This window comes from Phalangium opilio, unplaced genomic scaffold, assembly GCF_054372755.1.
Source record: "Phalangium opilio isolate 3A_F unplaced genomic scaffold, DU_Popi_V2 ptg000070l_1, whole genome shotgun sequence".
NCBI lineage: Eukaryota > Metazoa > Arthropoda > Arachnida > Opiliones > Phalangiidae > Phalangium > Phalangium opilio.
Window position 1 is genome coordinate 8441325 of NW_028324182.1, and position 72089 is coordinate 8513413.

Sequence of the window (72089 nt, forward strand, 5' to 3'; positions counted from 1 at the left end):
TATCACGCACTCACTATCTTTCCTCTTTTCTCCCCGTGGAATTTAAATACCATTTCTCTCTCGCGACGAGTTTTATCAGAAGCCGCTGGAGAAGATTAGCCTATCGTCTAAAGCCAAAGCCCACGCCGTACCGCTGTTGTTAAGTTTATTCCGAATACGGTAGGCCGCAACAAATTTGTCTTTTCCTTCCCTGCGAGTACAGCTGGCTTTTAAGGAAAAGGAAATGCTGTACAGGGTGTTACTGTTATTCGTTATTGAAGTCAAATGAAGCTCAAGTCAGATATAAAACATCTTTTTCTCCTCAAATGCGTCAAGGGACACTAGATCTAACCGGAGATCGAAGTACTTAATTATTTCCATGATACTTATCACAAGCTTCAACGAGTTATCGGGTTTTTGTTAAATGGAGTTGGTGAAGAAGATCTCCACTCCAACTAACCATTCCACGAAGTCCTCCTAAATCCCTAATTTCTGTTCTGTTATGACACTAGTTTGTGTATTGCACCCTGTAAGGTTGGTGGGTACTTAACGAAAGAACTCCTTTTATTCCGACTTATACATCCCCGCACGTGATTCCTACACTTTCATTCCACCCCATGCAGCACTCTCTCTGTAGTTGTAGTTTCCTTTTCTGGATGGTGATTAGTTGCTTCCCTTTTCTTCTCCGCCGCCTCGTTAGACGTTGGTCGACATGTTCTATAAGAGTTTACACGCTCTATCGGCATCTTTTCAGTTACCATGGACTGATGGAAAATGTCTTATTTTCCCCAAGACTTTCTTCTCTTCTCTCTCCTTTGATTAGGAATCTCGTTTTCGCGGTTAGTTCACTTTTAATCAGCTTATGTTCGCGCTATTTTCGCTCGCTCTTTGTTCTTGTTGTTGTTCTTGTAGAGGTAATTTTAAAGTGCTCTTCCGGTCAGGGAAAATTACATTTTAAATGAGAATGAATTCTCGCGCGAAGCATTTTTTGAACTGCTTTGAACCTAAAGCTTTCATCTTGAAAATTAATATGGCACTCTAATTTGTTATTGTTTTTCTCCAAATAAAATTGATCTATTGCTGGTGCTATTTCTAGTTTCAACAGGGAAACTATGGAGGTTTTTGATCTGAACCACTTCGATTTAACCTCAAATTGATGGCTATAGTCGCACCGACATTAGGGGCAATAAGTCGTCGCTGTTCAGATTTATTGTTTAAGGATATCGAACTACGCTAGGAAAATAGTCTATTAGAGTGAAACTTCGCTGAGAATAAATAGGAAAAGTTTAGTATCCCTCCAGCAGCCGCTAGCTGCCATATGGGATAATTGGGAGACTAAAATTCTATCCTAAAAGTCATTTTTCGTCGGCCAGTAAATGAGTTTTATTTCTCTTCTTCCAAGGGTTGGTCTCTACCTTCTATGAGTATATATACCTACCCAAAAAGGGATCTTAAATAGCTTTCTCTTACTAAAACTTTAATGGGTCTGCCTGCCCCAAAACGATTCCATGGCAGTTCTTCTAACAAACATCCGTGCGCTTTCTCATCCCCTTCTAGACAATCCCTTAAACCCTTCCTAGACCTTTTTCGGTCGCTCGGAAGTGAATCAACACGACTGCCTTTGAGATTGTTGCGGATAGTGGTACGGCTATGCCTTACCGGTCCAGGTTCGAAAAAGTCTATACTTATAAGTTAGTTGGTTTGTGTAACTCGGCAAGGAGATATATATTTCTTATATTTTTTTCCAGTTTTTCTTACTGGGAGTCATTTCTGATTTTATAGCCGTAAGAAAAGACGTCGGCCTAATGTCTTTAGTTTTGATTCTTTTCTTCTTTCGAAGCCGGGGAAAAGTACGAAATGTATAGGCGCTTTTCTCTCTCGTTCTCTCCAGACTTCTCTATACAGTATATCACATTCACCATATGTTAGTAATTCGCATTTAAGTAAGAAATTTTCTCAGCTTAGTATTTGTACACTGATCGGTTAGGCAATTCAAAAGTAACTTCGGTAGACCATGGAAGGATCAAATGAAAAAATGGTAAAATTCTCATAGGAGGACCTAATTTGAATAAAGCATAAGAATCAAACTCTCTTAGACACAGTTGCCACTGTTAAGATGGTATATAGGAAGATATAAACTTGGTGATGCGTTATTTTACTTACGATATCAGTTACGTGTATACCTTTCCTTTTATTATCCTTTCCAGGCTCCGGTACGAAAAACCGAGGAAAAACTAACAAGTTCGGAAAGAGATGGCTGGCCCATTTTGGCTTTTTCTCGCGCGTTTTCTATTGTATTAAGGATTCGCGTATACCGTAGGTGCATGGCGGTCGCGTCAGGACCCTCGTATATCCCTGTCAGCGCCTTATACGAATAGCCCAAGCCGGACAGTGATCGATTCAGGGGGCCATCGGAAACAGAAAGCCGAACTGGTATTTTCGGTACGGTCCCGTATTTATTTTTACGCCCTCCATCCTTCCGACACCGCCTAGACTCTTAACTGTAAAAGGAAAAGAGGGTTTTCCTACTCTTCATCCTCTTTTCCTGCTCCGCGTCTTCTCTTCCTTCTCTTTTCCAGCCTCGGCTGTCAGTGTAAAAGAAAAGGGAGCCACGTGTGGAAGGGCTATTAGAGAACTTGAGAAGTTCGTACCTCCGCAACAGCTGCCGTTGCTAGATTCCTATTCCTTCGTTCCTGCCTTCCTAGTTTTAGCCATCTCTCTAATATCATAGATAACATAATCTTCTTTAAAGTATGTAGCTGGCCTTTCTTCATCACGTATGAAAGGGAGCCTATTCTAGAAGCTTGGATATATGGTGCCCTATTAGACTATGTTAATCCAATGGCTATGATTGCCCCGTTTCATAAGACAAGTTCGTCGTTATAATGGGTTTAGCATTATATATAAAAATAGAAAAAAGGCACACTTACGGTTGTTAAATTACTTCTAGTACTACATATACTAACGCATTCGCCTTCATACTATCAACCAAACTCTGTCGTTTACTAAATACGGCGGGCTAGATTTCCATCGGATGGGTTATGGAGTGTGGCGGGTAACGACAGCTCAGTAATTAAAGATGACGTTGAATAACCGATCGCGAACGCGAAACTAAGCCAAAATAAAGAGTATACCTCGACTTTTTTTACCGTTTATACGTAGCTAAAATATCGCGTAGTTAACTTCAGAGGCAGGCGACTCGGGTATCTCGAGTGTCAGTGTCGATGTATTGGTGGCTGATTTTATATACCCCCTTATTGTCAAGTAGTCCTGTATTAGTATTCGTTAAAAGACATAAATTGAAGTACAATAATAAGAAAAATAGTTCCGATTGCAAAAGCTAAGATAACCCGGTTGTTGATTTGTTCGCGGAACTCATTGTTTTCGCTCCTTGTTCTCAAATTATGTGTTTTTTTTATAACCAAGTACTTCAATATTGATCTCGTTAATTTTAAGCCGATCTACAACACTCAATGAAAATGATAGCACTTGGGATAGCCTTTACATACTGAGAAACTCTTCAAGACCCCTAGTTGTTAACAAGGGTTTGGAATCAGGTAAACACTTGTAACAATGCATAGAGGCTTAAGGATGGATTTACGGCATCCTATTCTAGACAACTGAGGTGGGTATACTTTTCCTGAATAAACCGAACTCTTCCCGTCTCGAACGCCCCATAATCTTCAGAGATCTCCTTTCTGTATATCTATACGAACGCCGTCACGGGCTTTGTTTCGCGAAGTTCTAAGCTCGAGGGAAAATGTTAGGCTTAACCTTGTCAAATATATACTAAGTTCACCTATATTTATTCATACCATATCCTAAATTTTCAAAGCTTCTGTAAATTCTATTCGATGGGGATTCACCATCTTACAAAGGTTTGGGTTCAGGGTCGAGTATCACGTCCCCACTGAAACGTTTCAGAGGTTATGCCTCGGTTGAAAAGCCTGAAACACTTTTATGGCAGATTTTTGCTAACTCTCTGGTGGTTGAAAGGATTTCAGATTCCAAATTATGTCCAAAACTTTAAGACGCGTGTTTTGTTTTAAATTTTGTTTACAGCGGGAGAGGTTAATCTCATGAAGATGTTACGTATGAATTTATTCAAACTGAGAAAATAAATTCCCTCTGTACCTTAAATATGAACTTAAGTAAAATAATCTAGTAACAAATATGATTTTTCAGCAAATGAAATTTAATTTGTACTAATAATTAATACCATTTTATGCTTAGCTAAATTAAAACTCAATATCAATCAACTTAGAGTATTTTGCTCACTGATCGAGATAAAAGTATTTGAGTAAAAAAAATTGTTACCGAAGCTTAGTTGCTACTACCATGTTCCCCTAGATATAGTTTGGAACATGGGTATTAGGGAGACAAACGTAGCTAAAAACGGCATCCATGTAAGGAATTGATGGGATTATTATTCACTTTTCACGAAAAGATTCACCCATTCTGATTCTTACAAAAATCTTAGTGAGCTAGAGGAGGAAAGAAAGGATTTCCCTATCCTCTTCCTCAGCAACGATTGAAGCTCCCCCGTTGAGAAGAATAGTTTTTGGGGAAAAAGAAGGCCCGGCTTTACCCTCAATATACAGGGTGTTTGTGAAAAGTCCATCAACAATGAAAGAGAATATTTATTGGGCCATTTTGAGTCGAAAATGTTCTATGACATTTTGCCGTCCGAGCCACTGTTTTCAAGTTATGATTGGAGTAATTTACGGATGACCCCTTAAATTTAATTAAGAAATTGAAAGACAGCGCTAATTTAATGAAGGGGTCATCCCTAAATATTCAAATCATAACTCGAAAACCGTGGTTCGGACGGCAAAATGTCATAGAACATTTTCGACTCAAAATGGCCCAATAAATACGCCCTTTCATTATTGATGGACTTTTCACAAACACCCTGTATACTTCATAATCTCTGACGGGTTGTGAAAGATGCCGCGATGCATCCTGGATCTTATAGGGATTTTTTTTTCCTTTCCTGACTTGGAAAACGAATGAGAGCAGAAAGGAAAGACTTTCCCGAAAAAAAAACAAAAAAACAATGGACCCAGCTCTCAAATTTCTTCTCATAGGCTTACCGGTTTTTTTTTACAACGAACCCAAAAACCCTTTTTTATTTCATAGTTTTTCCTTCAAGAAATTGTCTTCCCTATTATTTCCAGGAGGGAGTCTTCTTGTTTAGAAATAATAATGAAAAATATTTCGTAGAACCATTTATCAAACTCTGTAGAAGTATATATATAAAGAGTCGAGTTTGTGCTGCCGGGTAAAATAAAAACTATTTTAGACCTTATCCCACTCTTAAGAAAGGAGGGATAATTTTCAAGAGAAATACATACCCAATTCAAACCTTGTTGGCTGGAACATTTTTAACAATCGCTTCCACGTATTGTAGAATCAGAAACCCGACAAAACCATGGTCCATTCGGGATGGAGAAATATGTTTTATTCTCGTCTAGTTTTAGCTTTCTTTTTTATAACTCATAAGCCTATTTTGTAAGGGTTTCATAAGTGAGAATCTATATATAGGGACAACCTATATAATCGTAGCCGAGTATCTGATTTTCTATGTGTGTGTTGAAAAATTTTACAAAATTGACTTATATTTTTACCACAATTATTTTTAACCAAAATTGAAGAAAAACTAGTCTGAACTGTTTTTTACTGTCAGTTTTTGAGCCGGCGTATTTGTTGAATAGTTTCTTGCTCCTTTCAAAGGGATCTTAACCCTGCAACGACAAAAGGAAAGACTAAAATTACTCTCGTCCGTATTTCGAGCGCACGCTTCTATCTCGGAAACTCATCTTTTGGATTTTGCTCTTGGACTTCACTGGCTTCTATTCTTTCAAAGAAGCCACGAGGAAAAGGAAAAAAAATATTGTTTTTCCCGACACGCTTCTTTCTATGTCCGGAACGTTAAAGTCAATATATATAAGAGTTCCGCCCATTCGCATTCTAACAAACCCAAAAACCTCCACCCGATTATGTCTTCTTGGAACTTTGGTAAAAGGTTTTTCGTCCGACGATCATACGCGTACACCCATAAGTAAATCTCTATAAAGTTTAAGTTTATGTCTTCCCAAGCTCGCCATAACAATCGTGCCGTTGTTGTTGTTTACGTTTCGATTCGTCGGACCTTTTCAGTAGTTAATACTTGAAGAACTCTTTGCTAAGGTGAAACGCTGTAGTGCCTACCATGGACTCGAAACCTAGGGTCTTAACGTAGAAACTTAATAAATATTTGACTTATGGTGGGCGATATAGGGGTGAAGATGATAGGATGATAGGAAGGAAGAAGATGGAACATGGTGGTGTATACATACCCGAGTCTGACAGTCTTCTACTTTTCCTCTAGTCTTCTGGTGACTACCGGTTTCGCCTTTATCTCCTGTACAACCCATCCCATATTCGAGGAAGGTTTTCTTTTGCTATATATACCCAGTTTGCCTCCAACCCTAGTTTCCGTCCGCTTCCTTCAAAATGGGATAGGCTTTTGGAATTCCGTTAAGATTTCCCTTTGTTAGGCCTGCCACGTCAGGCACGTAGGGATTTCGTGTCTTCTTTTTTTTTCTTAGTGCCCTTTTCCCGGCGACTGAGTCCCCTCCTGATTTCCCCCGAGATATTTGTAGCAATTAACTACGGCCGACTTTAGTCTCCTTTTACTTATACCATGACCTTACCGTCAAAATTTTTGTCAGCCTTTATTATAAGTTCCGCTCATCTTGACTTCAGTCGTAACTCCGAAGACTTTGCTCGTTTTACCAGAAGAATGTAGCGAGAAAATACTGAATCTATAACCTGTTCCTGTACTAATCCATATCAGTTTGGCTTACGTTAATGGAAACCAGATCAAGATGTTTTGACCATTATTACCCAAAGATTACGCTGCTAAATTTGTACTTTAGATAGAGCACACCGAATTATGGGCTTCTGTGACTAAAGTTAACCGCACTTCCATCGACTGTATGCCTGTTATTATATGCTGAGAATGTCTTCTTGTCGTTTGTCTAGAAGGATGGATTGATGAATCCCAAAATTCCCCTGGCCTCGCGCTATCCTGGAGCGCGTTCATCAGTCAAATTCTTATTATTATAAGATATTTTATTGGTTTTTTATAGCAAGTTGGAGCTTTAAATATCTTTATTATTATTACAGCATCGATTCGATTCCTAAAAGTTGAAAAGTTTGTTTAAATCTGCCAAGGTGAATATTAAAGGATAAGCTTGGTATGGCGCCTGCGAAGTACGTCATCCAGCGTTGGGATTAGTTTTAAATTAGAAAATTTCTCGTCGTTCTCTCTTTTTGGGATTCCTACGTTCAACATAAAGTTAACACACTCTTTCCTATGCATATCCTTCGTAATACCTATACAGAAATTTTAATGAGAAAACTGGTGGAATATTTCCGTGCTTTCGAATATATTTCGAAACTGTTTATATTGGAAATTCCGTACGTTAGGAACTATATATCTAGCGGGGGAGATCTGTTAGGAAGGGTGAGTAAAGGTTACGTGTAGTCGGATCCATATGCGAGAAAGAAGACCACCAATTGATGTGAAACGCAACAGACCTAGTCCCTGTGTTTGAGGAAACCCCCCAAGACCTTTAGTTTCTCATCCTGCTATACCTTGGACAAGTATCGAGGAATATAAATATACCTTTGTTTATTTACTTCTGCGGATAATACAAGAGAAGCGCTTTACTTTAACGTACTTTAGCACGTCCCTACCTTGAAATCGTAATTCAGTGAGGGTGTCCTAGGGTGAAGGAAATGAGGGATATTATATAAACAGAATATATTCTCTCTCTCGCCTCTTTTGCGAGTTAAAACACCAGAGTTAATATCGTCCAAATTAAACCCGCAGGTATTCCTATTCATCTCGCTTACGGAAATATAATCACGCGATCCAAACGGATCGCTTTACTATCCGAAGTTCTAACAACTCGCCGACCACATTCTTTTTGATGAATATTGTTGGACTCGAAACGCGGCGTTACCCCCGACAGCTTTGGGCCGACCACCGACAAGGGGATATGAGGGAAAAAGGAGTTGATGTTACGTTACTGCTATGTACCTAAACCCAGATTCGGTATACAGCTTGGTCCGATCAATTAATTAAGTTTGGGGAAGGTAATCAGCGAAGAGCGGACGTCCTAGAACGTAATCAAATTTACCCTCATGCATCGTATACTTTGCGAGAGGCCAAATTCTTCCCTCATATTTATACAATTAGGATAGACCATCGCGAAGTTTAGGTGTGGCGTGTATTTATTAACACCGTTCTCTCTTATTATAATAGAAGGAAAATCGTATAAGTGAAGTAATTATTCGCTAAGTTTTTAAGGAACTGGCCACGATTTACTCCTTATTTTTCGTTTCAACGTTTAAACTTGTGGATATTTAGTTTACTTATAATGTAACTGAAAGATAAACCAGGGAAAGAGGAAAAGCTTAGAGTATATAGAAAATCGCAATTTGGTATATACATATATATATACATTCCCGACCCTTTATTTTGCAAACTGTAAAACCAAAAGCGAGTTGCCCCGACCCTTCTCTGTTTTTGATATAACCGGGCATATAATGAAAGGGATTTTACATTGCAACGGGAGGTCCGTTGCTTATTCGGCGAACATAGCAGGGTTGGGGATTTCGTTTTCATCTACTAATACGAGACGGAATAATCAAATTTCATTAATCCTTCGCCCTTGTCAAATCTAGGACCATCTATCATCATTAGGGTTAGTTCTTATTTTTATATCGTTCTTATTTTTATATCCTGTCGGCCGACCAATCATCCAACCAACCAACGTCTCCTAGAGCTCTTTAATATTATAGCTTAGCTCTTCTTTGTGGTAGTACTGGGGCTAAGCCATGTCCAGTGTTGTTGATGGCAACGCGTTAATAGTGTTGATAACTTTATGAAAGGCGAATTGGCCAAGGCACGAGCCCTCCATGATAAATATAAATTGGATCCGGGAAGGTGCAGTACCAAGGCATAGCATTTCAACCCGAAATTCTAGCAGGCAAAAAACATCTATTAAACCCTGCAGAGATAAAAGTAGTGGTATATATTTCAAAACGACATTAATTGCAATTGGATTCCTAATTTTCTTAAAAAAGGAAACGAAAAACTTGTGCACTTGTAAAAAAATGACCGCTATTTCGAAAAAGGCCATTTAAGCTTAAAATCGACTCTTCTTGAATAGGAAGGGTTAGCAAAACTTCTAACCCTCTTTATGTTACGTCTTTTAACAGGATATTAAAAGGGTTATTTTCCATTGCGTTCTTATTAATGTCTCTGATAAAAACGCCTTTCCTTGAAAGAAAGAGGGGAAACCAACCATCCTTGCTAATTTTGACTTTTCACGTTCATTCCCTGAAGCGTTTTCAGGTGGAGAACTAGAAAATCGCTTGAATTCGCCACGTACTGTAGTATGCTTAGGCCTTAATTGGTACCCCATCCGAATGTATTAGTGTGATTTCTAAGCAACTCTGGTTCAAAGGAGATAGTTGGAAATGTGCAGCGTGGTTCAGATCAAATCTGAATTGAGTCATTGATAAGAATTGAAAACGCGAAATCACATTGATTTGTTGATTTTCTTGACCACGTGCTATAGTCGAATACTTCTCGTGCATTTTTAACAACGCCCCGCATTCCCATTGAAATATTTGCGTATTTTTGACCTGAGCCAACTTGTGCAGCGTAGTTGCACGTAATGTTAAGCTCCATAGGAAAAAGTAGTTCTAATCTCTTACGGCTCGCCATTTGGTGTGTTGTGGCGCGATCCAGGAGTGAAATAGGGATATAAAAAAGTACAGTGTTGGTATTTTTTTAGTCCATCCACTCTGGTTAGCGGAATAGAGCAATATATAGGGTAAGGGCGCGGATGCCATTATGGTATCTATACTGGCGTGCGTTAGTACTGTGTTCGCGACTATTCCGTGGATTGACAAAGTTTTAGCGGTTCCTCTTTCTACATTAGATTGTCAATTGAGTCCGATAGACCCTTTAGCGTCGTAGTTTATAGGCGGATTGGCGAAGGGCTTACTGGGTTTGGACCAGAAGGTCCAGGGATGCCGTTGAGGAAAGAGAGAGAACTGGTTGAGAGGTGTCATGGGACTCCTTTTAAGCCGCCGCGAAGCACTTGCGCTTGTCTTCGTCTATATCATCAATTAGTTTCTTGTTCTTTTTTCTACCTAACTCCTTTTTTCCTTAGGTTTCTCTTTCCTCCGGTCATAGGCGTCCAGGGAGGTATTTAGCTAGAGTATCCGTAGTTTATAACTCGACCTTTACTCTCTCTTCTATACGGTATTCTCCATCTTAAATTTTAATTAGAACTACATTTCGCTATCCATTTAGCCAATATCTCCGCTTTTAATTAAGATACTGTAAACGTCGTCATTTTATAGAGTTAAGTATCCGTTGCGAGTCTTTTATCAAACACGTTTGCTGTATAATTTACCATTAACAACGCAATTACACGATCGTGTGATTACTTTTTTTGAAAGTTGAGGGATCGTGGGTTTGGATTTTAAATATAGAGATACAGAACATGTGAACTTACCGTGTCGTGAAAATTAATTATCTCACGTACCTTCGTAGTTTAGGTAAGCCATTCTTATGAAACGACCCCCCTGGGCGAGAATCATTCGATAAGTTCTGGAGCTAATTTTATTCCAGGTCTAGCTTTGAATGGCAACACCCCCGCCAGTAGAAATCTTACTTCGTGCTTGACTCGAAACCATCTCTCTAGTATTTGCTACGAGCGCGAAATGCTTAGACTACAAGTATCTACTCGTTTTGATTCATCCTTGATGTTCATTCACGTGGAAGAAACAATGCCGAGGGAATGAACATTTGCTACTGACTCCGTTTAATTTATAATAATGACTCTCTAAAGTTCAACGTTGTCCAACCACTTCCAGAAAGAACGCTTGTAATTAAATCCAAATTCTAAACTCGTAATTTCCCCTCGTACACTCCTTCCAACTCAAATGATTCTCGCCAGTCTTTTATACTCTCCGTAATGTATTACTAAGTCAGCGTAATTTTATCTTTTCCCTCCCCTATCAAATTACTTCCGATTGCCTAAATTTATTTTTCCCAATTAAAACTTTCCCAATAATTACTCGTGTATATAGACTAGACTCTTGTTTTTCGTCTAGCGCGCTCATTAAAGGCTAGAATTTTTTTACCGCTTCAGGCCCTATAAAACCGCTGAGAGAGGAAGGAACCAGTATCGATCTTAAATGAGAAAGTACCTAAAAACATTAAAAGGTTTATGGTAAGGGTCGTTAGGCCTAATGATTTTCATCGCCAAATTTTTATACTCTTCAGGGACCAGATTTAAAGGACGAATAGAATATATTCGACTAGTAGACTTCTTTTACCGGATTTTATTTACTAAAGCATTAGCGTAAAATCATTCCTCAATAGTTTTCCAATTATACATAAGAAATAAACGGAGAAGAAATGGACATGACATCGAATTTAGTTTTCAAATCCAATCTCGCGGTACTGACTTCTTACTAAATTCAAGAAACATTCTCTTTAATTGAAGTTATTTTCCTCTTCCTTTTGAGTACTGGCGTACATTTGAGCTAGGGTACTGTGGTAAGAGTATTATTCTGCATGCGTGGAATTATGGGGCGCCATTTCCTTCTGGATGTCCTCCGTTCTTTTAGGGTGTTTTGGGATTCAACGGTATATTTCATTACGAGCAAAACTGCGGGGAGCGTAGGAAGCAGTTGGTAGGGGGCTCTCGTCAGCAACGCCTTTCTTGCTTGCCTTCTTTTCTTTAATTGCTGGAAAAGGCTTAATGCGAGTTACGTGAACGGACTAGGCTACCGCGAGAGTGGGAGACCGTGACCCCCCTTCCTACTTTGGTGGTTCGCCTACTTCCACGCCCAAGTCGGAAAGATGGCGCACGCTTTACCATCGCGTCGACGGCTGTAAAGACCCCGCCGCGCGCGTAATTAGCGACGTAATTAACGGCTCGGGTTAGTCTACGCGATTTTTCCTAGTTTGAGGGTAAATTTCCCCAACGAATCTATTCAAATTTATTATCGAAGAGTCTTCTCTTGGCAAACTATACTCGCTTCTGGAAGTGAGTGTATCTCTCAGGCGCGGTTCAGCTCTCAAAGAGCAATAGCTGAAGGTGATCAAAAAGAGAATGGAATCAATAATACAACCGTACCGTCTTTACTCTAAACTCGCTAATTAGGCTAAATTTCAGTTTTCTTTTTATGTACCAGACGCTTCATCTATTGAGGCTTCGATTTAATCCTCGCAACAAGGTTCTCCAAGGTTAAGATCTTGTACTTTACGGCAAACTTGTCTTCTTTTTTATTGTAAAGTGACTGTGCTTTTCCAGTCCAGGAACTGAAAAAGCTCAAGCGTCGATACAAAATTTCCAGGAAACGCTTGGTGTTGACTTCTTCGGGTGCACTATCGATGACCTCTAAACTTTGTCCTTTTAAAAATCTTTAATGTAATGATGTTATTTTATTCTACAAACTTTGAGGTATTAAAATTTTGACTAGACTTCCCTTCGAAATGAAGTAATGCTCGGTGTTAAAAAAGTTTTAAAATATTCTCTTCCTTGTGGCTATACTGGATGAATAATAAATGATGGGACACTCTAACCTTGGAATGAGCAACTATTGCCTCTAAGATTGGGTTCTTCTATAGACACTAACTTTATGCGACGGGTTCTTCGTAGCGTAGGATTATACTTATTTGATCGCGTTTGACGTATACGCACCTATTTTTCCGTTTTGAGATGTTATTGCCGTCCGTTAATGTCGGTAATGGACCTAGAATTCTAGATGCGTCCATTAAAGTCCAATTTCGAACGCACGCCTCTCTTCAGCACCCCTTTCGCTCCCTTTCACTCGCAGTCTAGTCCGTCCAATGTTAAGGTTTCCTAGGAACGTTTTGACGCCCGCTTAGCCGGCTGTGGGAAACGCCAATATTCCACTAGTTAGCTAGCATTATAGCATAAATGAATAATTAAACTCCAATAAGTTAAACAGACTCATTTAATAATGTCAAGGACAAGTTGCTACTAATGATTATAATTACTGCAAAAATAGTTGTACAAAATAGATAAACTCAAATTTCAATTTGAATTTCCAGACATCGCAGGGCTAGATACGGTAGAAACATGTATCTAGTTTTGTTTAACTTGTTGGAAGTTATTATTTACTTATGCAAGAATAGTAGGAGCTGCCTGTAGAAGAGCGATATACCTTCCTTGAATATTAACTTCCGAATGTATTAGGGCACCCAGTAATGGATCTCTGTTTATTAAAAGTGTCATTTTGACTCTAGCTAGAGCCGGGGCGCTGTCGAAGGGCGTGTTTCGGCTCGGGTCCATAGCTACGGTCGGATGAGCGTCTGGGCGACGTAATGGCGGAGTGAACCCCGGCCCCTTTCAACTCAGAGTCCCTCTTCTCTCCGTATAGTTTGTCCACACAGACAAGTGAAATTAAGCTGATGGAGGCATTAGGGTTAGACGATAGAATTTTACCCCATTAAAGAGATAGTCGCTCGAATTCATGGCTTGGGTTGAATCGCTTTTACCATTATACGGAAATGTGTCTGGGGGTTAGTCGTTATCATTTGAAATGCGACGTTACGTCAAGCGTACGCGACTATCTCTTTAAATATATTTACTCGGCCTACATCTCTGTTCCTCATTGAAACGTGAATAATCCACATCCTCTTAATAGCGCCGACACCCTTCATTGTGCTTTGGCTCTTTCCAGTATATAAAATCACTCTGATGCCAAAAATGTTCGCTCCCTGGATATAGAAGGGAAAAGAGTCAAAATTAAATTACCTCTCGGTTGATATAGGCAAAGGATGAAGCCACCCTCGTAACGAGCTTTTTTGGAACGGAACGTGTAAAACTTTAATGGAAAAATGTTTCCCTTCCCGCATCAATATCTTTTCAAAAATTTTTTGAACAACAATTTTTACCCTCAGCCTTCATTCAAAGTTTGGAAGGCTAACGCGTCAATTATTTTGAGTACTTGTAAATTCGGGTTTGATGGGCATTGATGGCTCTTGATTTATAAGAAAATTCTTAGAAACGGCTTTTTTATCCCAACCGTTTTTCATCAAATACTTGCGACTTAACATCATCGGAAGTTTATGATACTGACCCCTTATAGAAGATGGATGCTAGTGAGACACTAAATAGGTGTTTTCTTCTATTCAAACTTTTCCTTTTCGCACTTCAACTCTCTCCGTAAAGCTTGTGGTACGGATGAAACTTTAAAGTTCTCTTTTAATTAAAAAAATTAATGAAATTAGTATATATAGTTATCCGTAAGTCAATTTTAATTAACCCTAGTTATTAATCAGTTTAAAATCAGGCAAACACCGCGCTTGTTTGCTATAGGGATCTCTCTATTCTTTTGTAAATCCTTTTTATAACTCAATTTAATTTGATTTGGAATAGAGCCGCAAACAGAGTTTGATTTCTTACTTTATCCGTATTGAATAGCTTAAGTATGGATCCAAACGTAGGAAGAAAGGTCACGCGTTTTCTTCATTCATCTTTTTTACCTTTTGGTAGAAGAAGCGCTCGCTGGGTTTTCTTTATATACACTCACAATGGGGTAGCCGATTCTTTGATATGAGGAACCTCGATTCTTGATTCATTCGAACGGGGATGCAAATATTTTTTCAATCGCCAATATCTTGGAAAGAGTTTGGCAAATATTGACTTTCAAATTCCATTCCACTCCCTCCTTTTCGTAGAAAAAGACCCGAACGTGGTGAGAGAAGCGGAAAGGAACGCTTAGAAAAACTCTGGCAGATCAATCAACTGCTTAGAATTGAATTTCCAAACAAACAGAATCGTAGTTGGCAGGAGTTTTTTTTCCAAACTTTTCTCCTAATACTGGCCCCATCACTACTTTCAAAACTAGCGGGAAAACCTGACCTCCTCGAAGGTGATGTCGGAAATGACGCATTTATCACGCCTATAACGTTTTTAAGTGCCAAGGCCTAAAATATCCGGAATAAGTTTAATGTTACCAACTTCCTTATATTAAAATAACTTTAATCGAAGAAGGCCAAAGGAACTGGGAGGGTTCTTCACGCCTTGATGACTTTAAAGAGAAATATATCTAGGCAACGTCCATTTAAGAAATGGGCTTGGTGGGACCCAAAGGGTTTTCTTTTTCGATTTATAGTTTAGGCGGCCTAAATAAAGTGTTTGTGGAATGGGATATGGTAGGGTTAAAAGAAAAATAGGATGGAAGAATATACCAGAGACTTTATGTTCAATATAGGACGGGGTAGATCCAAAGTTACGAAGAAACAATTTTGTGCCATTCGATCGTAGAATTCAATTATTTATTAGCTACTCTTTGAGTGGCTTAGAAGCGACATTCTCTTTTATATTTATAGCAAGTCTATATTCCAGTTCGCCATTATTTCGTTTTCCATGATATTTAACATTTATTATTTATGCGATGACGCAACTTTTATAGTTTCCGCAACGGACGTATGGTCTAATCATCGGTGATATCAATAAAACATTCTGTCCTTTTAGGGACAAACAGTCCGTGACTTTACCATCCCAATCTGTTAAGACTCGCGGCAGAAGTATACGGACGGGATTTCTCCGCTTTTACTATCTCTCACACAGTCTCCCTCTCACTCTCTCTTGACTAGAAGCCGGAGCTCGAGGTCCTGTTTACTTTGGAATGTCGAGAAAGACTCGGAAAAGCTCCCGGACGTTTATAAGCCCTGGCTTAAAACTTAAAGCTTTCCTATACCATCTCCTAGTTTGATCTCCGTGTTGGCCTTTCATTATACATGTACAGGGTGTTTTCTAAAAAAACTGGTAGTGGTCAGTATCTTCACAAGTTCTCTTATAAAGGCTGTCTTTCATTAGCCCTGAATCGCGAGTTTTTGGGCATGTAAATCTACGTCAAATCTTTTTGCAACACGCTGTACATTATATTTAGCTAGATACAGCGGCAAGGAAACACCCCGGTATCTCTGTGCTCTGAATTTTCGCACCCTCAATAGCTGTTTATTTTCGATCTACATATTGGCTGGAGCTTTGCTTTCTGGCGCTCTTTTCCCATCGCACACGGTATTACCCAACGCCTTTCCTAGGATGACAAGTACTTTAGCAAATTGAATTATCGACGGGGGTCGAATGTAATCCAATTTCGGACGACGCCGTGACCGCAACCCTCATCATTGAAATTGCTCTTCTTTTTTTTTCTCACCGATTTTTTTGTTCTTTTTCTTCACATTCTGAAAAGCGATCGTGATTATTATTCTTGTTCCCTTTCATTCTTGACCACCTCCGGGCTAGCCATTGATGGACGCGAAAAATAATGAACGAAAAAAAGTACAATTTCGGAGGGAAATTTACAAAGTATTTTTTGACAGTTGAGTAATTGCTTACCCAGCTAATCTTGCACCCGCAGAGAGGAAAAATATACTATATTGAGATGAATAGACAATACAAAAACACTTTAATTTAGACTTTAACATTCCTGCATGGCGTTTGCTTATGTTGTTTTTATGCTTCTGTTTTTGTTTTGTTATCCTGTCTTGAATTTCGAAAGCAGCCTTGGGTACTGACTACAGGAAGCGAGGGGGAAATCACTAGTCTCTTATGAATTAATTCAATTTAAATATTTCATTAAATCTCACGTACCTTTTTAAATTAATAATCATTGCATTGTTGAATTGGGTTAAATTTATTTATTTATTTATTTATTTAATAAAGTAAATAAATAAATCATGAGAGAGGTCAGTACCACCAGAAATTTCGGTAACGGTAATGAAGTCTGTTAAAGTTATTTAGGTGTAGAAATGTTTCAAAAGCAGTTACCCCCTCGGAGTTTTCCATGGCCAGAAGTATTAAGTGCTCCGACAAACGATATCGCCGCTTGCATAACTGGCGTTTTTAGCAACCTTGACAAAGTAAATAAGACTAAGTAAACAAAATCTCAAACCTTGCCTATTTGGCGATTTCTCCAAGCGAAACCAATTTACAAAATAGCTTCTATTGTTTTCGATACGGTTGAGATTTGGTGGTCTGACTTTTTTAACCTTTGTTTATCTACTTAAAAGCATTTGGCCATTGTAGACTAACGTACGTCGCTCCTCGTTAATGTCTTGATATCCTGATGAAAAACCGTAAAAACCGGTCTTTCCTTTTGTGTACATTTCGTCGCAACCGCGACACTATTATTATTATTATACTAACGTCGCCTCGATATTTTTATCACGTCTTGATGAACTTTTGTCTAAACGACTCTATCTAAAATAATTAGTCTATAGCATGTAATTTTTTGCGTAACCCGTAACCCGTATATTTTTAATGGATGGAAAAGTTAATTTATGCAAATGATCGGCGGCAAACTTAACTGGTTCCTAAATCTATGCAGCGATATTTAATTACACAGATGCTAGAACCCTGTTCTTTTTTTCTAAAACTATTTTACTTGTATAAGTAAATTTTAATGAAATACTGTAATAGGTAGGCGCAGAAAAATTCGCTGGGTTGGATTTGGTTAAAAATAGACGAAAGATCATCTATGAAAACAAATGACAATGTTAATGAGTTCTTTGATCTGAACCACGCTGTAGAGGTTTAGCAAGGATTGAATACCGACCTGAATTTTTAAACCTTCATTTACTGGAAAATTCAAGAAGAGTAAAAATTAATGATAAATTTAGTTACCCATTAAAATCGTAGAAACATTATGAGAATAATCATTTTAACAATTTAGGTGTTGTAATTAAACGATCATTAATTAAATATTACACGAAAAGAAAAACGATAATTAATTTTTAAGAAATATTTTAATAGCCTTCATCTCATGGTACAACTTATACCAAGATTTTCAATTAAAAAATATGGGGAATGAGTCAATTACAGACATATAAGTTATACACCCTTTCTAAGTTAATTAAACTGAAGTTATACCATAGGCGTTTTAAAACTCGTGATATTTGATATCAAAATATACGACGAAGGAAATTTCTTATTAACATACTTCTGTTACATCTGGTTTGTTATGAATTCCACGGTTCTTATTCACTAATTAAAAAGGCTCTCATGTACAATATCTTTGATTGAAGTACGCCGCGCGTGATTTTCACTTTGCACGTGAATAATTCGAGACTTTACCCCAACTTAAAGGTGTGATAATGAATTCGAGGAATATCTAATCAATGTCATTATTTCCCGCTTAATTCTTTGGCGCCCTTACAGTCGTATAATAGGCGTAAGAAAAGGGCGTCCCTGAATAAGAAATGGCGAGAAAAAAGAAGTATATATGTATATATATAAAAAAAAATAAAATACCTCGGGGAAATAACACCCGAAAAATAATTTACCATGTAACTGCCTGTATGCCCGTGGCTCGCTTTTCGAATTAAACGACCGTGTATCGCTTCCAGGCCCAATTTCCCAGGGTTAAAGGGAACGTGAAAGGATAACTCTAACATAAATATTCAAAACGAAACCCTTGGTAGAAATATGAGGAAAATTAAATTCATTAGTGCCTTAATTTTAATGAGCACTTGATATCATCCATAGGTTAAATTTCAAAATTTGCTAAAAATCGGTAGTACCCATTAATATAGGCCTTAAATAAAACCAACTATACCAAAAATTAAACCTTAAGAAATTATTAAAATAGTAATACACTGGAATAAAAAACTAGTAAAAAGAGCGAAATTTATAACTTGTACTGTTGAACTTTGGAGCTAGGGGGAGGTAAATGTATTCCCCTACGATCTTTGCGCATAGCATAGGCCGCAATAAAAAGTTTGCCCTTTAACCTTGGCGCCGCTAAAAAATACGTATCGTAGTCTCAATTTAGAGACCTTTGGACTTAAAAAAACCCCGTACTTTGAAGAATTTACTCTTAAAACTCTAGAATTCGATTCAGACGAGTCGCGACTGGTTTTCTCGTGGTTACAACGAGCAGTTTAATTAATATAATACGGGATGAATTTTATTGTATCGGATTTATTTGAGTAATCGAGGTAAGTTTTAACTGAATTATTGTAGAATCAAAATGTATATTTAAGGAAGGAATCTCGGCGTAATTTTAGGGTTAAAATCCAGGTTAGTGGAAGCACAATCGGTGGTGTTACACGCGACCTTTAACATCTAGTGGCATGCCTTGCCGTAATAAGACGGTTTCCATTTATTTCGATATCAGGCGTATAAAATCGTTGTTATAAAAAATGCCCCTGGTCTGAATATTCCAACACGGTTTCTTTTGATATTTTAGTACCCTACCTGGTAGATTTTTTTTTACACCATGGAAAAATATTTGTAAGAAGAAAGCTCCTTTCGTTTCGGGGCCGCAGGTGGTAGATTATTTTGGCGAAATTGAAGTTTTCACGCGCCCCGCGATTTTGAAGGGAGAACCCGCCAGATGAAATGATCATTTTCAGGCTAGGGAGAACTAGAATGACGCATTTTTATCGTCATTCGTTCAGTTTTGCCAAACCCTGCTTGTACTGTAGAGACTTTCGTATTATTATTGTTATTTCTTTCTCTCAGGGCAATGATAGCTTCCAACGTGCGGAGACGTATAGGCATTGACATTAACATAAGTCAAACGATTTTACTGTAAGTTTGTTGTTCTGACTGCAAACCGGACCCCAGTTAGTGCTTACCAGGGCCGTCGAGAGATTTTGTGGGCCCCTGCGAAAAATGACGAAATTCTTAGGCGGGCCGGGTCCTTAGAAGGCACGGTCCCGGGGAAGCATCGATGGCCCAGGTGCTTACGAATGACTCGGAGCTCAACCATTCTTAGAAACTTAGTGAATCATATTTTACTTACGTTTCGTTTCCCAGACCGAACCAAGCCCCGGGTTGGAATTCGATAATAACATGATACCTCAGTCTGTCTTCGATCGGCTGATGGTAATCGAAGCAATTTAAAATTTTCCCCCTAGTATGTCAATTTCTCTCTCATACAATTTACGTTTCCTGGCATCGTAAATAATCAATCTGTCTTAATATCCGAATGATGATCTCAGCAGACCACTAGCGAATCTATTATTAAAGAGATACTGACAGTGTAGTAACCAATTCAGAGATTCATTATTGATTCCTCATTAGATATCATCACGCACTATCACTTAAAAAATGTCCGTTTTGACTCTAAGCAGATTTATTTATGATATATTTGACAAGTAAATTAAATTTAAACTCTCTAGCTTGTAGGTCAAACGAAATAAATCCAAGACTTTTTATACACAGAGACGGTTCCTGAAATTGTTATCGTCACGCCAGATGCCCATTAAAATATGTTTGCCCTGTTTTCTAACGTGTTTCCCTCGTTTATCATTTGTGGAGAGAATAACAGAATAGCCCTTGCCTTAGCAGATGCCATATGTTTTGGTCTAGAGTTATACCAAAGAACCTAAACCACCACTTCGACATTATACGTTTTAGGATTACAGCGGGGTTGAGGTAAATAACTTGATAGGATCTACGAAATTATCAGATATATTCCTGGCTATATTAGATGCATCTCATATGACTCATGATCTGAACCATCCTGTATATGCAAAGCGGGTTTCGGTTGTTTCTTAATGGTCCTTATCTGGGAGGAATAAAAATAATGTAGTATGAAAAAGAAAGGCTTAAATTACCCATCGAATGCAAAGGCAGAAGGATAAAATGAAATTTACTTTGTGTATGAGGTAATATAAGCTCCACTGAACTATCGTATATCTGGTTATAGAGGAATCGTTACCTCCGTCAGTATCTTTTTCAATTTTATCCATCCCCAAATTACTTGATCTCTTTTTACGACCTACTGAAGTTCAAGTATTTTCTTCTTAACTGTCTGGTATTTCGAAAACGGAGAAAATTTTATAGATTTATGTATAAAAACAGTTCTGTACTTGGGCAAAACTTAACGATTAAGAATTCTTTGTCCATGTTTTATTATATAACCGTGCACCTTTCCATAGACTTTATTTATTTTGGAATCATATATTTTAAAATAGTCACAAAAAAAATAATTCTTGGGAATTAAGGAAAACCCTTTAAAGATGTATTCGAAAAATTTCACTAATTTCTTTTTCTTTTCAATTTAAAACGTCAACTATATAATCGGATCCGGTTTGGAAGAGACGGTTTAAACAGTTTTTTCACCCGGTAATTGAAAATTGGGGGTTTCTTTTCTAACTTCTTTAAAACGATGTGGAAAAAAGTAAAGTTGAAAGAATTTTTAGAGTTAGTTTGAAGATGGTAGGACCCAAAGAATTGTTGGATAAAGAAAAGAAAAAAAATTTGAAGACGGGTGTTTTCGTTCAGATAACGCTCTCTCTCTCTCTCTCTCGCTCTCTAGGTTACTCTCTCCAAACTGTAGGTCTAATACGTGAGACGCATAAAAATGAATTCTTTCTATAAAGAGATAGTCGCGGATAATTATTTGAAAAAGTATAAATACTTCTCTTCGAGAGAAGTGTACCACAAAGAGGGGTAATTGTAACATGGTTCTTCTCAACATCAGAATATTTAGAGCAAGGTTACTAAATCGAATCAATAAAGAGTTCCCTGATCATTCCTCGATTAGCGCTTAACTATTTGCCAAGGTGAGCGCGCTATGGTTTTTTGTCTAACGTCAAGACGAGGTTTGGTTTTTTGTTTGCTGAGGAATTATTACCAAACGGTTATAAAATTCACTCCACGTGCGATTACCATTTGAAGTTTGATGAGCAGAATAGCAAACGAAGAACCATGTTAAATAACTGAAGTATTAAGAAGATACAGAGTGTCATCCTTCTTTTTTTATCCCCTTCTGATATTTTTTTGAATGTCGTGCAGATCAAGGAAATATATACTCGAAAGAATTTCTTAGAAAGAGTGACTATCACTTAAATTTCCCCTTATCCAACTTTCAGTTCGGGACTAGTAGGTTAAAACGTTCATTGATTTTCGGATTCCGAACTGCGAAATCCATATAGAGTCCTAAATATAGATACGTAACGGAGTGAATTTCAATTTTAACTCTTTTTCGCGGGAATCCTAGGTATATAGCGTGAGTTGGATCCTCTATTCCAGTTTCTTGGCTTTACCACTCTCTTCTTCTTTTTTGTGAGCAGCGAAGAATCAGTATTCATTTATACATTGGAGAATCGAAGGGTGATTTTCAAACAAGCAATCGAAGCGATGGTGCGTGTTTCGAGCAAAAAAACTTTCTACCAACGTTTCTAGCTTTAACTCCTTTCTATATCTCGTGTTGTATGCTGTGTGTTTTTAGTTTGGGACTAGTTTCAGGAATAAATTTATACCACCCTTACCGTTCTTTTTTGGTTGGACAATACGGTATATCAGGTATTAATGGCTGATTTTGATGAAGTACTTCTCACACTGTAGAACTTACTGATCTGAGGGATGAACTTCACTAGATTTTATTGTAATCGCCTGCGTAAAATCATTTACCGTACGCGGATCGATTCCATTTCTTTTTCCACGATTGTTAATTAAAGGCCACGAGGGTAATTAAAGACCCGGTGTATTTATGTATGGCAACCTTCACTCACGCCTACGTACGGATCCAACCACCGCGTATTACAATCTCCCTCTGTTGAATAAATAATTCAAAAGAAAAATCCCTTAATTTATTCCATAAATTTGATCAACACGTTATTCTGGTCGCTTCCTGAAGTAGAACTCGAAAATTGAAAGGCTTCCGCCCTTTCCCCCCTCTCCTCGGGTATTATTTCTAACCCTTAACTACTTAAATTAGGCTTATTTAATCCTTTTTAATAGAGAAATAATTTATTGTTAGTTTTAATAGGTACTTAAACTTTACAACGCGCTCTGGGAATTTTAATATCACTTTTATTAAATAAAATTTTCCCCGCTTTTCCCCTTTCTCTCGGCGTTTGGGGAAAAAAAAGAAAATACGTGAAAGAGCACGAGCCGAGATATTATATTAAATTTATGATGGGGAAAAAGAAGGGAAAAAGCGCCGGGAATAAATAATGCTAAGGTCGTATATCCGGCACTGGCGAACGCGGCCTTAAAACATTCTGGTATACACCAAACCTTGGCGGGAAATTTGAAACCTATGAATGTCTCACTGCACTGCATGTCGTTTGATGGTCTCTATAGAAAACGGTGAGAGTTGAAAGTTTTTACAATAACGGATGCATATCTGTTTTCGTCAGTTTACTCACTTCAGTACTTGTCAAATGCGAGAAAGTGAGATTTAAAATGTCTTTTGGAGGGTGCCCCTTTAGTTAATTTATCCAAGAACGAAAAGTGGTGAGCATTCTCCCTCAGTTTTTGATCAATCTCTTAAAAGAGCTTATCTTAACTTTTACCCTCTGCCATTATTCAGAGCAAGGAATGTTGGCCCTATTTTATTTGCTAGATTGGAATCTCTCTGGGCTTCCTCTTGCGAATGGACCTAATTTGTACGATACCACTTGTTTTACCAACAATGCAATTTATGATAACCAAGGAGGGCTCTTTCTAAAGCGTACATGTCTTCCTTCGAAAAGGTCTGGTCGTCTCCCCCTTAATCTAGACTCCCGTATGCCCGTTTTAAGGAAAGGGTCATTGGAGAAGGCCGTTCGATGGAGAGCGTGAGAGTTGAAGAGATGCGGAGTCGAGTGCGGAAAAGAGTTTGACCCTTTAACTGCCCTTTTATGTCGGCCCCTTTTAATTGGCGGCCACGTCTGCTGAAACCAGACCTCGAACCCACTCGGTACTTGTGTGGAATGAAAGTGGAGGGCTAATTTGAGCGAGCATTCAACGCCATAACCCCTCCGCCTTCGCTTCTTCATTCTGTCCCTTTGAATCGGTCTCTTAACGATGACTATCCATCAACCACCGCCCAAACTGAGGAATAGAGAAGCCCAGGGCTTCATTTTTGAACGGACGTCGGTCAACGCCTATTTTCACGCTATTATAAATTATTTTTCGGAACGCGTTTAAAACTCGTTTAATTTTTAACGTTTATTCAGTTAACTCCTACGTATTCGTTTGAATATCAATGTAGGTAGTTTCATAAATAAAACTACCCAGTGCGCGATGAGTCTGGAATGATTTCCTAGAAGCTTATTAAACAAAAAATTTGAAGCGAAAACACTTCCACCCAAACTGCGTGTGTTCGAATTTTCTTGTCACTCATATTGTACTATTTCCAAGTGTCTAATTCAAAGTGTGATGTTTGAGGGCATCAGAAATGTGTCCTAACACTTCTGTTTATGGACCTCTTCCATAAAACTTTCAAATATTTTTAAATTAAGGGGGATTTTTATTGTTATAAACATTGGATTAGGTGTGCCATTTTTCAACTCCGTCACTTTCACTGGGTCGTTACGTTTAAAAACCCAACATACTTAAACTAGCTTTCGAGCAAAACCTTCTTTGACCCCGGTTTTATTTTTTTTCAACCTGCCTGGTTTATAAAAGTTACTTCATCTTCCTGAAAGATAAACTGTTAAAGTTGTTTTCTCTTTTGGTTTAAAAAAGATTTTCCAAGTGAAGTTTATCGCAGATTTTTATCTTTGTCCCTTGCGCTTTAAGATTGAGTAACAGTTCTTAAACTTTTTTATTTATTTTAGATTTTATTCAAATGTGGACTTGCACATCTCGCAATTAATAATTTCCGAACGAGTCTTGATGATCTGTAATTGACTTGAAGCTACGTGAAGTGAATTAATTGTGTAAGTAGAAGTTCATATGTCTTTTAGTCTATGATTATGGGAAGCCATTTTCTTTTTCAATTGATAAACAATTTCAAAATTGTAATTTTTCTGTTGAGATAACCTTGAACTTAAGATTTGGATAACACGAACTTAAATTACGTTACCCACGTTAATACCCACTGAGATGCTAAGCGTAAGATGAATGAAAGAGTTTTTTTATTTCTAAATTTCAAAAATTCCGAGCCTAGCCCGTAAAGTTAAAAATAAGAAAAAGACCCAAACGGGTTGGAGTCTTTATTTAAAATCCGAACCATCCTCGTTTTCTATCAGGAAGAAAGAGACTACGACCACCATCACATTTTTTCTTCATCCAAAAAAAGCTAGCCAAGGAACGATATTGTATGTCACTTCATTCTTTTTTTTTTTTTTTGGCCGTATTTTCAAATGAAAGAAATCCCCGTGCCGGGCCAACTCGTAATCAAGTTTTTTTTTTCTTTCACACTCTCACATCCGTACCACCTTTTTTACGTATTCGAAAGAAAAACTCATCTCGAAAAAAAGAAGAAAAAACTTTAATTTAGAAAATCTTAAACTACTTACGGCATTTCGTAGTTTTCTTTTTTTCTTCATCTCCATCCTCTCATAGGCCTTCATCTTCTTCTTGGAAAGATACCTTTAGTTAATTTTCTTTTCCAATTCCTTCCGCATCGCATCTTTGAATACATTGTACGTCAAAAATTTAAAAGGAAAAGTGCAGAAACGGATTTTGTTTCCCACTTTTTTTAACTTGATTGTTCCTCGGAATCTGAAATACATTTAAGGTTTATTAGTCTGATGGTGTTTCTTACACTGGTGTGAAAGGGTTTTTATTAATTATGAGTAAAATTTGCACTCGAGAAACCAACCAGATTTCATAGTTTTAACGCAATTTTGGCAGATTATAGGGAAATTACCTGGTATTTAAGATCAGAATAATCTTGGACCTTTTAATGAACATTACAAAATTTAAAGTTTGTCAATATTTTACAATTAGAATTTCAGTCATCGGGGGTTTTCGCGTTTATTTCTCAGTCTTGTTAACCCATTCTGGCTCTCAGCAGAAAGACTTATCAAAGAAAAGAATGGGAATTGGCGCGGGGGTTGGGGTTTGAAATTTAAAGAAAAAATAAAGAAATAAAAGGCGAGATTGCGGCAGCTGCCAGTGAGAGTTCAAGACGGGGTTCCCTATAGTTCGGGAGGGCGCTAAAAGGTATATTGGAGGGAAAAGGGATATTTTAAATCTCTTAAATGGCCGCTTGGCTCCTGATTAACATATCACGACATTATACGAGGCTCCTTGGAAGGGCTATTAAAATTCCTGGGCCATTCGCCCAAAAGCTGACCTTAAAAGTCCCAAAGTGCACCTGAGAATTTAATGGGCATTCATCTTCTTGCGCTAAAGTACGCTCTACACCACTCACGCATCTTTGGTATATAATGGAATAATATATTCATTCCTGTACTCTATCCTTTAGCGTCTTAAGACCTTGCTTTAAACTTTTCTTCTTCTTGGCTGAGATTCAGCCTCTCCGTCCTTAGTAGGAGCGCCGGTTAACCCTATTATCCAAAACTGTAAAGCTCTCAAGTTTTGCGTATTGTTAATGTTAGAAGAAAAATAGTTACCAACTAAGTATATAATATTCGCTTTCACATTAATCGCGAATTCATTTCCGATTGGGATCTTACCATAAGCAAGTTTAAAAGTTTGTTTTAGACTTAGGAGAGACTTAGTATCCTTATGTCATGGTACAATGCGCTCTGACTACTTGTCTCGACGTAATAAAATACCCCAAAGACTGGGATCGTATATTATTCTGGCCGAGGTATTTATCCGGGGCAAAGAGATCTCATCTTTCTTCTCTGGGAAACTTTTTTCTTTTTTAATTTTTAAAAGAGAGATTTTGGGGGAGGGGAAAGGGGATACCCGAAAATAAAAACCTTAATTAGATAAGCCGTCTTTTGGATCCACTATGAAAGGTTCCCTTAAATTCGAGGAACCAAGCTGAAGGGAAGAATTAAAAAAAGAAAGAAAGAAAAGAAAAATCTAAAATTTGCCTCTATATCTCTTCTCTTGAAAATTCAAAACTTGGGAGGAAGGAGGGTGTTTGTACTTGAAAGGAATGGAGACGAAGGGAAAAATTTCCTACAAAACTTTGCTTTGAATCGTGTTTCACGCGTTCTTAGATTGAAAAGGAGGGATTTAAGGGAAATTCTTTTATAAAATTTGTTTCAATTTAGTTTATTTATTTTTTAATTTCTCTCTGTCAGTACCTTGAACTTTGAAAATATTTTAAGAAAACAGGATTTCCCCAAAATTCTCCAGAAGGCCAAACTCCTATAGTAGTTTTCCTACTCCTTACTGATGTTATGTACAATTTTAGTGGGGAATAATACAGATTTAATTATTTCCTTTCTTCTTTTCATAAAAACGTTTTTAAAACAAATCTTAACTTTTTGGGTATAGGTATATTTTTATACCCAATATAATTTGACATCACTAGCTTTAATAATACTATTCGAATAGCTAAGCTACCATTCGTCTTCCTTAAAATATATTGTAGCAGGTTAAGGGCCTAGAGGGGGGGGGGGTTTTTTGTACAAAGTATTGATTCCAATTCCAGACTACTTCCACTTTGTATAAAGACATTTTCGTTTCCAAATGAAATACGTAGATTCTAAGCTTTTATAAAGTTAGTTTTCCATAGAAACGTTAACTCTATATCTCCATCAAACACAGATTTTTCCCGAGAACAGTTCAGTCAATCGTATATTTATTTTAAAACGTACCCTATGGTGACCTTTTTGAACTGTTCTTTCAAGCCTATGAAAAGGTAAAAAAAAGTAAATGTAAGGTACCTTTCCTCTTTCTAAAACGTCCAATTTTTACGGGCAGTTACGTTGCCGTAAAAGCATGCTAGCTCCCATGTAATGTTTTCCGTGAACCTTTTCAACCTAAAACATTTTAGAGGGTCGGAAAAGGGACCGGTTCCTTTCCAGTGAATTTATATATTTTAAGACTCATTTTTCGTCTGCTCGTGTTTTGGTGGTACTACCAGAAGTTGAAGCGTGCCAGAAATGAAAACGAGGGCCCGGACGTCTGGCAAAAATTTTACTTTTCTTTTACTTTAACTAAGATTTAAAATAGATCTTACCTTCACATTGTAAACCGTAATGTTTAGTTTCGGAATATGCGTTTTAATTGGCGATTACGCTTATAGGAAACGTTGAAAATGGTAAAATCTCAGTTTCCCTTCGCTAATATCTTTGGTTCTTTATTCCAACTTTATTTTACTGCAAGAAAGCAGTTTTCTCTCCTAATATCTTTTGATTCTTGCATCTAAATGCCTATTTTTGGAACTTACGCTTTTTCTTTAAGTGATTACTGTAGTTTTGTTCCAAATTTTCGTTGAATGACCATCCCCTCGCGTTTAAAATGCCTATTTGAACTATTTCTATGCCGTATTTACTCTGCGTTTCTTATATGAGAGGCACGAGCACTTTGCGCTGAATTCTCCCCACGCACCATCTTTTGAGGAGGAGGCCCAAAGAGCCGAGAGAGTGGCTCGAGTGGAGGAAAAAAATGAGGGAACACCAGAAGAATGGCAGGAAGGTTCATCTTGGTGGCGTTTGTTTAAAAGTCCGCTTTTATTTCGAATCGCCCAAGACATATTGCGTATTCGGTTCCCCGTGTTTGTTGAGGGGTTTTAAGAAGCGACTTTCTCTTCCTTTCGTCTTATGACAGTCTTTTAATCTCCTTCACGGCGCTGAGACGTCACTATTGAAGGATGTTTTCCATTCTTTCCCCAAGGAACAGCGAAAAAAACTCCTTGAAATACTAGTACTACTCTCCAAAGAAACCTCTCTTCTTATAAAAAAAAAGATTTATATACAGGTTGTCTAATTTATTCCAAAGCAGAGAAAACCCTCTATCTGAACTAACTGAATTCGGTTGGTTTCCTGCAATTTGAAGATTGAATTCGAGCAATAGAGTTGTATTTAGAGATGGTATTGATTCTTGCGTATGCCCTTAAGAAACTAGGCCCTGGTAACATTTCAAAAATGCGCTGACCATTAACGTCTTGTATAGATTGGTGGCAAATTCAATTTAGTTAAAATTCAAGGTGGTGCCCCAAAATTTCAATTAAAATCTATAAATCGATGCCCTAATTTTAGTCCAAATATATACGGGGCCCACATGACCCGTGGCGAAATAATAACTTATTTCCTAGAAGGCAAAAATATTAATTTTCAAGCTTTTTCCCCGTTGACAGGCTTATAAGCCATGGCTTGTAATTAACACCTCATCGTTGGCGAAGGGGCAGCCAACGTAGCCTTTAGCCCTTATTATTATCTTCAATACAACCTTCTTAATGGTCTTATTCCGTTTTCAGAGTTTTAGGAAAAGGGGCCCTAATTACGACGTCGGCCGTCTTCTTAACGAATCGCTCGGGGGCTTTTATTTCGCGCCCAATTCCAACAAAAAATTCATAAGGAACCTTAACTCGTAATTACGCCTCATTTAAGAGAGAGCGCTTCTTCCATAATTTCGGCCCTGATAAAATTCTGTATCATGGTTGCAATTCGTTCTTTCAATTCAATCTTTCGTTCTTTCAATTCAATCTTTCGTTCTTTCAATTCAATCTTTCTTCATCTGTACTATTGCATTCCGAAAGGGCCTTGAAAAACAAGTTACATTCTCAAGCCATTTCCCCCGTGTCTTTTAAATTGTCAAAGTCACATGGCTGTGAATAGCTTTTCTAACTGCCAGGTCTTAGTGTTTTCATCAAAATCTCTTTGGAGGTTTGAAAATTCGTTTAGAGCTACGCTAAAACACGTAGATGAAGGCTTCTACAGACGATACAAATATAGATTTATCTAGATAGCTCAAAAAGCTGAGTATGCACTTGTCCAATTTCTGTTCACACGACCCAACTAGTTAACTCAACTCAAGTTGATTTATCTAAATGAATAGAAAAGTTGTATCGTCTGAAAAGGCCTTAAGTGCGCTATAACATCGATAGCTGATCATTTTAGTATGCTTTAAATGAATTGAAGTATTTCTTGTTTTGTAACCATTCATTTATTAGAGTTTCCCCTTCAACTTCATTTCTTTGTAGTCTTTTGATTTCGTTTTCCTAGAGTAGTAATGTAATGAAATCGATACTTGTCCCTGGTGCCTTCTTTTTAATATCTTTCTTTAGTAGACCACCTACGGGGTTATTTGTAATAGAGTTGTTCGGGTGCAGTATAAATGAATGTTCTGGAGAAAACGCTACGTATTATATAGATATACCATCTCCCTCTAACCTACAAACCCCGCCTCTTTTCTTACCGCGGGTGTTTTTCTTTCTTCTAAAACGGTTTATTGATTAGATGTCTGAGAAGTTGGCACCTGGTGAACGGCGAAAAATTGCCACAGAAATAAAAAAAAAAAACTCGAAACAAGCAAGATTAGGAATGTCGCTAAATGTCCCTTGTGAAATTCCCTCTCACTTTTTCTTAACATACCAAGTCGTCACATGTAGTGCTTTTATCATATTGTCTTGAAGACGTTTTCTTGAACTCTTACGAAATTCTTAACAACGCTGGCGTAATATTGGAGGAGGGAACTTATATATACTGTTGTGGTGTAATTAGAGGCCATCTATGGCTGTTTAAAAATCCCAGAGTGTTTTTAGAGGTTGGGCATCAGTAAATGCAGCCATCTCCCGGTGAAAATATTTTAATGCCTCAGTCACGTGTGAATATTCCAAGAACACAATAATTAGGTCTGATTTTAATATTCTTCGTATCTAAAATATAATTACAATTTATTTACCAACTTAAACCGGGGTACTCGTCCATATATGAGAAAGGTCCTCTAGTGCTAGCACTCTACACTATAGTTCTCCAGTACATAACTTCCATGTTCCAAGTTGATATAAAGATGAAATTTTGCATTACTATTTAATACATATTTTACGTTATTTTTATTAGGTTCTATTCTAGAGAATTTATTTTATTCTTTAGAAGACGGAGAGAGAGATAAAAAGTAAACTAGTTATCTCATCCTTGTGTCTTACAATAATTTTCTCAACTCTTTGACGTCGATTATAGGCTAGAGCATGTTTTTGCCCACGGGTTCAGCTATCCAATCCTGGACTTAGTTTCGAATACCATGCAATATTTTATCGTGAAACTGTAGTAAGGTATCGGGTATACCACGAGACAAGCGAATACGTCTTTTCCCTAATGCCTATTTTATAGTACACTGTCCCTAGCTGGCGAGTCACTTGAACTGAAAACGAAAACGATTTTTTTTCCTGTACTGACGAGCTTTACTTTATTCTTTTTGGAGGGAAATTGAGACGCCCACCAAAAATTTACCCAGTTACGTGTCATGGGTCCGGAGGTGGCGAATGGAAAATGGAGAAGATGTCTAGGGGAAACAGGAAGAAGGCTTAAGGGTTTTGAGAATAGGACGACGGTTTGAACGATCCGTGTCTTCGTCTTTCCCTTTTCTTCCTCATACAGATTTGCACCGTAGCCAAGGCCCAAAGGGTGATGGCTAAGGGATAAAATCTCTCTATCGTGAATTATATATTGAAAAACAACATCACTTGTCACTATTATAAATGTTTTTTCAACTGTCTCGCGTCTACGGTGTCAGTCCCTAGTGACTTCGATCGAAAAAATAGACTGTTCTGCATGCTTTCTGGCGTCAGTCTTTTCCTAGTCTTGGAGATAGATCGTGTTTTTCGCCTGTGCAAGGTTGCCTCGTTCTTAACACTCACCCATCATCGACAGAGTCTAAACCGAGAGACATATAGGCGTCAACTATCTTTTACACCACCACGATTACACTCTGGGCTTCAGGTACCCATTTTAGGTCCATAACGATCCTCGTAGATTCAGATTTAAAATCGATGACGATGACTCCAGACTGATGCATAAGCCTTTATGTAAGATCACCAAAGATCATTTTAGTTTTCGAAAAATCTTTCGTTCTTTTTACCATCTGTAAAGGCTCTACAGGAGAATCTCACTTACGGCATTCCCTAATAATAGGCTTATGGATGAAGTTATAAAGAGAGCGTTGTATGGGGCGTGGGCATTGCCTGTCGGCGGCTCCTCGATTCTTGGTGGGGCTTGGGCCATCTTCTGTTTTTTGCTAGTTTTCGCATCCTCCGGCGATTTTTCGATGTAATGAGAAGATATGAGAAGCTAGCTGCCCTTTCCAACCCTAAACTCGAATAACGTCTCCTATATACAAATCTACTATAGCACCATCACCATTGCCGCATTATGGGCAAAAAGCTTGCGCAAGTACTTTGAACAAAAAAAAAAAATAAACTAAAAAAAAATTCCCTTCGGCTTTCCACCAGTCTTCCTTCCTACTACTCGCGCTCTCTCGAAAGATGAAGAGCGATGTTTTCTGGTCCGTTATTTTTGGAACACGGGATGAGGAAAGGAAAGGGTTGCTTAGGCGACACGACCGAATATACAAGTCACTTCCTTGAAGGATGGACTCCTCTGAAAGGAGGAATAGTGAAGGAGTGCTTTGGCCCTTTTTATTATCACGTTCCTTAGATGGGAAGCCTTCTCTTATCTAAGGCATCGCTCGCTTATACAACATGTGCTACGCGTTTATGCATACAGACTGATGAGAAATTTCGCTTCGGATTTAAGCTCGAAAATATCTGACCTGGATAAAATATAACAGGAAAAAACAAACAAACATCATAAGTAAAAAATAACCCTTGCAAGTTAAACCTACTTATTTTCGTATAATGGTTATATTTTTAAACATTTATCGACCTATAGAATCAGACAACACTTATTATTAGAAGAAACTATTGGCGGGTTAATATTTTTAAAAATGTGTCTTGCTCAATGGTAATTTTTGTCTTATGGTTGGGTTATGATTTTAACGTGTTTCGTAATGTGACCTATATAGGGTTTAGAATTTCCCCTTTAAAGGCCTTATTCAATAACTCCTTTGGAATTGAAAGCCTTCAACATTTTTACTTCCGGTATAAACTGTTTTGATTTCAAGGTTAAATTTCTCTACTTGTTTTAAATGTGGTTATGATTATGAAAGCATCTGAATATATTTTATTTTTCCTCGCGACGGCGTGAGATGAAAGGATTTCTTTGAGGAGGAAGTCGGATAACACGGTATTATCATCGTTAAAAAGGGCTTCCCTAAACTAATGAGACAGCGGCTTGTTTGGACGACTTGATTTATTAGAATTTATTATTTTTGCTTACGGCAAAACCATTCGTGTGTGGCTGGAACTGATAGGGTTGGTATGAGAGTCGATAAATTAGAGTACGCTCGTTTATGACACTCAGTTGTCATTCGTATCAAGAAAATTTATCGAGCTAATTAATGTTCGATCACCAAAAATTAGGCGATAATCCCTTTAATATACGATATACTCTCCTTTATCAATTCATAATATATAATAGACAGTCTATGATTCTTCCTTTGTGTTGTTCCCCACATACGTTCCTGACAATCGATCATAAGCACCTGAAAGCCAAAACGTGTTACACCAAAAAAAATTGAGATCAAACATGTTTTTCGGAGAGTTTCCAAGTACAGATTTAGTAGCTACTGAGGCTAATACGGGGATGACTTTACTATGTAAATGCGACCTAAAACATTCAATCTCCGCCTTTTACTTCGATTCTTCTCTCAACTAGAAATATGAAAACATATATATCCATTTTTTAATACTCAAAACCGGAGTCGGATCGGGGAGACCGGCTTAGTGTTACTTCTTTACTTATAAAACGTGACTGAATCGACTCTAATGGACGTACGTAAGTTGAATCATTCAGGATCCCGAATTTTCATGACAGTTCTGACACATTCATTGATGCTGCATGAGACGGGGAAATCCGCAATATAAAAATATTTTAAAAAGGTATAATTCTGTACCACGGCATTCTTTCTAAAAAGCCCCTAGACACATTTACGCTTATAAACATTGACTTCCGGTTTCCTTTCCCACCATTGTTATAATTATGCAAAGAAGAATCGACTCGAGAAAAGTCCATAATAAGAAATTTAAATTGCTCAGCCCAGAAACATGTTGCCTCTGCATGGAATTCAGTTGTTTAATTACTTGTTATTCAAGTAACGTACATCTTTTCTCGGTTGGAAGAACGAGGCGTTCGTTAATTTCAACGATAAATGAGATGCGTGCTTGACGAAATTTAACTTCCCCAATTTGGAACTATTTAAAATAATATAGTAAAGAACGTTGTCACCAAAATAAGCCTAAACGATGAGTAATTGTCGTTAAAAACTGTTTAAATCGCTAAATTAACTACGCTTGTAAGTTTTAAAACGGATGTCAGCCTCCATTACCTACAAGACTCAATCTCGTGAGATTGCGTGGTTAATTTGAAAAATCATAAATTTTAAGATTTAAAAATTATCATTAAATTTTAATTATAGTTTTCCTTAGAATAGCGCGACTATTATAGGGTGTGGTTTTTAATTAAAAACTTCCTGAGCTTTTCGGTATAGAATTAACTTTTCTGAGAAGGAAACTACTTAAGCTGGTTTGCCAAATTCGTGGAATGAAGAATACGAATGGTCTTCCGGTCCCTAACAAGAGAAAGCTAATAGCTTTTGTATTTTAATTAAAATGTTTAGCTTTCAAAAATATGTGAAAAGGAAAAATTTTGAGCTCGGGGCTCTCTTGATGAAGTAATGATAATTTCCAAAGAGATGATGAAATTAATTACTCAAAATAGGGTTTTTTAGTAGTTAGTTCCCCCGTAAACTATATCTTTCCAATGAGTAATGAAGCCAAAAGCTATTAGAACAAGTTTATTTCATGTGGCCCGATCTGGATTTCCGTGTTTTTATTCACCTTTCCTTTAAGAGAATGAATTTCCCTTTATTTTCAATGTAAACTTTTCGTTGTTCGTTGAACTTTATTATCTGACATTTATCTTTTTTTATTTTTGCTCAATTTTAGTTCAGAACTAATTTCCTTTTCGTGGTCCTGCCTGCTCTGGAGAAGACGAATCTTCTCAATGGCGGCACTCGCATTAATTGATGTCCACCGCCTTTCTCCGGCGTTTCCGAACCAAAGAGGTATCATATACCGACTCCTTCTTCACCCAAAAGTGTCAAATGACCGAGAGAAAGATCCGAAACGTCGGGGATTAATTAATTTTCGTCCCGGATAAACTCGTCTTACACGCAACGTACGACAAGCGGTGCGCGATCTTCTAACGAATTTCCTACGGGAACGTTCTCCCTCAAGTTTTAAGATGTACCGACACTGTATCGTACGACTACATCATCCTCTGAGGAATTCCGAATTCATCCCACTTCCAATAAAGTAAGTCTGGAATTTTTCCATTTTCTCTAATGCGTTGCTCAACAAACATTTCTCCGAAAGCTTAGTATACTTGAAAACTGAGAAACGCTACGGGATAAAGTTTCAAATACCATGAACTGCTTTAAAACGTGTTTACCTACAAATTTTGATAACCTTAATAGGTTTTTTAAAAGGTATTTTTCCGTCAAACCTTCTTCAAAATTTAATATCAGAATTTTCTGCTCCGTGTAATTGAAGGTAACACATTTTTGCATGCACGAAATGGGGATATTTCGAAATTCGAATTTTTAGCATAACTCGCAAAATGTGATAGCGCGTGTATTTGTGAAATTGAATCTAGATTTCTATGGGTAGTAGCTAAAGCGTTTTACTCTTTGGGCAAGAAAAATAGGGTGACCACGACATTCTTGGCAAGTAACGTTTCGTAAGCTCAACCCACTCTTATTGGATCACCCTGATGATATTGACGTTTAAAACAAACTGTTTTTGTTTGTTACTCGTGACACTCCTATTTCTTTTATTTTTATAACACTAGGTTATGTACTTCTAAGAGGGGATATAAGGTATTTATGATATAGCGATCTTGGCTAAGAAAATCCATCTCTGGCGCGCTTGCCGTTTTGGCTTTTATATCCTGGCATAAGAGGGTGCGATAGCGATGGAGGTTGTAGGTCGGGGTGCTGCGTAGATGGTTTCGGTAATAGCCCAGTCACGAAGAGTTTCTTGCCTCTCACACTCTGGGAGATGATGCCCTTTGACACGTCTGCCTTCGGAGGAAAACACGGCTCTCTCTCCTATCTCTGGAAGAGATAACGCGCTTGAAGGGCGAACGAGAGAAATGGACGGGGTTGGGGTAGCAGGGTGGTTGTAGGAAATCCGCGCGTTGCGGGGAAGCTTGCCTAGCCGCATCCCTAACTCCTTGAAAGCAAGGAAATTACATAAGGAGGGTTGGTGGTGTAGCTCTCTCGCGATAAAAAGGCCAAACAACGTCGTAAAAATTGAATGCTTAAAAGGCCAAATAGGACTTGGAATAGTCATAGGGCGATATTCTTTATGACCACCAGTTTGTAGGCTAGAATGAGAAGAAAAGCTAACACTGGCCCCAAATATGATATTTGTGACTTCTTGTGGGGGAAACGCTTTTTCTTTCTTGTTCTTTTCTTTCAATACGTATATGGCGGGGAGCAAATAGAAAATTTACTTTAAGTTATTATTCGCAACGTTATAAAATAGCCAGAGGCGTTGATACATAACCACTGGACACTGGCTTATGTGGGGAGATAAAACTTGCGATACGAAGGGGACAGATTCCACTGCAAGAAAAAACACAAGGTCTTGGTGGGCTTCAAGTTCTTGACTGTCAACTTGACCTAGATGAGATTGAAAATCTGAAACAAACCCAGTCTTAACGAATGAAATTTCTATCGAAATTGAATAATCCTGTTCTTGGAAAGCAATACTGTTGCGCTAGTTTATTTTTTTTTAAACTTTTTAAGGGTATTTTTTTACCCTTTTTTAAAGGCCAGAGTTCGAATAAACTTTTCTTCTTCTTGTTGGGAGAGAGAGAGAGAGACGGAACTCGGAAGGGATCAGTCCGATTCTTCGCGGGATTCGTTTCTCCTTTTTCTTCTCGCGTATATATCGTGCCAATTGAAAGGAGGGGGTTCCTACCTACGAGTATTTTTCTCTTTCAATCTCGACTATTCAGCGGCCTAAGCCTCTATCGGCTGGCTCAGTCGGTGGAAGGAAAATAAAAGTATGGGATTGCTAGGAACCACGCGGTACGCGCGTCTTGGAATAAAAGCCCCTTCGCTACCCGCCATAGCTGAACTGAAAAAGAACCCGGTAATCTTAATCAATCTTCGCCAATTGTCCAAGAGCTTGGCCTTCCGAGTTCCAGGCGAGTTCGCCTATTTTATCCAGAAGTCTTGAGAAGCTGGACTTTTGCCCCTCCTATTTTGAAAGAAAAGCGAGCGTGTATGAATGGATTCGCGCCTCGCGCCGGGGACCTGAAAAGGAGATGAAATCGGAAAAAGTTACCACGATCTCCAGGAATAAGAGAAAAGGGCGAATTTTTCCTCTTCCCTCATTTTTTTTCTCTCTCTCTCTCTTTCCTCTCGCTCTCACAGAAAAAGCGGATTACTTCCTAGCCAGCCAGAACCAGTGATGAATTGTTCGGTGGCGAAGAATTATTAGTACTGCCAAAATAAGGGTGATAGGCTATCTTTTCACTTACCGCGTTAATGAGTCATTAGTTATAGGAAAGCTTCCCTCAAAGTCACGATCGCTTCGCTTTTTCACTTAAGGAATACTTAAATGAAGTATTTCAACTAGAACACTGTATTTAGTTGTGTCTGAATGGTTTCCTCTACTAATCTTTTGATCATGATGATAAAATGGTAAATATTTTCCCAATTTTCAAAGGAGTATGGGGATGATTCTCTCAAGAAATAATATTTGAAGAATGGGACTTGCATTTTCAGTGAAAATGGAAAAGTATCTCTTTAAAGCTAGTTTTCTATAGCATTATCGGATAAGCTTTCGGCGCGGTTTTAGGTATAGATCTCATACAATGTCCTTAGAAAAAGTTAGACTGATTGAACGGTTTTTCTTGCGCCTGAGATTACTTTTGGCTTGTATTTTTCCTTCATCTTTACTTCTGTTCAGGTGCATAGGTTAAGGCGCAACACTACTTAATATTAAATCCCACAGTATAGAAAGTAGTGTTTCAGATGTGTGGGTGAAAAGGAAATATAAGATTCTAAGCGTTCCGTTACGGTAACTCGGAAACTAACTTGACACTTTATTCGATAAATTCCCAAAATATCTTTTCTTTCTCTGGCGGAAGTCACCTGTGTACGTGCACGGCCATATAGATAATTGGTCCACCACCTTTTCTTACAAAGTATTACGAAGATCGATTTTGTTGCTACATAACCAAGGCTTACGGTATTGGTATCGAACAAAAAGTGAAAGGAAGGGCGTCTATTCACTGACTTAGAGGCAATAGAGCTTGAAAGTATGGACGAAGATAGAAACATGGTAATGACGAAACAGCGTATCCCTTGCCTTATTTTCCAGCGGAGTATTCCTAATAATCCAACGCAAAAGACTGAAGAGAAAAAAACTCTTTGAGAAGAGGAAAAACATTTTGACTCTGGTTATAGAAAAAGTTGCATCAATTCCAGAGTATATATGTATGTAAAACTTTCCCTTTTCGTTTTTCTTTCCTGAAAGCCTGGAACGGGAAACTTAGACCGGAGTAATCTTAAACCCGAAGCTCGGTTGGAAATGAGGGCTAGATTTTTCTTTCATGAAATATTCATCGGAAAAGCAAACAAAGTCTTTAGGCACGGTTAAAGCCGCCTGGATTTTCGAGGCTCAGCTTCATCAAGGGGGCGATACATTTCCTCGGGAAAAGTGATTAATTTACACGTGATGGAGACTTGGAAGACACGACACGACGCGTCTCGCGCCAGTTCATCCGCGTGAAGGAAAGCCGTATCAAAACTGGTGATTGGAAACCTACAACCTTTCGCCAATTACAAAAAGGAAAGATCCCTAAGCCTTTGCAGAATTTTACTCGCCTCGTTTCATTGGATCAACTGAGACTCTCTTCTAATTACGTTTTTAGATGAAAAGCGACGATGTTGATAAGAAAGAGAGTTTTATTATTTATCCTAGCACAATTTGAATCCTTTTGATCAGAGATTTCGCTTACTTACTAGGGTTTAGTCACTGGTCGCTTGAAAGCGATTCTTCGGTTTTGAACATAAGACTCGTATACGTCTTGGTATTAAATAGAGAAGGTTAGATTGAGAAGTAGTGAAAGTAAAGCGAAGTTTTATAGCCCCACCATCTATTTATTACCGTCGTCCTTGGTGCCGTCACGAGTAATTAATTACTTCTCTTAAAAAGGCATTAATTTTCTATCGCCTCACGGCCCAGTAACAACCTTATATACCCAAACGCTAAAAATGCCGCGCGAGAACTTTCAGAGAACCCTGCCTCTCTTCTCTTGACTTCCAAATCTTTCAATGCGGGCATAGATTCGGATATAGTTTCCAAAATTCTGTCCACTTGTCTGTGATTTATTTGTTTAAAGTGGGGAAGGGGATTCGATAGGTGTAGAGTAGACTGCAAAGTCGGCCTTTATTCAGCTTCGATTTTTGGAGCGGGAACTGAAAACTGAACTCATTAATCGCGCGTCAGGGTTGAACTAATGCTAAAAGTCTATAGTAAACAAGGGGGTCTCTTTGATATCAAAGTCTAATGACGAATCGATTAGTTATATACCAACCGAGCGAACCTGTTTCCTGGTTTAATCCCCAACTTAATGACTCTATAATTGACCACTAATTCAAACACTAAAAGGAAATATTCCTGCATGAAAATGTGATTTTGAACCACCACGTCATGCCTTCATAAATCCAAAATTATATCTTGAAGTCTTCATTCCATAGTTAATTTTGAGGAGATTTTACTCGGTTACTTGTTGGTGTTGAATTTAACTAATTGCAACTCTGGTCATTCATCATTTAGCTCGCGTACTCACTTACGAATGGGCGGACTGAAGCCCATTTCAGACCAGCCAACCTTGAAAGATATATCATTGTTTGTTCTTTTTCTATTTTCTTTCTCTTATAATCTTCTCTCTTCCAATTTTTATTTAGAGGTAATTTTGATCCGGATAGTTGACTTAACGGAGTTGGTTTGCTTGTTTGTTCGCTTGCCTTAGACCTAATACAACTCTCTTCAAATTAGCCTTCGGATTGTTTCCACAGAGTGGCTTTTGATAAAGGCCACGGTGTGGAAAAGGGAATGTGATGGCAACAGCGTGTCGTGTCTCGATAGCAAGCTAGCTGTCGTGTCTCACGCGAGCAAGCGAGAGAGAGAACCGAGTCTTCCTTCCGTAAGTTGCTGAAGCGTGTCGGTTGCGCCAAAAGGTCCTCGAATCTCGTGGATGGAGTTCCTACCAGCGCGTGCACTGTTCATTTCTTTTACATACCTACCCATAATCCTTTTAATTGAAATTAGGGTACTGGCCTGAGAAAAAGTCGCGCGAAAGGGAAAAAAAGGCGGGGTGTAATAACTCGGCGCGACACGGGACACGAATGTCACATCACGCGTAGGTATTCGTTAATTCATTATTGCCTGTATTTTTTTTCAAGAAATTCGATTATGGCTAGCATACAAGTACACGGACACATTCGTTGAGCGATCGCGAGTCTGTTGCACAGTTTTTTCCCCTCTTAGTTTAAGACACGCGCATACTCGGCGTGGTAATTAATTATACCAGAAGCGCAACGCTTGATCGCCAAACATTTTTTAGTCTCCATCTTATTCTACGAAGAAAATTGGACACTTTTTCTTCCAAATTGATTCTTTATTAGGCTGTCATTTTTTCCATTTCTCTCGTAGGGGAATTTGACGTGACTCTATTGATTAAGTCGATCAATAAGGAAAAAAAGGCCGGCCTGGACCTTCCTCGAAAATGGAAGACACGAATCAAGTTTCGTACGAGGATATACGTAAACTAATCGGCTCCGGCGTCTACAAATATATATATTTTCTCTCCTCTTTTCTGATGAATCATGAAAAACTTATGAAAAATTGGTCGTTTTGGGAGAGAGAGAGAGAGAGAGAGAGCGGGCGAGCGAGCGGGGCTTCTTTCAATACTTTGCGTCGAAGCCCTAGATATATAAGAACCCAGGCCGCGGAATTCATTTCTCTTTAACGCTTCGTTGCTTGACAAATGCGTTGCTCCGATAATCGAGCCCGAGAGTCACGCGTTTCGTTTCGTTACGTCTAACACCTGCGTTTCGGGCCGGCCCAACCTATATCCCAATGATGGCCCGCGCTTTTGACTTAATTCTTTTTTATTTCACTCGATACGTATGTCCCGTATAACCGCTATACGTATCTCTTTCTAGATACAGTTCCCTTAATGATATTGACGATAGCGTGTGCAAAATCTAAAAAGTTAGCGAATACAGTATAGTCCAACTTTTAATCTAGGTTTCAGAGCTTAATGAAGAATATGATGTTAAGGTTCATTGGAACTACTTCCATCTAACCCTTTGAGTCTTAAACAATAGACGAAGTTTTCAATGGCCTAGCCTGTATAGTTTCTGCCGTCCAACCCTGCACAATTTCTTACAAACTTAGTTAAGGGTCATTTTACTTATGACGAAAGGCATAGAAGGAAATTTGACGTAGCATTTGCATTTCCCCCACCCGAAAAATATCTCTAGAATGCGAAATTGATTCCGAAAGCGTTTCTATTCGAATATCTAGACACGGGAGTCTGTTTTTACCCGTAGTTGACAACGATAGGGAACTGTACGGCTTTTCTTTGGGTTCCCGCGAAACTGTTCAGTGAGGAAGCAATTCGACTTCGAAGAGGGACATTCCAGGGATTCGGATCGTAAGGTAGTAGAACCATCCTTATATACATAGGAGAAACGCGGTGATTCGTGTTAAGGTTGTTTTTTACGACGTGAAAAATATTCCTCGAGAAGTATTAGGCCTAAAGGAACAGATTTCAATATCCAACCGTACGGTGTTCCTTTCCTCTCCTCTCTCTCACTTTTCGCATCTTGCCGGGAGCGATATAAAGTCGTCCGTAACGCCGAGCGATATTGGCTTGGTTGGCGTCCGGGCGAATCTCCAAATGTTCCTCTTCCCTATTAGATTTATGTTCCGAGACGGAAAATTCGCTTTACTAAGACGATTATTGATCAATGCGAAACCAAACCCTGGAGTCTGGGACTTACTCTCTTCCGTGAAGTCTCTATAGCAGCATTTGCAGATACTTCCATTCAGAATAATTCTGCGAAGTAAGAAATAATCTGCAAAATTTTCACGAAAAGCGGACAAAGTCAAACAACTATAAATAGAAATATGGTCAAAACACTTCTCCGAATCGAAATCCTTTTAATATTTGTGCCTCTGTTTTTCCATGAAAGTTTCCTCTATAAGTGAAGTGGATTTATGTCGTTGTCGATTAACAACGACATTTTCAATGAATTTTCAAAGGAAGGGTGTTCAAGGAAGGTAGACCTAGAATAATATTGCTCGAGTTTCATTGACTGAACGAAGAGCTTCTTTTGCGAATGGGATCACATCACACGTTTTGGTCAAGGCACCAAATGATTCTCTATAACGAGAAATATATTATTTGGGAGTTATCATAAGGTTTATAGCTTTGTTATAACGATTAAAACGTTAAGACTAAACGAAAAACGCGTGGGATTTTGCTTCCTTAACTTCTAGAAACAAAAGGGTTAGAGGCCTAGTATTTCCGACCCTATTTCTTTAGTTCTTCTCCGTTGGTTTCGCTTTTTCTCATTTGTTATCTCGAGCCACACTACTGTACCGCGAAGTGGACGTTCTCTTTACACGCCAATAGATAATCACACCAGCTACTTACAACGTCCACCCATCCGCGTTCTAGGCTCGGGATAAATTCTCGGCTTTCGCCAAAAGCGGTCTCAAGACCGTAGCCTTCTTCTTTACTCTTCAACTCGTTTTTTCTTTGACGTGTCATCGCCTTCTCCGTGTCCGCTGGTGGTCACCTACCCATTTCCACCAAGCATCCGAAAGAACTGGAGCAGATCCTTGAGAAAGAAAGATTCAACCTTGGAACAACCAGCTAAAAACACCGCTCATGCTCTGTAGAATCGAGATTATTCCAAGCTTGCGAATGTGTATAGAAATCTAAAAGTTCTGGAGTTGAGGTATATATAACGGTGGAAATTTAGACCACGTCTTTTGACTTGCAAATTAGCAATCTCGATTGGTATCGCGAAAGAAATGGGAGACAGTTTGCACTTTATACATTCCTTAGATGGTGTTACCTCTTTATCCAACGGAAACCAACTCTTTTTGTTTTAGGTCTTGTATACTAATAAGAAAAGACTAACTTTCTTAACTTAACTATACTTTGAAGGTCCTTTTATACGGTACAGGGTTGTTAAGATACTCGAGGCGAATGCGATATTTTTATTATTACACTATAATCTACTGAATATTTTAATTAAATTCAAGTTTCGTTGTTGAACATTTTTTAACAACACCAGTTCCCATTTCAGTTGTAACCACTACATTTTAGGAGGATGTTTTCCAGCCCATGCCTTTTGTTAGTCAATATACATATAATTAAGAAAAAGTTTGTTTCGTCCATTTCCATTAGAAGTTTATCTTTACAGGTCAGCGTTTACGTGCCCGAATCAAATAGACTGTAGTGTTTTCCCAATAGGCTTATTGAATTTCAAATCAAAGTCGATCGATCAAAGTCGTCCCAAATAACGCGACCGGCTTTAATTAACACCAACACGAAAGCACGTGTGGGCCGAATGGATATTGGCGTGTACAATATACGCCCGAACGATATCTTAACGCGAATTTTGCGCCCCCTCCATCGTCAAACAGAGAGAGAGAGAGTCAGAAAGTGTGTGTAACTTCTCCAGTTATATCCATAGTGACATCGTTGTCAAATTGACGTTATGTTAACACCCCTTTACCATTTAAGGAATATACCACCTAGAGTTAAAATCTTCCTACATACATCTTCTTTGTTTTGTTTGTTCGTAAACATTGTTTGTTTTATGTTTCAAAGATTCCGTACAACTTTTTAATGAACCTTTTCAGAAAGGAAACAGTTATAAAAAAACACGTGACTTCGCGTGACGTCTTTTCTCGCGGTATACTTGCTATTATTTATTCAATTTATGCTTAACGTTTTCATAAAGTTCAAAAGTCAAGGCCGAAGAAAGTAGCGACGAGGTTGTTAATAAGAAAAACTCGCTTTCCAATTTAAATCCGGTTTTAGAAGTTTTGTAGAAATTTTAGCGTGTCGTTTACTTTACTCCTTTGGTCTCGGTCGTAGAGTTTAACGCTTTATTACTATTATTATTATTCTTCTCTTTGATTTTGCCGCATTAATTAATAGTCGACGGAAAATTTAACGAATAAAAATCTTTGGGTATTAGAATATGTATTATATAGATTTCGACGTTTGTAGATAGATAAATTCAACCAAACCATTCCATTTATATTAATTTCGACTTTCACCCGAATGACCTGAACTTCGTAACTAGAGGTTGGGTCGCAATTTCAGTCACGTATCGTTTGAAATTGTTGCATTTTTTGATATGACATTAATTAATTAATTTCTATTTCTAAACCGTCGTTTTCACTCACCAATGTGGAATATAGTTTAAGGCACCAGGGATTGTATTTCTAACAACCAGTTAGCTTAGTATTGCTCCTTTTCCATATGACATCGCTTCAATAATCCATACATTTATAGTCGAAATACGCGTTTGAAGTTACTTACAATAGAGGCAACTTCACGCTATGAGCTCGTGGAGCTTGGAAGAGGGTCAAAATTCTAATGAAGCGAATTTTCCTTATATATCTTAATGGCTTTGGACCCCCTCTCTCTTGTTCATGCCCCTTTTCGATGCGATATCCTATTTCTGTCATGTTTGGTCATTTTAAATCCCATTGAACTCTCTTGAACCTCCTGCTTCCCTTTCCATTTAAATCCGGCGCTATTTCTCCAGTTAATTTGTAAGCCACTGAATTATACGTATGAAAGCGCGCGTGCTGTTCGTATCCTCATAAGTCTTGTAACTCCATATTAAGTTACTAAGTGAGCCTTGATTTCGTTAAGGATATAGTAATGGGTTATCTTTGCGGAAGGACATAGGAAATGTATTTACGCGTACCGGGCTTTGCTAACATGAGGTAATGAGCTTATTGGGGAATTATATAGCTTATGTTATTGCGCAAAGTGGGACTGGGAATAGAGAGATGCGAGTAATTGCCAGGTCCTACTAATATTGGTCCAAGTAGTTTGCGGGGATGACTCGATTGCTAATCCGTATATTAGACCTGTAACTCTAGAATTTAAGGGCTAAAGTGTAATATTCCGTTTAGTGTGATGAACTAACTAGCTTTGGATTTCCAGTTTCGTTGATCCATTTAATTTTATACCTAGCTTTCTTTGATTCTTGAACTGAACATTCTTTAAAACCATTCTCCAAGACAACGTTCATGCCGGTATTATGTCTCTTAATTTACTTCCTCCCGCTATAGTGAAAGGGTATGCTGAATCCCGATCGTATTTGAACTAATTCGTTGGTTGACATTTGTAACTTGAATATTCTGACTCGTTATGTTAGTTTTAAAATAAATACCGTTACAGTCTCTTTAAAAATGCAGGAAATGCCTGAGGTAGAATTTTCTCTAGAGCCGGACTCGGCCTTTAGCCTTTATTTATCCATAGTGTTTTAACCGTAACGCACTTAGCTCTCTTATTTAAAGAGAGGTTTTAGGGCCTCAGGTATCTAATTTCGTGCCTCTTTCATTTGCGTTATTTAAAACACACACTTAAATCTTTAGCTTACAAATATTTTTAAATATTAGCCCTTGGCGTTACATCCCTCCAATTTGAAAGTCGGCGGTTTTTAATTCTTCCTGAAAAGGATAACTGGAGGAGATTATAATTAAAAAGATGGCTTAGATAGGTCTCTTTTAACAAAATGACAACCAATTTTTATGGTTTACCTTGACCTCACTAGGATGATTGTGATTCATAATTTGAAACAAGTTGTATCCTTGAATGTAGAAAGTACAGATTTGCTTTTCTATTTTCTCGTAAAGTAATTGGCGAGATTTTCTAGAAGTATATGGACGAACAAATAAGTCCAAGGGGTTTATGGGCAAAGAAGTGAAGAGTAGAGAACTTCCTCCCTGCATCTATCTTGATAATGTTTTCTCCTGTACCATTTTGATCTATGGACTACGTTCCTTCGGGTAGTAGCTAAACCATTTTCTGGTATGGTTCTAGTTTAGAAAGAGAGTGAAGGCCAATAGTTCAGACGGAAACGAGGCCGGAGGAAACCCTAGCTATATTCTGCCTCTCTCTACTCCGTCCACTCCATAGCTATGGCAAAGGCTTAACGATTTCCTCTAGTATATAGTTATAGAGTTATATACGAGACCATAACGGGAAAAAGGCGGAAAACGAGAAAACGAACCGATAGGCGGAAAAATATGAAAGAGAGGATAACGCAATTTTTAGCCTCACCAGAAATGACTGATTTGGCTTCTTCGTAACTAATCTTCTGACTATGAAGGTGTTCTTTTCTCAGTAAACGCATTGGGTGTGCGATAACTGTATGGATTATTGATACCAACTTGTTTCGTTCCTCTCCCCAACACACACACTCTTGTGGAATTTGCTTTGCAGGCTCCCATTGCGTCTGATGAGTGGCCAGAATTCCTTATTTACTGTCTCCTTTTCCTATTATCATTTGAATGAGTTAGTGGCTGACTCGTTACTTTTTCTCGAGCGTTCTGGCAGGCGCCACAATAGGCAAACGATAATAACAATTTTTCTCGTTCTATTTCAAAGAATCTGGTTGTATTACTTGTAACTTTGTTACTAACAACGATTTATTTATCTTTTATATCGAATAATTCGTGTATCTTTCTACGGTTGTTTACAGTTTTTACTAAGAGAAAATCAGGCAACTTTTAAAAGATTACTTGGACTTCAAGTATAGCAAGAAAATAATTGTTATTTTGCAACGCTGGGCAAAATATTCCCTTATGAGATTTAAGCTGAAGTTCTGAACGTGGAGCATAACACAATTTATACTTGAAGTTTTTTTTTCAAGATGGGGGGAAAGATAGCAATATAATGTTGCGAGGCAAACTTCTCCGAAAGGGTACTTTATAGAAGAGATAACAAAATATTGTCTTAAACATCCCCTATTATATGAAGGCCTCAAAAAAATTTCTTTCTTCGAAGATGAATTGTTATCTTTCAATATAAAGTCGTGCAATTTCGCTAGCCATATTTTACAGAGGAGAGATTGCGTTGCTTTGGGAACATAAAATGATGTTCTAAAAAAAGAGTACCTTTTCAATTACAAACTTAGTGATATACGACAATGAAATTATTCGATTTTGAAATAAATTGGCAAAAATCAATTACAGTTTTTTCTTCTTGAACCTACAAATATATAAGTCCATTTATAATCGGGATCAGTATATGATAAGACCTTTATTGGAATATATAAATTATCCGTCCAGGAGCGAAAGTGTGTGTAGCGTTTCGGGTAGACGTTTCGTTCTTGGAGAGGGTTTTTTTTTCTTTTTTCTTTGGATGAATTGGATTCCTTCTTTCCGTCGCGGAGAAAGCAATTTCTAGATGAAGCCGAGCTGCTTGGCTTGGCTCGCCGATGGTTCTGGTCATAGATGCTGATCGCGTATATCTCTCATAGGTCAACGTCAATAAAAACGAAAACCTTCCTTCGCTTGGCTGCTTCAATTTCCCGAGCTGAAATGGAAGTTTAACTGCCGGCCGATTCTATATACGGGCAAACCTTTCCCATCTACTTTACTACCATATGGACAACGTGGCTCGGATCAAAAACTTCCATGGCACATAGCTTGACGAACTTTAACAGTGGAACCTGCTCGTGTTTGGATGGGAAACAAACAATTAATGCCATGTGCGATGTTGGTGTTTTCCATTTGAGTTTTTTATCCGAACCACGCTGTATAGCCAACCGTATAATATGACTTACATTGCCGTTCTTGGGTGCTCTAGGGTGCTCCCGAGCGAACCGATTTCTACCTTCTTCCCATGAGCCCATCTAGATTCGGATTGGGATCTAAAGGCATTCGATAAGTCCTCCGAAAGAGAGGTGGTCCACTTGCCAGATTTCTATATTAGGTTAAGTATTAACGGAGTCAAGTTGTCTTCTCATAGTATTCCACAGTTTAAATTGCACTTAACCTTATTCGAATTCCAAAGTAGAATTTTGCTCCACTTGGCAAAGGTTAAGTCGCAGTTATGCTGGAAAATCTCCCAGATATAATTCTTCTTATCATTAAAAATGTTCCATTCCGCAGTTCGAGTTTGAGCGAAAGAATGCTTCGCTTTTATCTAAACAGATGCTTTCTGCTTTCAAAGGATAATCCTACAGTTTTGTAATAAACTTTTATCTGACCGGGTGTTATTATAGCTGCCTTAATAGAGATTGAACACGTTTTGCGCTATAGCTATCTCCTTATCGTCAATACCGGGCACAGTTTTACGCGTAGAATGAGTCTAACATGTACCATGGGTCGGGTTTTAGCTTCCGACAACAAAAAGGCTCTTCATCAATACCCATCCCCGAAATTCTCCTGCAATTTCGCGGAGAACTCTGATAATAAATGAATGCTACCGTATAACGGTTGAACACCGTACTGGGACGACACCGTTCATTCTTTCTCAGTCTTTTTTTCTGGCTCAGGCGCCCAAAAAGCGAGAACGAACGGAGAGAAACATTTTTCAGAGAAGCAGGTGACACTTTGACACGTGTTTACGAAAGCTCTTCTCCCCATCTTTTGGTGACGCTCGTCTGCCTCGTCTTTATGAGTCGCGACATATGTTAATAACAATCATTTATAAGTTTCTCCTACGAGTGTTTATCTAGGTTACGACTATTACTTAACGATCAGAAGTAAACCTGCAGTGTACTTTGCGCTCCAGAAGTGATTCTACATTTTTATATCGGAAATCACCCTAAAGCAAGTAGTCCACTTAGCCTTGCGAAACCGTATCGTTACCGTTTAAGTTCGTAAATCATCCGAAAGAGGGCGCCCATTACCTAAGTCCGAAAGCATCGTTTAAGAAAAGTTATCAGATGGCGTTCTGTTCGTATTTGGATACGTGACGTTACGTTAACGATACGGTTTCACAAGGCTTAGTGGACTACTTGCTTAAGACTACTTCGAACTCAACTTTCTTCGCTAGCTCTGATAAACACTCAAACTTAGTTTAGAAGTACTTTACTTATGGTGGCGCTTACCGTTGTGAAAAATTGTACCACTTTTCCCAATTTTAGAAAATAAGGACTCCTTAAGGCAGTTCGCGATGCGGGACTGCCGACTTTTCTTAACACTTCACGTAGCCCTCGATTAAATTCCCCGTTAGGCCCAAATGCAAGCCACCCTCGCACTAAATCTCTTGGCCAATATCGAAAATAGAAATGAGTTGGATGGAGAGAAAGAGGAAAAGAGTTCTTCAAGTTTTCGAACTAAACCATAACTCAAAAGAGGAGCCAAGTAAATTTCATTTCTGGAGTCTATAGGACTAACTGAAAAGTTAATGGAAAGCTTTTCGCCGAAATTTAAATGGAAACTATGCTAATTTGAAAGGCGATTATCTAAATGTAGTTAGGCGAGAACGCTGTAATTTGGTGGCAAGTTTGAAAATTCCATATCCTTAATTAATTAATGACAGAAATCTATTCGTCTGAAATTCGACTCTGAATTTATACCGTTGGTATGTATCGTATTTTCGTGTTTTGTTATACTTCGACAAATATACTTCTGATTATTGTTAAATTGTTTAACAGACGCCATATAGTGTTTGCCTAAAACCACCAAATTTATATTATTACCATAAATTTATAATAAAACCCAATAAGTTAAAGGCTCATTTTGTAAGCGCGTATTATAGTTTCTTTCGAAAGTCAAGTCTGTGACTGACGTAATATTTTAAAACGCTTGAAAGCATTTTCAGTTTCTTAGCGAATATTTATAGTTTGAAACGGATGAAAAAGACCAAGTGCGCTAGTTTAACTTATTGTTTTTAGTAATTAACTTATGCTTTAACGAAAGGAAAGAGGGAAGTCGCGGAATTCCGCTCGCGTTGGCAAATTCTCCCGCTTATAATTTGACTTTGGGATTATGATGAACGACAAGTTTTGCGCCAGCCCGCTTTATTCAACAAATATAACGTTTCATAATCATTAGCTAATGAATGCCGTACGTAATATTCTAATAATTGTCGGGAAATCGGGTTTAGAGGTCCTCGCTCTGTAAAATCAGATTCTCTAGGGGAGCGAGATGACCAGTCTATATAGGCTTAACTCTAATGAGGCGATCAAACATTCTGACCTATTGAACGACACCTACAGCTTCCTAGTCATTCCCCTTTAATATAATGGGGTCTCGAACCAAACTCGTTCTTAATCCATTTTCTCATAGGTAAAATAACCTTTCAATAAGTTTTTATCCGCCTTGGTATTGTGGAGAATCGTGAAAGTACCGTAGAGTTTGAGCTAAGTTTCGAAACTTCTTCAGCGGAAGAAGATTTTTAAACACTATTTTGCTTTTCCTGCCACGAAAACGGCACTTTTTAATTACCATTTCAACCAATAGTCAGTCTACCGTAGTTTTCCTTGGGCCTTTATTAAGAACCTCTGTAAGGCGACAGGCTTTGGAAGGCCTGTATTACATTTTCCCAACTGTATGTGTCTTCACTTATCAACATAAATGGAATTTTATTAACATATGACATTTGCCAATATCGATTAATTCCGCAGTTGGATTATAACGACCACAGAATCCCCCCCCCGTTTCCCAGGCAATATTATTAACTCAACGGGGGTTTTCACTTTTTGGCCACTTGCGCCTTTTGTTTTCGCTTATTACACAGCAGGGGGTTTATAATGCAATTAACTTTATATTTTCCCTCGAAATTAACTCTTGGTGAAATGTATTAATCATTCCTTTATTATCTCAATGTCATCGTTGGTAAAATATTTTGTAGGGGATTGAAACGAATTTTAATATTATTCAGTCTTAATTTCCAAGCATAGAATCTATCCTCGTGTTCAAACGAACTACTTTTATGAAATTATTTTAGTTGGAAAGTGAATTTTCTGGATCTAATGGTGTAAGCTAGATGTATCGTTTTGCGAAAGATTGTATTTCTCTCCCCCATTTCTTATAAAAGTTGTTTCCTAGAAATTTCTCTAAAAAGTGGCCAATTCTTTGCGCTCGCTCGGTTTCGAAAGAGGGCCCCCTTGCTTCTGGCTTCCTCGCCATACAGGGAAGGTCCCTAGCCTCGGACGCGATGGATTGTGGTTTTAGTTCTCTATGACGGAACGGCGTGAAAAAGAAAATGGCCCGATACGAGAACTAAGAGAGAGAGAAAGAGCAGAGAATGAGAGAGACTCCATTAAGTAGTCGTTGGAAGCTCAAGAGAGAAAAGCGTGGACAGTGAAAAATAGAGAGCTGAGACTAGAGCGTTCTTCGGAGCGCGAGAAAGAGAATGGAGTCTCATATACACCGTACGACCCTTTCGTATATATTATAGATTTTCTTGTGCCCCAGTGAATGTCATTTCCAGGCATATGTGTGCTTGGAACTCCATTCCCCCAACGAAAAGCCACTAAGAATTGAATAGGGATGAATGCTCTAATCAGAAATGAAAGAAACAAGGCAGCGTGATGAAACGTTTTGCCCTATAACTAAATCTAGGGTCAGTAGCTCTATCTTGCAATGCTTTTTTATGAAAATCAGATATTGCTATGACAAATAATTTCCCAAAGACAGAGATTTAAGTTTGAATTAATACGGCGCTGTTGCACTCGTTTACAGACTGTTTCGACGCATATTTTTCACGCAAGAACATCGACTAGAATCATGCACTTGAAATATTTTATGGAATTTTTGATCCCATTGAAATCTACATTTTTTTAAAATATCTTTTTATTTACAACGAAAAAACCCGTAGACTGTAATGGTTTTTCCCCATTGAATGACTCCTCGATGCAACTTTGTCTCACTTTATGCCATCGGTCTTAAAACTTCCTTTTCCAGGGAGTTAAAACTCGCTCTAAGAAGGCAACCTTCAATATGAAAACATCCAATAAAGAAAAGGTATCGGGAGGGTTGAACCATTGGCATCCCCATCCATCTATAGCAGTTGAAGGGGGAACGATAAATTGGCGTCTTTATAGAAACCAATTTTATATATATTTTTTCTCAGGTAGCATCTCTTAGCTTGGTGAAGGGTTTTAGTTGGATTCTAGCTCTGCGTTGGACAGGTCCGCGTGGGTTATTGTACGCGTCGTACTCGTACACGGTATTACTTGAATAGCGGTGTACCGCCAAGTTACCCTCCGCGGAATGTTGTTTTTCCGAGTCGCCCCAAATTCAAAACGATCACGGAAAGAAGTGAAAAGAGGAGCGCCTTAATAATATTGCCACTCTTCACGCGATATTTTTCTCCTTTTCTTCAAGAAAGAAAGCGTAAGATTTGATATTGCTCGTATACTATAGTCCACTCCGGTCGCTTCTAACGAAATACCCCGCATTTTTCCGGCCATAAGCGTGTTATTGGAACTATCAAATTCCGCGGTTTACAGAGTGGTCTAGATAAAAAACAAAATCAACAAATGCGGGTAAAGTTGTTGCTGTTTTTTCTTCAACCAAACTTGCAATATTCCTCCACGCAACGTTATTTTTTCATCTGGTCCACTCTGTATTTACGTATCGGGTACCCCCTAGCGTATCCCCTTCTAGAAATAAGAAAGGCAGTCTAAGAAATACAGAATGATATAGTAGCGGCACCAACTTGGACTCTTTCTTTATGCTATACAGTATAGATTCTCAGTCCCTACAGAACGCATCCTTAGGTTTTTATTTTCGTCCAGAACACGACATGGACCCTCTATTACAAAGGGACTAGAGTAATTAGCTGGCTCGGAAATATATAAACTAAAAATATCAATATTCCGCAACGGTGTTTTCGATTTAGATTGAAATTTATGCAATAGTTAATTTAATTGGAGGGTAGATGAAAAATTCCTTGAAAATCCCACGTTTAAATTCCAATAATATTTCTACATGGTAGGGAATTGCAAACGCCATAAAAATAAGAATCGTGGCATTTTCTTCGAGGTGATAATAGAATCGATTCAAGTCTCGGTGATATTGAGGGTCCATTCTCATATTGAGAAGGTGGAAGAGGAAGGTCGACGAATGTCGGTCATACAATCTCTTTCTTTCTTCGGTTAGATCTGAGTCTGACCCCGCTTTGCCCTCGCGACCAACCAGAGGAGCGACTTTCTCTCGTTCTCTCACGCTATCGACGTTGTATTGAAGGGATCTATTGAATTGAAATTCCACCACCGTATAAAGGTCGAGGGGTCGCCTTTGACTGAGGCGGCGACGGCGGCTAGCTGGGTGGCTCACTCGACAGATTTGTTCGAATCTCGCTGTGAAAAAAATATATATTTTTTACTCGAATCTTGATTCATTCCGATAGTGTTGGTCCGACAGAAATTGACAGCGAGTCACTTTCTAAGCGCGTCTTGATTTTAAAAACGTTCGTGGGTTTGAAATAACTCTGAAATTAAACGTGTTTCACGAGTACATTTTTCCGAATATAAACCTTTTTGGAACATAACTGCGTATGGTGTGACGCTGCAATAAAGGGTAAGAATTATTTACTTTAAAATTAATTAGAATATGTTAACATAACTTGAGACCATTCTTTCTTGCGAATTTCCTCCGGCAGTCTTTAATTAACTCTATAAAGAATGAGATCTCTTTAAGGTAGAATTTTAATAAGGATTAGGATTAGGAGATTTATCGCTACATTATGTTTTCTTGCTTGAATTTTTGAATGCTGTTACAATCGTGAGAATTCTAGCAATTTGAAAGCAGATCCGTATCTCTTGTAGAACCAGAGTTCTGGCGCTTTAAAGTGTTATTGAGCTTGAGATCTGGCGTTCTAAGTCACCGTAAAATTTGCCTTTCAACCATCCACATATGAAATAGTATACATTCCACCTTCAGAGGGCGAAGAAATATTGAGGTAATATCCCTCGAGATGGTTCGGTCGATATGACGCCCAAAAAACGGCCCTGGTTTCTCTTTCATTCTGAGAAATGTTTTAAGAAATCAAAGCTCGCGCCCAGCTATGACTAAATCTTATGCGGTGAAGTTGGAAAAATAAATAGAAACGTGAAGAAGTCAGATGGGAGATTTAAAATCCAGGCGATAACAATCTGTTCTAGCCAGAATTTAAAATCTGCCTTGCTTTTGCTCAGCTTCTATATATTTTTTGAAATCAAAGGGCAAGTTTCATCATCTTCATCTTGATGGCATTCATCTAGCTTAACATTCATAGAAAGGTCTCAGTAATTCTCTCCAAGGTGATTGACCCTTATGACCCCTGGGTGTTGAATTATAGAATACTTATTATTTCCCGCAATTATTAACTTGTCCTTTAACTTGAGAAGTCTAGATTTAAGATGAAGAAATAGAAGGATGAGGAACTTTCACCTTTCGTATCCCGCACTCGCTATTTGTAAATCCGCGTATATAAACTTATCTCCACACAAAACTAAAATGGGAGGTAAAAAAAAAGCTCAAAAGTTTTTTTACCACCTCTCACCCTCTGGGGTTTTAAAGAAGGCGGGAATTATCATACTGGTAGATAGGAATAAAAGAAAATCCTAAGCGCCTTGGCTTCTTTGGAAAAAGATTTCTCTAAAGACAAGAAGCGTTGAAAAAAATTGGCCTTCTTTAAGGAAGCGCAAATATATACCTTGGTACAAAAAGATGGGGGGTAGATGAGGATAAGCAAACACTGCGTATAAAATAGCGACTCGGGGATAATGAAGATGTCAGCCAATGTCTCACACGCACACAAACCAAAAAAACTAAATATCTTAAACCTAACAAGAATGAAAACTAAATTTATATATATATATATATATATATATATATATTTTTTTACGCTTTGGGGTCCCTTAAAATTTTGGTGGAAAAGTTAGCGAAACTCATAGAATAATCGCGGATAGAGCGGAAAGTGCTGTTGAGTGTGTTTACTTCAAAACAAATACACTCCTTCCATTAAATAACTGTCCCCTCAAACCACTGTAATCGATTAAAAGTTGTACTAACTTACTGGTTCTTTTAGTCGAATATCTTATACATACATCACGTGAAAAATATTAAGATATCCCACCACCATCCAGTTTAGGTTGTATTATACTATGAGTAAAACAGACTATACGTATCCCAAAGGTATGGCGGCCGCTATATTTTTGAAATTTTTACGACAGAAAGGTAGACTTTATTACCCATAGAGCCAAGAGGTTTCATTCACTATAAATTTTAAGCCCTAGAACACAAAATGTTCAACAAAGAGCCACCTGAAACTTTTTAACTGTTCCTAAAATATGGGAGGTTGCTTTATACCAGTATGGTAATTTCGCCTTAAAAGTCTATAATTTTTTACTTACCAACTTTATCATTCCAACATCGAGTCACAATGGAAAGTCATTAAAAGATCGTACACTTCTGCTGTTATTCAGAAGGACACTTGTGTTTTTTTTTTCTTCTTTCTTTCTTAATCTTTACCTAGAAATCGCTTTGGGCCATACCTGTTTAAGTCTACGGCGTATACACCTTCCCTAGCGGATAAGAAAAAATGTATTTAATCAATCTTGGTATATATAAAGCGTAGTAACTTAAAACTTTATCAAGATAAGTTAAAAAAATCTTGTCTCGTAATTTAATCCGTTGTTAACGGCTTTGGATTTTGACTCGAGATTTTAGAGTTAAAACACTGAAAGATGAATACTCAAGTCCACGGGGAGAATTTTCTCTGTAGGCTTAATTAATTGAACGAGTAAATGTAATAAATAATACTAACTTACTCACCGCCCGAAAGGATAGAAAATTAAATTAAACTGAAATATTCAATTTGTTGTACGGTAAAGAATAAGGATGGTAAATGACACGCTGTGATTGTAATATTAATAACTTTCGATTAATTATCTTCTGGTTATAGTTAAAAGAGGTATAAGTAATAATATGATAATATAAGTAAAATAACCATTATCCAAGTTCCTGAGATGAGCCAATTAACGTGATGCCTTTATAAGCGTTATAGGATAAAAAGTTGTAGCAGACCATTATTTCTTCAGTCTCTTTTTAAACGACCTGTGCCTTGCAAACAAACCACTCAAAGAAGTTTTATAATGTTTCATATCTCATTACAAACTTAGTGAAGATATATTTTACTTGTGGTTATATATACTGATAAAGGCCGGCGACTATAGCCAAAATGCTAATCTGAAGTTCTGAACTCCAGTCATGTCGGCCGTAATTAATGAGATGACTTTCGGTGTCGATTTTATCTCCTTTACTAACTAGAGATACTTTTCCAACCAACCAACATTGTGTTAAAGCGGGTCCTAGCCACAGCCTTCCTATTGTGCTGGCGGGCGATATAGATTCTCAGGGCCCCTTTTAGGTTTATAATAAAGAAAAAATGTATTTCGCGCTTAAATTTTTTCCCTTCCATCTTCTTCTTCTTAGAATATAAGGCCCCTATTATTAAAGCGGGATGTCGTGAGATGGTTTGATCCCATTTAGATCTTAAGCGATGAGAAGAGGCCCCTTTCTCTTCTGCTCTCATTTTTTTTTTTTTCATTTTAGATTGTGTAAAAAAAGTTGATATAAAATCAAGGGCCTTGTGTTATTATTTCTTAAAGAGAAGGTCGAAAATTTTTCTATCAGTATTAATTTTTGCGCTAGGGAAGCTGTTCATACCATAAGTACACGTGAAATCCATTTTTTAATTAGTTTGTGACTTGGTTACCCTTCGAATGCCTCTAAAGTTCATATAAATAACGTGGAAAACAAAATGATAGTGTTATTTTACCGGCACTTTAACCTACGTTTTATTTTTGCCTTCGGGGTAATGGATGATATCTATCGCGTTATCCAATATTTATTAAAGTCATCATGTTTTTGAGTTATTAATTATGTGGTTAATAGCTTTGTTAGCTTTAAAATTTAATTTGGCTAATAATATTTCAAATTATTTTTCCCCTAATCCGCAAAGTGCATCGAACCTTAATTCCTTCGTGAAAAAAAACCCCTATCTTGGATGCATTTATCTTGGGTGAAATAGGGATTACTTACTCTTTTTTTATCGTTTGTAATTAATGCCAGAGAAACGTGTATTATCGGGCTCTGATATTAAACCAGAATACAAGAAAGACGAGAGAGAGAGAGAGAAAATCTGTGGGTTAAAATTTGAATACGTTGTTATCCATGGAAGAAGTGGATATAGGTGGCGAAATATTAGGTTGATTTTCAGAAGCGATACATTTTCTTACCACCGAAATCGAATCGAATCGAATCGAGGAAGATTTCCCAGTGTGCTACTCTAAGCCGAGGCTAGGCTATATTCTTGTACTTCTTGCCAAATGAGCAAGCAACCCGATTCCTTTTGGGGTTTAAAGACGATAACTTTCTCGCTCTCATTCCCGGAGAGAGTTGTATAGCAAAGCCTCTCCATTTCGGATGATTACTCGGATATGTAAATTCTAGTTCACCGCTAAATGATCGTTATTATTCTTGGTTTGTACGTAACGTAACAATCTCCTCTTCCAATCCTTTTAACTCGCTTCTACGATGCAATGGTTCCCTAAGAGAACGGTTATATACGTCTGCAACCTAGCTTAAGTGAGACATCGAAAAATAATCCGTTATAACGTAGCCACTATTGTCATTTCCACTTTGAGGGGTCAATGCTCTGTCTGGGTTTATGTCAACAACAAAGAACGGCCTTGGTGTTTTTAATCGTTGTATCCAATCCAATAACCTGTCTATTTCGAAGCTACGAGCTGGTATTTCTCTTCGGTTCGATACCTTAGCTACGGTTACTCCTTCTCGCTTCGTACCTTACCACTTAACGCGCCGGAATTTGTAATGCTAATATTGGCAGCTTCATTACCAAGGCTTAATATACTAGGGTCTCTCCTCTTCCATAATGCAAAATTTTTGGAGGGAAAGATACGCGAGTAGCCGACGAAGTCAACAAAACCAATATCATCATCCCTTTCCGTTCTGAAATTTTGCTCTGCGGGCTTTTCCGGGGGTACTGTACCAAATGTAACGGGTATTCACCGATACGATTTTCCTTTTCATCTTTCTCTCTTCGCTCCATCTTTGCTCCTTAATCATATTTGAATTAATAAACTTACTAAGAGTAATATTTGATCTTGGGCGTCGGATTTATCACGAAACATTTTTTTTATATCAGAAGACGGTATACCCTACTTGTAAACCGTTCGATTTAACGTCAATGATACGAGAAATGGGTTAATTTCCAGGTGTTTACATTATAATACTATACGGATGTAATTAATATAGTAGTAGTTGGAATACTATACTATTCCACTGCAATGTTAGACGTTGACTTCTAGAAGTGCATAGTATACTTGCATTCTAAAATCATCGTCGAAAGTCCTTCAAATAACAAGTTTAATAGATTATAGGTGATTATAAAATATTGATTCTGTCTCGGAAACTATACCTAAAACAGACATGGAGTTTTACTTATTAGGAGCAATTATTTACTTATGAACAGAAGATCTCTGTAGATCGACAAAGCGTAAATTTTTCGGTGTATCTTTTAACTAGCGATTCGGAAACAATAAATCTCTTTCTACTCTACACCGTGCCGAGTATATTCATTTTTATCACCATCAAAAGCAGACGTACGCGCGCTTGGAAATTATCTTTATACGAATGAAGCAGCCGAAAAGTTACGATTTAGTTTGGTGGAGCGCGCGAGACTTTGTTCCTTATTTCCTATTAGTTAGAGCTCGAGTTTAAGCCTGATTGATAACTTCGGATAGAGTGAGGCCCACGCTAGCTTTTTAAATTAATGGTCTCCTTGGCCTTCTAAGTACGAGAGGCTCCGCAATCTTGTCGCCTTTTCTACTTCTCCGTGTTTGCCCCAGCGAGTTCGCCCTTACACCCTGAACTACGAGCGATGGGAGCCAACGTTTCTGTCAGAAAATACACGAAATATTAATAACTGGGACTCGAAACATTTTTCTATACGGAAATTGAAATTAGAAATTTCAAAATGACATTTAGGCTTAATTGACGAGATTGGCCTGATTAAACTTCGATGTAAATTTGTTTCCAAATTCTCATCCATGTCTAAATTATCCGAGGCACACTGAATACAAAAAAATCAGGTTTAAGGATAATACGGATTCTTTTTTGGAGGCGTCTGAGAGATAAATTCGTATAAACTCGTACGCGTACTTCTAGGGAATTTAGTGTAGGAAACACGGAAAGGAATGGGAGTCGAAGTATTCCGGGGTTGTGTATCGAATAAATCACGTGCCTCTGCAGGTCGTAATGGGAGCGTCGGGTAACCCCCGAGCTACTCTCTCTTTTATACAACCCTCCGCGCGACAAAGTATCGGGTCCTCTTTTAACCCCTTCTTTTAGGTGCGGGAAGGAAATAGGCTTAATAATAAAGACGAATTGTTGAGCATACTTGTACCGCTTCCCGCAAAAGTTTCATCTACAGCGATTCTGCCACGCGCCATGAACCACTCTTCCTTCATTCACCCTGACTCTTTTCCTCGTTAATAATCAAAGCACCGACCGAAGTAGATGAACACTAAAACATTTAAATTAGGAAAAGGATATACCCGAAAGATACGAACGGTACTAAAACCTGACTTATTATAAATACGATAAATATTGAATACTTCGGGTTAATATTTTTTTGTTTAGCGACTAATGAAACGTGCATATTCATAATCTCGGTCCATCAAGTGCGTGCCGTCGTTTTTTGGGGTGACTCTTTATAGTTCTCTTGACGACTGGCGCGGACCAGCTCTTTTCTTACAGAAGAGCGAGCGACGCGTACGTGACCGAATTGAAAAGCTATTATTAGTAGCTAGCTGTAGATTTGGGTAATAACTGCCTTCTCTCTATCCAAGAGCGAGTTTCTCTCGATTCGAGCTTCTTAATGCTAAGCTTAAATCTGCAGGCTCTTTACAATAAACTTCTAGCCGAATGGGAAAAATGCATCGCCAGCGAATAATGCTTAGAAATCGCTTTTCCCCATCTTTAAAAGTTTTTCTCTCGCGCTCTCTCTCTATTGCACCGAGTAATTTTTGCGCTTTAAAAGAACTAGGGTCGTTCATCAAGAATTACCTAATGAAGTGTGTGTAGCCGACCGAATTCGTATTACAGTTTGGGGAGGCCCGGATAGAAAAACCTATTCTCTCTCTCTTTCTCCCCCATGTCTCTCGTGAGATCACGAAACTGAAGGGCGCTTACTCAGAATTCTGTCGGTACCGAGGGTTTGGATACTTTTATAAGCTCTCTTACTGGCAACAGTAACAAATCAGATGATTCTGAGCATTAATGTAGAACGTAAATGAAGAACTTTACAGAAAACTTTGACTGAATGAAAGAGAAAAATACGTATCGTTCTTTCATTTATAAAGAACTGAAAAAGGTAGCCCTGAATATTTAAGAAACTGTCCGATACCTCGATATGTAAACCTAAAGTGGCGTATGTATATATATAAATCTACAGGGTGTCAGAAGCACCCTACACAACCCAACCTAATTCAACTCGACCCCCTCGAAAGCTTCCCTATGAACGAGAACGGTTGGGGTTGTTATTTCAAACTCGCAACCGTTGAAATGCGAAGAGAATTAATGCCTTGGTCTACGGAGTTCAGTAAAATACTGCGTATAGGGATGGAGAAAATATTCTTGACTAACAATGCTAGAGTAGTAGCTACCGAACTACTTACAATAACCACCAGTTTCCCCTACTCGTCTTTTTCCCTATGCCAGCAGCACTACCACCGCCGTTCATCAGGGCTTTGATGAGGCGTTACCTATACGTTACAACGTAAGATTCCTTGCCTCGCTTCTTCGTTCGTTAGTTAGTTAACGTCGACGCAAAATTCTCGCGATCGACGTCCTATACTTTATTACACTCGTAAAAAATTGAGGGGCTTTAAAAGGGAAAACGGAGCATTAATAAGAAGGGAGGGGGGTAGGGATATTTCCCAATGCAGCAAGCAAGTCGCGTGACAGCATTTTTCTGAAAAGCCCCTTCCACCCTCCACTGATAATTTTTGGTCCTTCAGATGAGAAAATTATACAGGGTGTTTGTGAAAGGTCCATCAATAATGAAAGGGCGTATTTATTGGGCCATTTTGAGTCGAAAATGTTCTATGACATTTTTCCGTTCGGGCCACTGTTTTCAAGTTATGATTGGAGTAATTTACGGATGACCCCTTAAATTTAATTAAGAAATTGAAAGACAGCGCTAATTTAATGAAGGGGTCATCCCTAAAATATTCAAATCATAACTCGAAAACCGTGGCTCGGACGGCAAAATGTCATAGAACATTTTCGACTCAAAATGGCCCAATAAATACGCCCTTTCATTATTGATGGACTTTTCACAAACACCCTGTATAAATGTCCAAGTGGGACGTAAAAAAATAACTCTGTACTTCGGAGAATATTTTCGAACTCGTAATTTCCCCACTCCCTCTAATTATATTGACGCTACGCATATTTTTAAGCCTTAAAATCCAAGCCTTATTTTGTTGATCACCCCTGGCTAGCTTGCTGGATATTTCTTATTATTAACACAGTTATATCGAGGTTCGTAGTGGAGGCGGTGTAATTAACGTAAATTTTAATATGCCTTGAGCATCTCGTTCCTTTTTTTTTAATATCGTGTCGTCGTCTCTTCCGTTAACACCGTAACGTCCTTATAAAGAGAAACGCCCGTTTTAATCGCTGTGACGCCTATGGTTTACCAGTACCTGGGTTATTTTTTCTGTGCCCTAATCACGCGGTACTATTTCACTATTAAAATCTATTTTTATAATATACTTAACGTTGAAAGTTTGGTTCATTTATTCGAAAGTGTAAGGGTACACCCTCATTAGTTAAAACGATAAAGAAAAGTATGCAGATCTAAGGAACCATATAGTGATGATGGCACTTCGGTCGAACAGTTTTTTCTTGAAATTTTAGATTTAAATACAATGCTTTTAAATATATAAAAAACATACGAACGGACGTAATCTAATATGAAATTTCATACAAATTACCATTCGTGTGTAACGAGCAAATTTATTTTAGTAATAAATTTAATTTTATGTCAAAATCTAGAACACGTACACATTTCACTCGTGATTTCCAATTTGCCAACCTTTTTGAACTACTTGCGTTTAACTTATCGGTGCTGTCTATCCTTATGACCCTGGTGACAGTTGGCGAAAGCTCTAAATGTGCCTCGGCTCAATTATCCTAAAAGAGTTTCTTTTTTGCATGCTGGGGAATTTGAAATCAGCGATATCGGGGTATTTTACCTTTACTAAAAACGCCCATTTTTATTATAGTCGGTAGTAATTGCGACCTACCGTCATAAAGGGTCAGCTCGGCGTTTTAACCGCCCAGGGAAATAAAAACGCATCAAAAAATACCTTTCGTGACTACGAGATCGTGTTATCAATGCGAGCCATTCGACGTGGCTTCTTTACGTTGGATTATCGCCTCGGGGTGATACCGCAAAAATACTTTCTCTTAATTCACGACTATATAACTGGGAATGGCTTTCGCAATTCTAAAAGCCCAAAAAAATAAGAAATAAAAATGTTACATTCAAAGGGTATGACTATGAATTTATTAAATTCTCCCATGAACCTTAATTCTTAAGTAAAAAGAATACTGAGATGTTTCCTACTACTAGAGAGTTACTCTTACATTCTTAATTTTTTGCGGATTTTAATCGTTCAACGAATATTTTGTGAATCATGAATTTATTTTTGAAAACTTCTTCAGTTCAACTGAAGGGAAGTACCGTATTCATTGCGAACCCAGGGACCATACCGTCGTCCTATTTAGTTACTGAATTGTCACTCAGAAACATTCTTGGGTGTACAAATTTAATTTCTTCTTGTGGGTTAGGAATTTCTTCGTGGTAAAAGTAGAAATTGGCGTATATCCCTTTGGTGGCGTGCCCCTTATTCGGATAAAGGTTCAAAGGTTAAATTGTATTCCTTGAGTTTGCGGGGAGTTTTTTTTTTAAGCTGGCGGTTTTTCGACGCCATATACATCAATATTCCTCGAATGGATGGCCTCGAATGGAAAATCTACCAAAAGGGTCACGGCTGTTTCACTACGGTGATTATAAGACCTTCCTTTTACAGCGTTGCGAGGCTTGCTTTTCCCCTTTCTTTACCATCTTCCACGCATTCAAACCATCCATTTCTTTATTTTTTAAGGAGTGTATTTATTCCAGATCCGCGAAGGATAGAAAAAAAAAATTCTTTGGTCGTCAGAGGTTTCCAAACTGGATGGATGATCCGCTATGGAGAAACAATTGGCCAAAACTGCTTAGCAAATGGAAAAGGGTCTCCGGGTGGGTCATTATCGATTTGTTGCTTTTACAAAGTTGGTTTCCTAAACGTATTGGCATGATTAACTATTGCTGGCTCGTAACCTAGGCCCGCCGGCTTGCTTAGGAATAAAAGTACGCTTCCAATTAAGTTAAATTCATTATTAAAAATCGAATGAAGATGAAGTTCGTGTCAAATTCTGTAGGAGTAGTTATGAAAAATATGTTAATACGCTTTTAACCTCTTGTTACAAAGCATTTAAAAGGAGTCCTTCATCCTCTATCCATACCACTTTCTTCCGCATCCTCCGTAACTGGTCTCTCTGCCTTTCTTTTTCCCGACCGATTTTCTTTCTCCCCTTTTCTTCAAGAAACTTAGTAAGATAAAACTATTTTTTTTTGTTCACCCCAAAAACCTCTTCTTTAGCACCCCTTGCACCCTGGCGCACTTTATTCGATGCTTGCACTCATTTTATTTTCTTCGCATCTCGGGTGGCGCGCGTTCGAGAGTCCGGAAACGATAATGGGTTCTAGTTTTGTTCTTTGGGGCCAACTTGAAATTCGATATCCGGTCACACCTCGAGGTTTTTTATTCTCTTTCTGTTTTTGCAGCGCGTTCCGTTTAAAAAGGGTTCCGAAAGGATAATATAGGGAAGACAGGGCGCATTTCTCTTGTACCAGTGTACGGATGTGGCCGATGGTTATGTAGAAAAGCGTAAATGAGTGATTTCACGAACAGGTGTTGCGCCCGCGACTCTAAAACGTTTAAGAAAAACGCAGCCTAAAAGATTTAAATGGATGTTTCTCTTTTTTCTTTTTTTTTCGTAAACGCAAACACCGTTTTTAAGTGTTTTTCTTTTCCTGAATTCCCATCGAGGGATTAACCAAGCGTCAAATAAAATGCAGTGTTAATATGAACTAATCCAATGGTTTAGGAAAGAAATTGCTTTAATGTTTTATTTATTTTTTATCGAAGTATATCTTGCATCTTCTTTCACTTTCGGAATGTTTTTTATCAGAATTTTCAATCATTAATTCAAAATTATAAAATTGAGTCGTGGTTAGCCCCTCTGTTTTTCGTACAGCAGCTTTCCTTTCTTAATGTAATTTGAAACGGCCACTTTTTCTTAGAAAATCAAAGTATTATATATTAAATCCATTAATTCCATAGTACAACAGCCTTGGCGAATATTTTAAAAGAAAGTAGGCGGTTTGATACGTTGAAAAAAAAATCTAAGAGATCCGCGAAATCGTAATTAATCTTCTTATTTTTTGTTTTGGCGTTTCTCGCGTGCAATAACTTCGGAAGAAAAAGATGTAAACGAAGAAAGTTTGTTCAAACAGTTTCTTCGTTTTCCCTTTTTTTTTTATTTTTCACCTTCGTGTTTTTCTACCAGAGTTTCAGGGACGAACCTATATATGGTTATGTACCCCTATACGAGTATGTTCAATATTGATTCAATCGACCCTTGGAAAGTCATTTTCAGGTGTGAAAGAATACTCGTTAAAAATTAATGAAGATATTCACGGTGCGGTTAAATATTGGAAGTGCTGTATATTTGTCCTTTTCATAATTTAAACCCTTGGATAAATTAGGGTTCCCAAGGTTAATGCCTCATGTTTATCTTCGAGAATAAGGATACTTGTTTGTGGGTTCCACCGTGTCAGAAATTTCAGGAATTCAGTAGATCGAAAAACCATAAAATTTAATTTCGGTGTTTTCATAATCCTCGATCGATTTTCACGCATGTTCAAGAAATATATTTGGATAACAGGGTGATGACTGAGCTGACTTATTTGTAAATGATGATATTTTTGAAAGTTTGCTTGTGAATCTTGTTTCTTACCGACCTCATCCTTCGTTTATGTTGCGATCTTTAACCACTTTGCTTTGATGCCCCCGAAGGCATTCCTGAAGAGTGTGTTTTTTTGTGTTCGACGCGTTAAGCTGCGCAGAGTAATTTGTAGTCCCCGCATCTCCCCACAAGAACTAAACCAAAAAGGTCGAAAAATAAAAAGAAAGAAAAAAAAATTTCGGTAGCGTAACGCTTTTCCTATTATTTTTGCGATGGCCCTCTCTCCTTTTAAGGTCTATTGATGTCCCGAGCATGGAAACGGTCGTTAGCATTCATTAAAGAGTGACTCGGGAGTCCTAGAGTCCAAGACCCGTAGACTCTTATAGAAACTAGTCGATCGAGACGCCATACGCGGCGTGGTGAAGTTCGGTGGCAGCTAAGGTACCCTTACGACCTTCTTTTCCATGGCGAATGACTATTCGTAATCATAATGGGACGGAAAACAATTCGCTTTGACGCTTCCCCATTATCCACACGTCACGGCTTTAGTAAATGGTTTCGCGTCCGCTTTGGACAGAGTAATGTCCGTGTTTTCGCGGCTCCTTATCCGAGCGACGGAATAAGTTGGCGTCCGATGCGACGGGAGTGGGAATCCTCATCAGGAGAATCGAAGAGTTAGTATAAAGAGAGATCCGCCTGAAGGGATGGATGGTGCAGGATAAATTAGACGATGGCGGGAAGGCTCTTTTTCTTCCTCGATCGGCGAAGATGAATTAGGACTTTCTTTTCTCATTCTTTTCACTCAAGATTTTCTTCTTCTTCTTCTGGAATCTAGAAAGAGAGAGAGAGCCCCATTTCTTATTATTATTCTCTTCGGGGGAATCTCTCGACTCTCGATTAACGGTGAATGAATTTGGGAAAAACCAATCCAATGGTACCCGTTGATATATTTTAATTAATATTCACGTTTAGGTGCCGCACTGCCAAAAAAATGAAGTCATTTCAATTCTCCATTTTTTTTTCACGGTTTTTAAGCTTCTTTAAAATAAGAAAAAAATTGTAATTATCTCTCCGGAGGCTAACGCTTTCTTTTTTTGGTGAGCGGTAGTGCCCGCTTTCTTAATAACTCTTTGGTAGAAAAAATACCGCTTTAGCAAATTGGATTTTTCATTCTGGTTATAAGCGAGAATAAACACGCCCAGTTCATCTGGCGTCGATTTAATTTATTATTCATTTTGGATATAAAAAAAATTCCTCCGATCAATTTTCTTTAATGTGTCGTTAAAATACTTCGTCGTCGTCTTATTTTTTTATCGTTGAAGGGTTGTAAAGAAAGAACTGGATTTTAATTTGAAAGAGAGGGTATACTGGTACCGCCAGAAACCAAATATGAATGGACATGACTTTATTTCTTCTGATGGGCTTGGCTTAACTTGACCATTGACCATATCCGGGTGATGTTATTAACAACCTCTATGGTATCGTATATGACTTAACTTGGTCTCGTCTCTGATAACAGTATTCAGTTGTCGTCCGACAATAGCCTAGCGAAAAGGTAATTATATCGACGGCGAGCCCGAGTGTTTATCTCTCGGTTCTACTTTAAGACTTGACTGGTTGGGGTACTTGGCTATGGGCAATCATTCCTTAATTCCAAACGCTGTTTAAGGATTCGAGGCTCCTTCGGGGTGTAGCGAATGTTAGATTGGGTTGGCGCCGTAGAGAATAGACAAGAGGAAATAAGACTTCCACACACCAAAAAAAAAATTATTCGAGAAACAAAAGTTCGCCTCGGGTAATGATCGAATCCCCGAAAACCGCAAAGTCTCTCCCTCGCCGACACGTCGACAATAGGTTTTCCGTGAGGTTTTCTTACTCAGGGTCGGAATATATCGTTAGGCTCCTTTCCGGAGGTCCTTTTGTAGCTCTTTATTCATTTGAGGCACGGAAACCCGGGACTTCATTTGCATTTCCAATATCGTCGTCGTCCCCATTTCTTTCAGACTTCCCCCCCCTTCCCATCACTGCGGGCGCATTTTCTTCGTTCGATTTGTCTTTTACAAAGCTTTCCTTTCGCATTAATGGAAATATTATAACGACTCCCTTCTATATTGAGCTATAGTTTTCGAGATTTTTCTTTCGCATATTAAAATTTGTCGAAGGAGATAAACCCTGCAAAAAATCCAAGTACAGCGATGAATCAGACATAATACCCGTGGGAAAACAAGTATTATATAATTCTTTACTATCTCAATTTATGTTTTTGGGCCGTTGGGTAGCAATTCAGATAGTTCGATAGAAGAAGCACTTGTCCGAGTCTTTCCGGCATAGCGTGCATCCAAGGAGTTTCCCCGCCCTTTTTGGACCTAGAGGTCACAGGAGCCAACAATCGAATCTCCTCGTCTATAAGAATTTCATCTTTGATAAGGATCGTCTGGTCATTTTCAGGGTGAAATGACAGCGATTGAATAACTTCGGCGGAGGGATAATGTATACTAAATTCCATAGACGGAAAAGTAGCCACTGGCAATTTAAGGTGAAGTATAAGTCAAGGCGGGTTTTCTAAACTTGGCCGCGCAGATCCGTTACGAAGATACGAAGAGAGAGGACATTAATTATCAGAGCTGCTCGGACGCCCTTTCCTATCTCCGGAAGTAGATGAACGCAAAGTTATTCCTTTCCGAACTTTGAGTAAAGCTGCCGGACTTTCTTGATAGAGTCGATTTAATGTATTTCTGATCCCCGTAGTACCAACACAGTCAAAAGATAGGTTGTAGTATAGGTTCGGACGGTTATCTCGTAGGAAGGCTTTTCCTGGCTATCTTCCTTCATTCAGTCCAATGCCCGTTATCGGTGACTTTAGGGACGAAGCGAGCTCTCTCGCAGATATCCCGGGCAGTAACGAAGATAGGAATCTAGAAAAGCGTCAAGCGGTAGCCGAAACCGTATCGGAAAGGCGGGCGTGCCATCGTTCTTGTTCGCATTAGTTGTTGACACTCAATTAACCGTGACTGAAGTCATCAAAATCTTTTCCTATTTACTTTTCGATCTCTTTTTCCTCGTTTCCTTCGTTTTCTTAGCCCAAATATAAGGAGCACGTTATTACGTTCGATTTTGTGGTTTTCTTTTTTTCTCATCCCGAAGAGTATCTTTTCTTTCCTATTTCATCGAATCCGAGCAAAATATAGACAGATAAAGCCACTATAATAAAGAACGGCGTTGAAACATGACTTTCATTGGAACAGAATCTCACAGCAAATTAATTATTGGTTTAGTCGAATGGTATCCTTGTCAAAAAACATCGTCGTCAGAAGTAAATTTGCTGAAGTTTAATGATAATTTCAACCATTTTAGGCATATAGTTTCATTACCCTTTTTAGATTTTTCATGTCAAAAAATCGTCTAACGCTGTGGATCGATGCGATGGACGTTCAACCGCATGCCACAAAAGAAAGAGTTATTTGGAAAATGAAGAAAAACATGCTAGACTGGCTATCAGAGTCGATAAAACTGACCATCCTATAGGAAAAAGGCACGCTGCAACTCTTTTATTTTTCTGGAACGAAACTGTCCTCCGTCGAGAAGGCTATACTATGCTATTGGAGAAAGATAGCCCCGGATCTTTTTTTATATTATACGCCGTCGTTCGGGCAACGAGGACATTATAAGAGCAGATGTTATTCGTATACGTCCGACTGTATAATCCAATACAGCCTCTTATACCCGAGAGAAGCGGCAATAGGGATTGCTCAAGATCTTTTTCTATCTCCGCCATTCCACAATATAAGGAGAAGAAATGTTTGACTGAGAGAGAAGGTCCCAAATCTGACTTTCAACATCAGACAATCCTAAAGTATCTCACTGCGAATAGGATGCAATAAATATCTCGGTTGATTACTTCAAAGGCTGGTTGTTCTTAACTTCTGGAAAAAAAAACAAATAACAACAACCAAAGGCGGAACGAGAGAGTTAGTAGAGAAGATGAAGAAAAAGAAAAGAAAAAAACATTTTATGAAGCTAGATTAAGGCCATAAGCAGCGCATGTCCTATGCAGAAGCTTTTAAGGGAAAGCCGAGTGGGAACTGGAACCCACTGTACGAGGATCGAATATACGGAAAGACATCGTAGTATATTCGCAGCCAACGATTGAAAATCGACAAACGTATATTATAGAGTAAACCCTAGCTGGCCAAGATGAAAAAAAAACATATAAAGACGAGATAAGATTCGTAGATGGGGAAAGATCCTTTTCAACGAGCTAAAAGGGTCTCGCAGACCTAGAGAGTATAGATTGAAGAGCGTATACACGCACACTGAAATGAATATCTTAATTCCGTAGTGAGGAATCGAAGCGAAAAGCTAATATTAGCTGATTCGTGTCAATGAGGTAGCTCGAAAATCTAATAAGTTTTCAATATTTTCCTTAGTTGCCTCCTCGAATATCAATACAGAGCTTAATTTAAACCCTTCGGCGTTAAAACCCTTGGAAATTAACGTTGAAGTCGGATACTCGTGGCTCGTTCTATCGAACGCCAATGACGTCTTGTGATGAATTATCCAAACTAATTCAAATCTAAGGAATTGCCATGATTAAATCATTAGAAACAATCGTGTCTCATCGCGAGATAATCGAGATTTAAGAGAAACGCCTCATTAACTTTAGATTTTGTTGGAAGATGATCAAATCTTTCCAATGTTACGGATTACTGGCGGTGCTGATCTGATGATATTTCTACTTCCATGCTGGTGCACCTTTCCCAAGTTTACAAAAATCCTTCGGTAGCTTCTTTGAAGTAGTTAGGTGCACCGTGTATAGATAGATAGAAGGAAAGAAAGAGCTTGATTCGCGCGAATCCAGCTGAGGCGTGAGGCGGGAAAGAAGAAAACCCGAGTTCCTTTCTCTTTTCTCAAATCCCACTCTAATCAGTCGGTCTAGCTCTTAAAGAAGAAAAAGAGGTTTCGTATTGCCCAGAGTTGCACGCTATCTGTAAGGGAAGATATTCCTGGATATATAACCTTCGTCGAGTACCCTCGAAGGAAATTGAACTTCACTATGCTTTAGTTCTCTTTAACGGATCTAGAAAACGCTCTTCCGCAAGGCCACTTCTTAAGCTTCTTTCCCAAGATAGCGCTGCAACGGGCTTTAGGGAAAGAGTCGGACTGTATCGCGATGACCTTAGAGTTGAGAGATCGTCCGAAATGACTGACCCCTAGAGTGGCACCCTAACCTTTTATATATTAGATAAAGTTAAACTTTGCAAATAATTGTTCTTGGTTTCACTGTCATTTTTTAGTGTTTCGACTATGCATGAATAACAGTTGCCAATTTAACTTAAAAATGAAAGAGCCGATTCTAATTTAAATTCCTGGTATCGAATTTCAAAATCTCCAAAACATCAAACATTTAAATTGTGTATCTTTCTGAAGGAGCTTGCCAAACAAAATTGGCCGAGTAAACGCTATGAAGCATTACTGGTTATTACTGTTTCCGTTTAGAACTTGGGTCTTTAAAATTTAAATCCTTTTCTCTTCCATTTCCAAGAGTTTCGAGACAACTTCCATTTTAGTCCGAAGTTATAATCGCTACAGAAATCGAGTTAAAGTGATAGTATGTTGCAATTTAAACAATTTACTTGAGATATTTTGATGATAATTTAGGGTTAGTATACTTTCAGTTTCCTTCGTCTTATCATTTAGAAATGAAATTATAAAAGTTAAATTTTTGACTTAAGCGTCTCGGTTATGTACCAGACGCTAGAAGTAAACAACTTGCTGAGTTTAATCAAAGGGGTGGTTTTGGGGAGTAACGAAAGTTAGCTTATAATTTGCCTTTTACCGTCCAAGCTGCGTGAACCAAAAGGTTTTACTAAAGTCTGTTTCGGTAAATATTACCCGGGTCCTTCTTGACGCAATATTTTGTATCTCGGCTACCTTGATTAAGTCCAGTTTTTATTAAGGGAGCACGTGAGGCTACCGGGGGCTATCTTCCATTCTTCGTAACGTTATCAGAGCGCTGTCGGAGTGACAAGCTAATACCTTAATTTACCTTCGGAGAATAGAGAAATGGGGCTCGCCTTTTCTCTCGTGCAGGGCCCCCTTTTCGGGAAAGAGCCGTCACCTTTCCTTATATCGGAGGCGAAGCGTCGCTAGATTAAAGAATGACACGCGCTGAACTTTGGCTTCCACGTCAATTCTTTCTAAGGAAGCAACTGGAGCCATTGGTAAAAACATTGGATAATTCAGTCATGGACTTGGATATCCAATTGGCCTATGAAATCTCTCGAGAGACTATTTCCAACGGGAAGAAGAATATGTACATTCTCAAGGTTCTAATCCAATTTTTCAACGTCTTAGGGTTCAGCGAGGGGGCATCCTTCTCTTTTCTGGCCAATTTTATTCGCTGCTCCGACTAGGGTAGGATTTTTATCTTCATTCGCTTTTGGTTTGGTTTCTTGGACGTCTTGACCTCGGCGACGTAATACCGTATGGATCAGAGAAGCTATAAAGAACTCTTTAACGACGAACAAAAGATCGTAAATGTCACGTGTCGCCATTAGACGGCCAGCGTTCCGAATGGATTTTGAATGGCCCCGGAGCTTTACTTCCATTTCGTTAACTCGTATCACAGGCGCCACCCGGATCCCGCGCTAGCGACCCCGTGGAACCCAACATTTTTTTTTTCATCTCCTTCTCCTTCATCTTCTCATCCTCGTATCTTTGTTGGTTTCTCCGGAATCTCTCCGTCCACATTTCCCCGTCATCCTAGAAGAATTATTTAAAGGTTAAATCTAGCTTCCCTCTTTAAGATTCCATCTTTATATTAGCTATATTTTTTCCGCCGCTCGGTTTATTTCATCTAGCGTAAAGACCACCGTAGCTGGAACATTATCTTTCTTTCCCTCTTCCCGTTTCTTTCGGGCGCGGTAAATGTCTTCTCTGATTGCCATTGTCTTCTTGTTTATTTACCAATTCGGCTTGAAGGCGCAATTAACTTATCAATCAGTTTGGCAATTTTTTGTTCGTATCTTTTTGCTAGCTCTTTGGCAAGCACTGGATATCCTTCGGAGTAGGATATCTGCCAGAAGATTAGAGATAGTTTTGCGGATGAATATAAAAGATCTCTATTCTTTCGGGTTTGGTCAGAAATA

General features: G+C 38.3%; 1 protein-coding gene and 2 long non-coding RNA genes across 18 annotated transcripts in view; all 3 read right to left on the reverse strand.

Annotated features, from left to right (window-relative positions):
• The window catches only part of LOC149661408 (uncharacterized), a 7180-nt gene extending 2618 nt beyond the window's left edge, over window positions 1–4562 (reverse strand). For 3 of the 7 annotated variants that reach the window (XR_016368872.1, XR_016368876.1, XR_016368875.1), the window contains exon 1: window positions 1–4562. This exon is cut by the window's left edge. This is a non-coding gene — a long non-coding RNA (uncharacterized LOC149661408). The other 4 variants (XR_016368871.1, XR_016368870.1, XR_016368874.1 and 1 more) reach the window with 3 other exon arrangements.
• A 5803-nt stretch (window positions 4563–10365) lies between these two features.
• LOC149661409 (uncharacterized) lies at window positions 10366–34566 on the reverse strand. Of its 4 annotated transcripts, XR_016368880.1 has the most exons (10): window positions 30054–34566; window positions 27874–29981; window positions 27619–27818; window positions 27509–27542; window positions 25283–25487; window positions 16692–22605; window positions 14167–16615; window positions 13685–13804; window positions 13249–13492; window positions 10366–12953 (listed from the first exon to the last, which is right to left on the reverse strand). XR_016368880.1 is itself a non-coding variant. In XM_089842923.1 (5 exons), exons 3-5 carry the CDS (start codon window positions 27644–27646, stop codon window positions 25358–25360), a joined length of 192 nt encoding a protein of 63 aa, XP_089699049.1. In that variant the 5' UTR covers window positions 27647–27818; window positions 27874–29981; window positions 30054–34566; the 3' UTR covers window positions 24691–25357. The 4 variants fall into 4 exon arrangements, 1 of the variants encoding a protein (XP_089699049.1); XR_016368878.1 differs by adding an exon at window positions 23513–23870 and having other exon boundaries at window positions 16692–23436; window positions 25283–27818; XR_016368879.1 differs by lacking the exons at window positions 10366–12953; window positions 13249–13492; window positions 13685–13804; window positions 14167–16615; window positions 16692–22605 and adding an exon at window positions 24691–25201.
• A 495-nt stretch (window positions 34567–35061) lies between these two features.
• LOC149661410 (uncharacterized) lies at window positions 35062–51872 on the reverse strand. 7 transcript variants are annotated; one of them, XR_016368881.1, is made up of 5 exons: window positions 47673–51872; window positions 46166–47558; window positions 45643–45921; window positions 41844–45565; window positions 35062–41753 (listed from the first exon to the last, which is right to left on the reverse strand). It is a non-coding gene; the product is annotated as an uncharacterized LOC149661410 (long non-coding RNA). The 7 variants fall into 7 exon arrangements; XR_016368885.1 differs by having other exon boundaries at window positions 41844–42226; window positions 45483–45552; window positions 45643–47558; XR_016368882.1 differs by having other exon boundaries at window positions 41844–42226; window positions 45483–45565; window positions 45643–47558.
• Window positions 51873–72089: the final 20217 nt, after the last annotated feature.

Excerpts from the sequence above, each read along its gene's own strand:
- LOC149661409 (XM_089842923.1), bottom strand. The coding sequence starts at position 27,646 with ATGGGAGCTAGCATGCTTTTACGGCAAC. Across the intron at positions 27,543-27,618 it reads TAGCATGCTTTTACGGCAAC|GCTTGAAAGAACAGTTCAAA; the intron begins GTAACTGCCCGT and ends ACCTTTTCATAG. Across the intron at positions 25,488-27,508 it reads TTCAAAAAGGTCACCATAGG|ATTCCGAGGAACAATCAAGT; the intron begins GTACGTTTTAAA and ends AATGTATTTCAG.